The 72,089-nt window shown below is 41.6% G+C and overlaps 1 protein-coding gene across 2 annotated transcripts; it reads left to right on the plus strand.

The window, feature by feature from the left end:
• The first annotated feature begins 13,788 nt into the window (after positions 1 to 13,788).
• On the plus strand, positions 13,789 to 48,933 carry TSBTYPE2 (tryptophan synthase beta type 2). Of its 2 annotated transcripts, none has more exons than XM_087692397.1 (6): positions 13,789 to 14,094; positions 26,929 to 27,259; positions 27,391 to 27,607; positions 27,787 to 28,324; positions 48,000 to 48,098; positions 48,220 to 48,933. In XM_087692397.1, the coding sequence occupies exons 1-6, from the start codon at positions 14,019 to 14,021 to the stop codon at positions 48,471 to 48,473; spliced, it is 1,515 nt and encodes a 504-aa protein (XP_087548523.1). In that variant the 5' UTR covers positions 13,789 to 14,018; the 3' UTR covers positions 48,474 to 48,933. The 2 variants fall into 2 exon arrangements, with proteins under 2 accessions (XP_087548523.1, XP_087548524.1); XM_087692398.1 differs by lacking the exon at positions 13,789 to 14,094 and adding an exon at positions 14,101 to 14,376 and having other exon boundaries at positions 48,220 to 48,929.
• The last annotated feature ends 23,156 nt before the right edge of the window (positions 48,934 to 72,089 follow it).

The following is a 72,089-nucleotide window of genomic DNA, read 5'->3' on the forward strand; positions in this document are numbered from 1 at the left end:
AAGAGCGGTTAGAGAAAAAGTGGTATGCACTTGAGCAACGTGGTCTCTCGGTTAGAGAGTACTCAAATCAGTTTTTGAACCTCTCGATGTATGTTCATGGGGTTTCCGATAGTGCCAAGTTGAATAAATACATATTTGGTTTGGAACCTATTATTTCTTCTGAAGTTGGAGCCATGAATCATACATCCCTACAAGCTGCCATTCAATTGGCTGAACGTTATGGGCAGAAATACAAGGGTTTTCTGCCAAAAACAGGGCATTCTTTTCAGCCTACACAGTTCCCAAGGACATTAGGCCATTATGGGCATGCTAAAACTGATTTTCAGCATATTGGGAAGACATCAAATACTTTCAGCAATACCTACAGCAAGATACCCACTTTTCCTACTGTGTTTGGGTCAAAACAAAGCAATAATTTCAGACCTAATGCTGAAAATAGATTTGATGGAAAGAGGACTGATATAAATGCCAAAACTTCAGCCCCTACTCAAGGCAAACATGTATCGAATGACAAGCTCAAAGATATGTATGCTAAAGGTCTATGCTACAAATGTGGAGAGAAATGGTCACCCGATCATAAGTCCAAATGCAAGGCCAAAAATATGAAGATTAGCATGATTATCGAGGATGATTCCGATGTTGAATCTATTGAAGGAAGCTTGGCTCAGCTTGATGTCACAACAACTCAAGAAGAGGCGCATGAAAATGAAGAGAATGGCCATGATGAGTTCTATGATCTGATGGATGGGTTTCCTTTTGACCTGGGTGGTCATTATTTGGATGATTCATGGACTGATTTACATCCATCGCTATGTGCCATATCAAGTGATGCATGGAGTGGTTCAAGAGGGGATACTACCCTACTCCTTAAAGGTCAAATCAAGGGAAGGACCGCTCATATACTTATAGATACGGGAAGTACACATAGCTTCATTAATGCTAAGTCACTCAATGGGCTAAAATTGAATACGCATGAAATGCCTACATCACTCAAAATCCAAGTGGCAAATGGAAATTTTGAGATGAGCAATCAATGCTGTCCAAATGTAACTATCACCCTTTCCCCATTGTGCACTACATCAGTGAGCCTAATTGCATTAGAAATGGGTCCCATTGATATAATACTTGGCTGCAACTGGCTGAAATCTTTGGGCAGATTTACCATGGATCTCAACAACATGGAAATGGAGTTTAAATGGTGTGGACAACAAGTAACACTACATGGAGCTGAAAAGAAAAGAATGGAGATGATTAGCCCCAAGAAAGTTAAGAAAGAGATAAATGCAAAGGCATGTATGTTCACCATTCTTCTTTCCAAGATTGAAGAGCATCAGCCCTCTTCTCCTACCAACAATATGGACCCATGTCTTTGTAATTTGTTGAAAGAATATGATGATATTTTTCAGCCACCTACCTCTCTTCCTCCCAAAAGAGAAGTAGATCATCCCATTGACTTGCTGCCCAATACAAAGCCCATCAACAAACCACCATATCGCCTCTCCAAAGTGGAAAGAGAAGAGGTAGAACGCCAAGTCAAAGAGCTTTTGGAAATGAGTCTCATTAAGGCAAGCCAATCACCTTTTGCTTCTCCAGTCCTTCTTGTGAAGAAGAAAGATGGCTCCTTTCGAATGTGCATTGATTACCGCGATCTCAACAAGGTCACTATCAAGAATAGGTATCCAATACCTAGAATAGATGATCTCTTAGATGAATTGAAGGATGCCAAGGTGTTCTCCAAAATTGACTTGAGATCGGGATATCATCAAATACGCATGAAGGAAGGGGATGAATTCAAAACAGCCTTCAGGATGGAGAGGGGTCTTTATCAGTTTATGGTTATGCCTTTTGGGTTATCAAATGCTCCAGCCACATTCCAGTCTCTCATGAATAAGATACTTCAACCATTGATCTTTAAAACAGTTTTGGTATTCTTTGATGACATTTTGATCTATAGCAAGAATAAAGAAGTCCATTTGCAGCATGTAAAAGAGGTCTTTGACATATTGAGGATACACAAACTGTTCGCCAAGGCCACTAAATGCTCTTTGATGATAAATGAAGCGGAGTACTTGGGTCATATAGTGGGAGAAGATGGAATCAAAGTGGATCCTAAGAAGGTTCAGTGCGTCAAAGAATGGCCTACACCAACCAATGCCACTTCATTAAGAGGTTTCCTTGGTTTGTCATCCTTTTACCGACGGTTTATGAAGAACTATGCTCATGTTGCAGCTCCTCTTACCGATCGACTGAAAAAGGAGGCCTTCTTTTGGGATGAGATCGCTGACAAGAGCTTTAATGAGCTGAAAGAATTGCTTGTTTCAGCACCCATACTAGTTTGCCCTGACTTCTCCAAGACTTTTACCATTTATGCAGATGCTAGTGGTAGAGGTTTGGGAGCAGTTTTGGTACAGGAGCATGGTGTCATTGCATTTGAGAGCAGAAAATTTGATGACAAAGAGAGAGAGATGCATGTTTATGAGCAGGAGATGCTTGCTATCTTACATGCAATCAAGAAATGGCACCACTACCTCTATGGGACACACTTCAAAGTCAAAAGCGATCATAGGGTCTTGAGATATTTTCTCTCGTAGCCCAATCTTTCTCCCAAGCAAAAGAGATTGTTGGCCACTTTGCAATCATATGATTTTGAAATATCATACATGGCTGGCAAGGATAATGTGGTGGCTGATGCGTTATCAAGAATGTGGGCATGCAGTCTATCTACTGTGTCTACCATCTATAAGGATTGGATTGAAGACATTCAAGAGGAATATGTGCTTGATGAGCATGCTGCCCATATTTTACAGAAATTACAGCAAGGGTGTGATGCTGAATTTCCTAATTTTAAAGTGCATAATGGCCTCTTATGGTTTAAGGGTAAAGTGTACTTGATTCTCAGCAGTAAATTCAAGCTGAAAGTGCTTCAAGAGATGCATTCATCGCCAATTGGCTGGTCACTTGGGCCTTTTCAAGACGTTTGATAGAGTTCATCAAAGCTTCTATTGGAAAGGTCTATGGAAAGATGTTAAAGAGTATGTATCTCAGTGCTTGGAGTGTCAGCAAAATAAGGATTCCACTCTATTACCAGTTGGCTTACTTCAGCCTTTACCCATACCTACGGGCAAATGGACAGATATTTCCATGGATTTCATAACGGGATTGCCTACTACCAGTCATGGATGGAACAGTATCTATGTGGTAGTTGATAGATTGACCAAATCAGCCCACTTTATCCCAACTAAAGTCCAATATTCAGCAAGGCAAGTCGCCGAGCAATTTATGGAAGGTGTGTTCAAACTACATGGTATGCCTATGAGAATAGTATCAGACCATGATTCGAAGTTTATGGGCAACTTCTGGAAAAGTCTATTCTCCTCTATGGGTACTTTCCTCACTCCTAGCACGGCCTATCACCCTCAGACTGATGGGCAAACGGAGAGAGTTAATCATTGGGTGGAAGTGTACCTTAGGCATTATTGTCATGTCACACAAACTTCATGGGATCGTTGGATCCACCTTGCTGAATTTTGCTATAATAACACGCATCCATGAGCATTGGGATGTCTCCGTTTGAAGCTCTTTATGGGTATAAAGTCCAACTTCCATCAGTTTTATTCCATGAAGACATCAACCCACAAGCAAAGGAAGAGTTGGAAAGAATGGAGTTGCTCATGAGGCAATGCAAGGACAGCATAAGGAAAGCACAAGACATAATGAAGGTCTATGCTGATGAGAAAAGAAGACATTTAGACTTCAAGGTTGGAGATTGGGTATTTCTCAAAGTGCCCAAGACGCATTATGCTTCATTAAAGGGTGGGAACAACAAGCTTGCTCATAGGTTTTATGGGCCATACTTGATTTTGGACAAAATTGGAGAGCTTGCTTATAAACTTCAGCTACCATCTTCCACTAGAATACATGATGTATTCCATATTTCACAGCTGAAGAAGTATGTTGGGCCTGATGTACAAGTATTGGAAGAGTTACCACCATTGGATGAGGCAGGACTGATCATATATGAACCTGAAAGCATTATTGGAAAGAGAGAGAAAGTTCTCAGAAATCGTACTCTCATTGAGTATCTCGTTAAGTGGAAGAATTTGCCCATTGAAGAGTCTTCTTGGCAACCATCCACTTATGTCAGTAACTTTCCTTGGTTATTACAGGATGACATATGATGCAGTATGCAGTGACTGTGCAGAGACAACTTGCTGTATGAAATTTCTGCAGATAATAAAACTGTCCTAACTTCATCAAAATTTGATTCTGATGTTATGGGGTGATACTTAGGAGTGTATACTTCGTTTCTACACCTCATACGCCTTATTTGGACCAATATATCAAAAGTTATGGCAGTTTTAGTGAATCAACCCTGTTTGGACAGCAGCCAGTTTTCTCACAGTTTGGCATGCAAAAGGTCTTCTTTTCATGGACAGTGCTTTCTTATCATTGGGAAGATGAATGGGCATGATTACTATCATCCTTGACTAGGATTTAGTCCATTACTTCTTGGTTTTGAGGACAAAACCATCTTCAGGACGGGATGGTTTGTCATGAAGGAAAATACAACATTAATATTTGCACCTTGGATTAATTCCAGCCTTTGTAAATTTAGCCCTAGCCTATGTGTACATGTGTGAATAGCCCTTAAGTTTGGAAGAGGGTTAGAATAAAAGGGACTAGAGGCCAAAGGCAAGACATCTTTTGATCATTCAATAATCTTGGCTTTACCATTTTCTTGGAGTTAGCTTCTTCTTAGCCTATGAAGCACTCAGCCATGGCCGTCATGTATTCTTGATTCCCCAACCATTAATACATGATGAGGATGTCTTGGTGCAATAGATTTGTTAATTCTTTGTTGTAGCTTAGTTAATTTTCAATTTCAGTTAGATTTCATTTCATGGTTGATTGCTTTCATTACATTGATTGCTCATCTCAAAATTTCCATTTGCCACTTGGATTTTGAGTGATGTAGGCATTTCATGCGTATTCAATTTCAGCCCATTGAGTGACTTAGCATTAATGAAGCTATGTGTACTTCCCGTATCTATGAGTATATGAGCGGTCCTTCCCTTGATTTGACCTTTAAGGCGTAGGGTAGTATCCCCTCTTGAACCACTCCATGCATCACTTGATATGGCACATAGCGATGGATGTAAATCAGTCCATGAATCATCCAAATAATGACCACCCGGGTCGAAAGGAAACCCATCCATCGGATCATAGAACTCATCATGGCCATTCTCTTCATTTTCATGCGCCTCTTCTTGAGTTGTTGTGACATCAAGCTGAGCCAAGCTTCCTTCAATAGATTCAACATCGGAATCATCCTCGATGATCATGCTAATCTTCCTATTTTTGGCCTTGCATTTGGACTTATGATCGGGTGACCATTTCTCTCCACATTTGTAGCATAGACCTTTAGCATACATATCTTTGAGCTTGTCATTCGATACATGTTTGCCTTGAGTAGGGGCTGAAGTTTTGGCATTTATATCAGTCCTCTTTCCATCAAATCTATTTTCAGCATTAGGTCTGAAATTACTGCTTTGTTTTGACCCAAACACAGTAGGAAAAGTGGGTATCTTGCTGTAGGTATTGCTGAAAGTATTTGATGGCTTCCCAATATGCTGAAAATCAGTTTTAGCATGCCCATAATGGCCTGATGTCCTTGGGAACTGCGTAGGCTGAAAAGAATGCCCTGTTTTTGGATGAAAACCCTTGTATTTCTGCCCATAACGTTCAGCCAATTGAATGGCAGCTTGTAGGGATGTAGGATTCATGGCTCCAACTTCAGAAGAAATAATAGATTCCAAACCAAATATGTATTTATTCAACTTGGCACTATCGAAAACCCCATGAACATACATCGAGAGGTTCAAAAACTGATTTGAGTACTCTCTAACCGAGAGACCATGTTGCTCAAGTGCATACCACTTTTTCTCTAACCGCTCTTTTTCAATAGGAGAAACAAAGACTTCAATCATAGCATTTTTCAATGCATCCCAAGACAAGAAGTCATGTCCCATCCTCGCCATATATCTCCACCAAGTGTGAGCGTAGCCTTCTAGATGAAGGGCTGCAAATTTTACTTTGGCATTCTCGGGCCTTGGGTAAAGGGAAAAATACATCTCTAACTTGTCAAACCACTCCTCCAACTCCGTGGGTGAAGGGTTCTCTCCCTTAAAGTTTGAGATAATTATTTTCTCCTTGTACTCTCTCTCGTATTGAGGAGGTTGTCCATTAGGGTGCTGCTGCCCACTATGGTGTTGTGGCCCAAAAGAATTACCAAAAGGTCCTTGCCTAGGATATTCATTATTTCCATGCCCTTGCGCATAAGGAGTTTGCTATCCATAATGCATACCATGACTTTGTGGCTGGAAACAATGTCCTTGAGGCTGAAAGTATGTGTTGCTCACATTGGGAGGTTGTCCATGCATAGGTGAGTTGAAAGGTGGTTGTTGCCCATTATTTTGCTGATTCCAACCATGATTTAACATGGGACTTGGCCTATTGGGCTGCACTTGAGTAGAGAAATTATGTTGTGGCTGTCCAAAAGCATTTGGGGCTGAATTCACATGTCCATGTGGCTGCCCATACGAGTTTGGGGCTGAATTAACATGCCCTTGCTCATAGCCACCAACATTTTCTTGAGGGTAAATTTGCTTGTAGAAAGAGTTGCACCCATGGATGTCTTCATCATGCTTTGAGTTTGTTTGCACTCTTTCTTGAAGATCTTGCCCATGTGGCCGAAAGTGACCCTTTTGTTGATGGAATTGTGGCTGAAGTGAAGTGGGATGAACAAAATCCTTAGCTTTAGATGATTCTCCAACTTCAAATTGACCTACCACCTTAGGAGTAGGTGGTTTAGGTGGTTCTTCAGCCCTATGAGGATGTGGGATATTAAGACCAGCTGTAGGCAACATTTTCTCACCAAGAAGTGCTACAAGCTTGTCAATACCCAACCTCATACCCTCGAAACCTGATTTCATATCCTTTATGTCATTTGACAATTGTTGAAAACTGTTTGAATTCATTGAGATATGAGACGTCTCTATGGGTTGATTGGTAGGGGAGTGGGTGGAATTTGCATCAACCTCATCGTTCTCATAATGCATTCGGTAAATGGCATCTTGAGAAGTGTCACGTTCACCCCTTTCCTGTTGATGTTCATCCCTTTCCTGTTGATATTCCTTCAATTCTTCATTGATAGTATCCAAAACAGGGTCTCTCTTCTTATTCCTAGCCATGGGTTGATTTCTGTCCTGAATTTCCTGCAGTAGAAAAACTTGATTATCTTCACTTCTAGAGCTCCAAATTACGAGGTCTTTGGCTCTGTTCAAAGCTTGAAGAGCCCTCTATCCAACGATCTATCAAGTGCAGAAAATGGATGAGTACTGAAATTTCTGTAAGGGATTTTCTGTTGCTATCTGAAAATTCCTGCAGGCAGTGAATACCCTGTTGTAGTCAATTAATGGCTTGTACCATCAATACCAAGCATGTACCAACTTCATAACCCTGTAGGAGAGTCTCATACGTCTGCCCATACTGAAAATGACCTCTGTAACCAGTAAAATGGCTGTCTAACTCAATGTAGACTGCAATCTTTAATGAGGATATGTATACATACTCTGTTCCAAACTTTAATGCTGAACCATAGTGTCTTTACCTTAGGATGCATACATTTTACTGTAGCCATATGTCTTCATACATTTGCCATACATTCATGAGTACCATACATTTGCCAATATCTCAAGAACTCACTGCCCATAACTCATGTTGTAGGCTGATTTCAAGTGCCTTTGAGATTTGTACCTACACCTAAACTTGAAAATACGTGGGATCCGAGACCCGAGGGGTTTGCAAAGTTCCCTCTCGGGCCGGGTTGCGCTCCCCTTCAAGGTCCTCGTCGGTAGGGGAGGGTCACCTCTCTTTTGTCCTACGACTCGCCTGGCATCCACTTTTCCTCGTGGGCAAGTACATGGCAAGTGAATTCTAGCTCTAAAAATCAGTATGATATGCATGGAATAGGAATGAAATACAATTGCCTTTCATTTGCCCTTTTCATGATATGCAAGATTGGAATTGAAAAGGTTGAAATGTAAATGAGAAATGGAGAGGTATTTACCTCAGCAGTGACTCACTGCTTATAAAGCTTTTCTCACTTACCAATTGGGTAATGATTTTCTTATGATCAAGAGGCAAAATAGGCAATCAATTTCATGTCAGGGTTAGGCAATAAAGATTGAGTAATGAAGCTCAAGAAATTACTGGTTTCAGTGAATGAAAGTAGATGGGTAATGCTCATTCTTTAAGGAAAAGTTTGAGACATTTAGAGATGGCCATTTCAGTAAATTGAAGAGGTTTAGTAAAGACAATGACTGACATAACCTATAGGCTTCATGTAATGCATTAGGCTATGAATGAAAGCTTCATTAATCCTCTTATTTCTCTTCAACAATTGGAAATGAGATCAGCAATTGGATGTAAAGAGAAATTAAGAGTGATTAGAGTACCTCATTTGATTGATTGGAGAAGAGTATTGTTGATGGAATGACCTTCAATCCATAATGCTTGACACAGGTGAGTTGAGCTTGATAATCCTTCTAAAATCAGTCCAAGAGATCTTCAATTTTCAAGAATAATCCCTTCCTTGATAAGCTTCAGCTTCATTAATCCCATGAAAGCTCCATGACTCCATGAATGCTCCAAATGAGGGTTGATGAAGACCAATTACCTTCTCTACTTGAAGTAGGTTGCAATAGGTAATAGAGAGGCCTTCAATGTGTCCAAGAGATCCCGAAATTTGAGAGGGAATGCCAAAATTTAATGCCATGAAAGCTTCATGCTGTCCATTGAACACCTAGACCTCCATTGGCTTCAATCTCCTTCAATGTCAGTCAATGTTGATGGATTCTTGAGGGAAAATGGTTGAGGAAGCTTCAGAGGTGCTTTGCCCACAAAAGCCCCATGAATTGCTTTAAAAATTTCAGGAATCTTTAATGCTGTCCCTAACTGTTATACATAGAGTTTGCAATCTCCATATCCAAGCTCCATCAAAGCTTCAAGCTTCAAGATCAATCAACGTTGGTACTAGGATATATGTAGAAGCCTCAGGGAGTATAATAGAGCAAAAACCCTTTGATCTTGATGAAGAAATTTGAGAAATTTGAGTGCTGTCCAAAACTGTCATAAAACTCCATACCTAGGGTTTGAGAAAGCTCCCATCTTCCAAAAGGAGTGAAGGATCAAGTAGAAGATGATGTATACTCATAGTTGCACTCCATTTGATCATCCCATGAAGAGTACAAGCTCTGATTGCCTCACGTTTGCTGATCAAGAAGGGGGGGGGGGGGGGGGCTGTAAAAACAGCGCAAACTGCTACTGTACATCCTCTTACATCACGTGATGAAAACGTGGTGGATATGAAGCATGTAGGTACTCAATAGGTAGCTTAAGACCCATACTACACTCTTACATAAGCCATTTGAGCATTAGAGGTCGTGGGAAGAAGATTTGAGAAGAAATGTCCATGGCAGTTTGTATGGCAGCTTGAAGGAATGAGGAAAGAGAAGAAGAAACCCTTCCTTCTCAAAAGTAACCACAGTCAAAGTGTCCTGTAACCATTAGTTTGTCCACTTACCCCAATTTTTGGCTCAGATCTTGATCACCTCCTGCTATTTTGGCTGGAGCCCTCCATTTCTTCCATTATTAATGCCAAGAATCACCATCTTCATCCCTGTTTGTAGTAGACTTTCACATGTAACTCCGGTTTGAAGCCTTCATGTCCTGTCAAGTCCTGTCACTCAAATTCCTAACTATGGTTTGCTCTCTCTAGCCTAGGAAACTGAATCTAGTACTTGAAAATGACTTCTGCAAGGATCTAAGCTATGGCTCTGATACCAATGTAATGAAAGCAATCAACCATGGAATGAAATCTAACTGAAATTGAAAATTAACTAAGATACAACAAAGAATTAACAAATCTATTGCACCAAGACACCCTCATCATGTATTAATGGTTGCGGATTCAAGAATACATGACGGCCATGGCTGAGTGCTTCATAGGCTAAGAAGAAGCTAACTCCAAGAAAATGGTAAAGCCAAGATTATTGAATGATCAAAAGATGTCTTGCCTTTGGCCTCTAGTCCCTTTTATTCTAACCCTCTTCCAAACTTAAGGGTTGTTCACACATGTACACATAGGCTAGAGCTAAATTTACAAAGGCTGGAATTAATCCAAGGTGCAAATATTAATGTTGTATTTTCCTTCATGACAATGTGGTCCCATGCCCTATCAATCATTAGGCAATTCTAATGATTTTGTCACATTTATTGATTATTATTCACATAAAGTTTGGACCTATTCTATTAAGCACAAGTCAAAGGTGTTTTCTTGCTACGGTTGCAAACTAATTTGGGTATAATAGGCTAAACAGCCTAAGGTCTAACAGTGGGGGTGAATATGTCTCTAAGGATTTTTAGTAGTTTTGTGTGATGAGAGGAGTATTAAGTGTCAATTGATTGTCCCCTACACCCCACCCTAGAATGGTATTGCATAGTATATGAATATGACTATTTAGAAAAGAGTTTGTAGTAAGTTTGTTAGGTAGGCTTACCACAGTACTTTTATACTGAGGTAGTTACTATTGCAATTGCTAGTGTATTTCCTTTGATTAAGAGATCCCTATGTACTACTCTTGGCAGTAGAGTTATGAAAGAGATATGATCTGGTAAACCTCCTTCATATGTGCACTTATGTGTCTTTGGATACGAGGCTTTCTGCCATATTCTCAAAGACAAATGCACTAAGCTTGATCCGAAGTCTATCAAATGCATCTCTCTTAGATACTTCACTTGAGCAGGTCATTTGGACCTTCAAGGATACCTATGATCCGCCATATAGGCCCATTCAAGAGAAATGACAAGTTGCTAGAAGATTGGCTCTCATGGAGGTATGTTGAGGTGGATGGACCTGTGGGACCTTGTCTCTCAATGAGCATTATTCATCTGGATGAGATGGGTGTTAAATTTGAGTTGTCTGCAAATTGAGAAGAGATTCCCATATGAAGTGATGGGAAGGATTAAGGATTCGTGGCCTACTCAAAGAAAGCTGGTAGTGGAAATATCACCAAGTACATGGTATCCCAAAAAGATAAACTATTGGCCAAATGTAGGGGGTAGTAGGGACATAGTCAAGAAGGATTATGGGCATATCATATGAGTTGCTGAAAGCTGGAGGAGGTGGTACTCGTGCACAAGAAGGAGGACTTAGATTAAATGAGCGCAAAGAACCTAGAGGGCCATGCCTTCCAAAAAGGTGATTTTCTTTCTATGGAAGGTTGTTATGAATAAGGTCCCTACGAAGAAGAAACTCAACAGATTGATGAATGTTTTGCCACTTTGTTTTCTCTACAAAAGAGCTAATGATTCCACTAAGCATCTCTTATAGGATTGTAGGGAAGTGAGAGGTATCTAGAGTAAGGTTAAGAGGTGGATCAAGAAGGTAGGTTTTTATGAACATCATGACACCAAGCTTGTCCTTTTTGGCGATGGAGGAAAAAAGGATGAGCAGACATTAAAACTTTGGAATGTGGTTAGGGCTGTAACCCTACAACAAATATGGATGATAGGAATGAGGTCATTTTTGGTAGAAGAAAGGGAACTAGTGAGTTAGGTCAGTTGTGGGCTAGAATTAGAAAGGACATTTTGTTAGCCCTTTGTGGCTGCTTTGTATTTGATAAGGCCTTTAAGGTCTTTTATAGACTTTTGTCTAAGACTTAAGGCTCTCCCCCCTTGGAAATTGCCCTATTAGAGGCATTATAAATATTCCATTCTTTTTTGTTAATACAATCTTAAACCGCATTATTAAAAAACATTTAGATGAAGGGAGAAAATTTGTCGTACACATAATATCAATATTTGCAATAACATACATAAGAATATATGTGTTACAAACAAATGTGATCTCTAGTAGAAAAAATACGGATCCAAGAGGTCGATCTTTAATGATAGTCCCATTAGCCTAGGTGGATCCAAAAGTCTCATTTTGATGGTAACCTTATTAGCCTAAATAGATCCTCAAAAGGTCTATCCCATTATAGGCATCCTAAATGCATCCTTCAATGTCTCACACCCCTTGCAATAATAGAAAGACATTGCCAATGTTAATTGTGCTAACAAGACGCAACGGGTTATTTTTGAATGTTTTAAGGCTAGCCTTGATTCTAGGTGGCATATGTAGTGATTCCAAACCCTCTCTAAATTTTGTTCTCTACAAAGTTGAGAAGGGGCTTTGTGGAGCTAAACTTTGCTAGCAACTAGTGTGAGGCTACATGATCCAAATTTCACCTTTAATGTCTCATGCTTGACAAAGGAGGATGGCCTTATGAGAGAGTCCAGCTTTGTAATGGGCAAGGCTTTCCTTTGGAAGCTGGATTTCAAGGCCATCACATGATCCCAAAGCTATAGTGATCTTCATCGATGATAGCGGTACACCTTTAGGAAAGCTTTTGTATGAAGAAAGCCCATCTCCCTGAGAGAGAGAGAGAGAGAGAGAGAGAGAGAGAGAGAGAGAGAGAGAGAGAGAGAGAGAGAGAGAGAGAGAGAGAGAGAGAGAGAGAGAGAGAGAGAGAGAGAGAGAGAGAGAGAGAGAGAGAGAGAGAGAGAGATGAAGAAAGCCCATCTCCCTGAGAGAGAGAGAGAGAGAGAGAGAGAGAGAGAGAGAGAGAGAGAGAGAGAGAGAGAGAGAGAGAGATGAAGAAAGCCCATCTCCCTGAGAGAGAGAGAGAGAGAGAGAGAGAGAGAGAGAGAGAGAGAGAGAGAGAGAGAATAAAATGTAGAGAAGGCTTGGAATCACTCTACATATGCCGCCTAGGATCTACACTAGCCTTGGAACATTCCAAAATACAAGATAGTATAAACATAAATATATAAAATAGATAGATATAGATAAATATACATATCAATATTGATAGATATAAGTATAGATGGGCGAATGTAAGAGCCTTGCCATGTGCACGTCAATTAACCTATACATGAGCAACAAGGAGGTTGACAAAGAAATGAGGTGATGCACAAGTCTTTAGCATTGAGTAGGATCCACTACTAGCGAGCAAAACAACATTTGGGAGGTGACAGAAACACATTTAGAGGAGAGAGAAAGCATGACTATATTGGGGGAGGTGAGAGAAATGTCAAACTTGAGATGAGAGAAACGAGGAGCACACCAATAATAAAAAAACACCTAGATTTACTATGATCAATGGATCCCTCATTTTTTGAGGGATCCATGCACTTTGCAAAGTCCCCCTTTTTTCGATATAGACAGTGATAGGTTTGAAAGATTTCAATACAAGACCTTTTCACTAGATCCCTCCAAAAGCGAGGATAAGTTTTGAAACACACGAATTGAACCGTGAATGACGAAACTCATCATGCAAGCAAAGACAATAGATATGGAAACTAAGGGATCTATCGAGATTTTTCCTTGTGTACTTTTTTTTCCCCCGCTCTACCTACAACTTACTGTTGCTCTAGCCAGTTTCTAAGCTTATGGGAAGGTGAAGGAATGCACAACAGTTTTGTTCCTTTTCAGCGATGTTGCAAGGAGCTGCATGAGAAGCTGCTGTAAGAGGTATCTTAGAGTTGGGACACATGCAAGTCAATTGACCAGCACAAGTCCATATAGTGAGTGACAAAAGATCACGGTTTCAAAAACGGTCCGTGGGGAAACCTCTTTTACTACGTAGCGCGGACTCCCGAGCGGGTTCACTTAAGTGAGGGGTTTAGGTTTAGTGAGATGCGCACGGGTAAATCGTTATGGAAGGACGGTGCAGTGTGCACAGGGTACGCCACCTTCGCTGATGGAAATCGTGTTTTGCCATCTGGAGGCCAACACGTACAAAGAATAAAGAGATGAGAGTGAGAGAAGGTACCAACGTTTTACGAAAAAAAGAAAAAAGGAGAAAGTACCAACGTGCAAGGAGGAGGAGGAGGAGGAGGAGGAGGAGGTATCCATGGCCATTGGTGTTGCTGTCCCGTTCTCCTTTCAACATAGAACAACAGATGGAATACCTCTTATGTTACGGAGAGGTGAGGTCTGCCTTTCCTATCCTGCTGTCTTTCTCTAGATATGCGGCTTAGGAAGCACGGTGACCAATCTTATCTCCATTGGCAAGGGCAGTGTGCTTTAGTTCATTCCTGGAACCATTCATTCCGCCTGTTGTCTGGGAATCAGATCATGCTAATAAAACCCTGGACGCCCCAGAGCTTTGAGATCCTCCAAATCCCCTGGGTATAAGCGATAAGAGGCCGTGATTGCATGTCCAACAACCTTCGGCATGTGATTCTAGAACGCACAAACCGAACGACCATGTATGTTGATGTTCGGCTTTTGTATTTTGCTTTGTGTATAGACGTGGTCTAACATAGGAACCAGAGTTTCAATATTGTGAGATTTTTCACTCGTGATAAAGTGGCAGTGGTTTTGGATTTTGCACATGCTGCTGAGTTTGTGAACATTATGTCCAAGTTATCAGCTCTTACTTCTAGACGTATAGGTCCTGGAGTGGATGAAGGGTATCATTATTGGACCAGAAATACCCAAGAACGAGCGACCTAGTTTTATTCATTGTTGAGCGGACTAGGACCTAAGCGATGGCCAGCCAACCCTTCTATTATGAACAAACGTTGACTTTTATTGCTGCTGTACGCCTGGAAATTCTGGACTCTGGTAACGTGCATTTTGCCAGCTTGTACAAGCGATAAGCATTATCTAAGAGAGATTGAGGCTTGGCATGTAGGATTAATTACTATAAGTTCTCAACACGTGTAGACATAAAACACTAGGGATGCCGCTAGAGATGCTTCTATTGACATGATTCGACCCCTTGTTCAAAAGATTTTTCCGGAAACAGTAGGAAACTATCATTTGATGTATCGGGCTTGCAAGCGTATTTATCAAACCAAAAAACAAACAAACAATCGACAATATTCTTGTGTTGAAGTTTCTAATCTTGTTTTTACCGGCCCAAAAAAAATTTGGCTTTACCTTTTCTTATAAATAATGATATTTTGAGCAATTTTGAGCTGAAGTGATGTGTCTTGGGCCATTCTAGCAGGAACCAGAACATTTTGCATTTGTAGATATTAAATGCAATATATTTTGGAGGTGTTGGGGATGGATAGAAAAGGGGATTATTTGCGATAGCTATTGGAAAGGCATGCAACAGTTCCAAATTGTGGAACATTTTGAGCATTGTGATTTTGCCTTCTAGTCTTGCTCCAACCATCTTATGCTAGAAATTGATGGGTGCAGTTAGACTATTGTAGTACTAAGAGATTGCATGTATGGTCTTATTGCTACCTTCTAAAAGTTTTTCCCATTTTTTTGTTTGACTGTCATAGCTTTAGTGCCAACGAGCTGAATCTTAGCTTTAAGCTAAATATTTACTTTTGTTAAAGGGAAGGCCCATTAGAAGCTGGAATCTAAAATTGATGAAACTTTTTACATCCTAGAATTGAGATGTTTCTATCTCTGCCTTCTAGTCTTGCACATGCCATGTATGTTAGAAAATGATGGGTTGTCACAACTCTATAGAAACAGAATTTGTATCCTTTTTCATTAATTTGTATATATAATGATTTATTAAATTTGTTTCCTTTGCACTAATTAGATATAAAGAAAAGTGCATTGGAGCTAGCCACTGATGAGTGGTCACAGGTTATGGTGGACCCACGCGGTGGGTTAGAGAAAAGATAGTTCACACTTCCACCTATATGGCCGATTGGGCGCCGACCAGAACTCACGCATATCAGGGTTAGACTCGCACGCAGAAAGGATTGATGCCTTGAAGTGTGGGCTAGATCTGCCAGAACAGACAGTTACAATCAACAAGATACCATGATTATGAAATGCTTGTACAATGTGCATGTATGGGCTGAAAGCTTGAAATGCACATTTCTTTGCATAGGAAAGTCATCTGAAGATTCTGATACCGTTTTTGCAATGTACATGGACAAAGCTTTCATATGACACCCATATTGGGGGGGTCCCTAAATTTTAGGAGCCTCAAATTAGCCTAAAAATGCTAGTCCTAAAAAATAGGGATGTCATTCTAAAAATAGTAAATTCTGTACTCTGACTGTGCTTACTAAATTTGGTTGTTTCTATTCTTGACAATATTCAGCCCAAAAAGAAAGACCATAGAGAAGAGACAAGTATCGAGACAAGTGTCAAGACACTTATCACACAAGTTTTCAAGTGTGCCACCACTTGTCACATCTCATGACATGTGGCTGGACACTTGTCTTGTGCTACTCCACTTTCCCCTTTTGTACTAGCTCTTCTCTCTCCTATAAATAAGAGCTCGTTTTTCTTCATTCAGCATCATTTTTCTTTGCTGTGAACTCATGTATAGCACCCACCACAGATAGCCAGAAACTGGTCCCATCCATCCCCATCATCATCCCCCACTTCTCCATTATCAAATTCCTCCATATTCCCTCTTCTATCACTGCTGTTTTACAGGACAGCAAGCCTGTAAATTCATTACAGCACCTCCTTCTCGAGCTCTTTCTTCCATTTTAGCAACAAGAAGCAAGCCCTATCCATGTACTACTGATCAATGATGGAGAAAGGCTGATTTTTCCTCTTTCTTTTCTCATACTGGAAAGAAATCAGTTCTTATCATTGCATAATAGATAATGCATGTGTGTTTGTACATCTTTGCATGATCTTGTGAGAGTGAGAATTACTTCTCCTCACTCTCAGGTTGATTGTAACTGAGCTCTTCCCTAAGGGACTTGGGTTGAGCAAAAATACATTCCTTCGGGGGGGGGGGGGGAGGGGGGTTTGCCCATCTTCAACCCTCAATCTTGTCTCCATGACTTTTACATTTTCATGGCTGTAATTTTGTGAGTAATTTTCATTTTCAGCTTTAAGTGTTCGTTCTCTTTTATATTAAATCTCGAAAACAAGCGAATTTCATAATTGTTAAGCATATTACATTGTTCGGGGCGTTTACATGGGTATCAAAGCTTTGGCTCGGTCCTCACCCCAACACTGGTAGTGCTTACAATTATAAGTTTGTTTGTTTTCAGCCCTTGCATTGAGTGCTTGAGCATATTTTTCTTAGAATCTCAATGGATCAGTCGAGTGCTATCCTTCAAGCCATTCAAAGTCTTAGAGAGGAGAATCAACAAATTTCAGGGAGTGTAAAGTCCAGATCAGCCTAAGTACATTTGTGAGGACTACCATATATCAACCATGCAACATCCAAGTGAAGATCCCAGTCTCAAGGATCCGAATGCTCAAGTAGCATAAACCGCCTGTTAAGCATATCAAGACGCTTCCACTGGCACAAAAGGCGTAAATATCAAGCAAAGAAGGTCAACAAGGGCATATGATAGTACCAATTGCAGAAGATCCAAGATCAAGCATTAATAAGACCTCATGAGCATATAGGCCGTGTAGCATCCGTCCATAGCATCCATAGACATCCAAGTACATCCAAACTGTAACTCTGGCAAGCCGAGAAATAGCGAAAGTAAGCTCCGAGCAATCAAATGTCAAGCCAAAGCAAGGCTTAGTAGCATCCAACTCCAAATAATGTAATGGGCATGTAGTAGTTGTCAGAGTGCAGCGGTGCGGAAGCGTAGGACTGAGAGAGAGAGAACGCAGAGAGAGAAGGGAGAGAAAGAGACAGTGTACACTGAAGATCTGCTGTATAAAGAATGCTGAATACAAAGATATACACGGGCGCAGTGCGCTGGACTGCGTGTCTCCACCTCGACGATGCGACCTGCTGTCCACCTCGAAGTCTGCTGCAGTCTGCACTGTCTGCTGTCTGAAATCTGCGAACAGAGACAGAGATCTGCACGGCACCGGTCTGTAATCTGCGACAGAGAATGATCGCCAGACTGCTGAAAACGTCAGCAATAAATAGGCGAAAAACTGCCTGGAATGGGGCGCCAAAATAGGGCGCAGCCTGATAAAAATCGGTTGCAGGCAGTCGGACTGCCACGTGGCAGTCCGACTGCACAGTCCGACTGTGCAGTTGGACTGTGCAGCTGCTGCCTGAAAACAGGCTATGATCTCTGACACCCCCTCTCAGAGCCTGGACAGGGCAGAAGCCTGAGGGATCTGGAATGTTGCCGAAGTAGAGCCTGAGGAAGCGCCTTCGTAAACAAATCCGCAAGATTATCCTCCGTCTTGCAATACTCCACAGTGATGGTCTCATCCAGAAGCTTTTCTCGGATGAAGTGGTACTGGATCTCAATGTGCTTCGTCCGGGCATGAAAAACAGGGTTCCTTGCCAAGGCAATGCAACTCTCATTGTCACATCGCAGCAATGTAGGACGAGTCTGGGGGCACCCAAGCTCCTCCAACAATCTCCGAAGCCACACAACCTCGCATGTGGTGGAAGACGCGGCCCGATACTCCGCCTCAGTAGACGAAAGGGCTACCGTGGGCTGCTTCTTGCTACTCCAAGAAATAACACCTGCACCCAAAGTAAAACAGTAACCTGTTGTAGACCGCCTGTGGTCCACGTCACCGGCCCAATCTGAGTCGCTCCAACCTGCAAGTACAAGATCTGACCCATCTGTCCCTGCGGGGTAATGAATCCCCAAATCAGACGTCCCCCTTAGATACCGAAGTATCCTCTGAGCAGCCTGCCAATGCACCGTCTTAGGTTCACTCATGAACCCTGCCAAGAGCCCAACAGCAAAACATAGATCAACCCTGGTGTTGAGAAGCCAAATCAAAGACCCTATCAACTGTCGATAGCGGGAAGCATCCGCCAAAGGAGAAGCTGAGTGGGAAGTGGCCTTCCAGTTCGGATCCATAGGAGTAGAGAGGGCCCGACAATCTTCCATCTCAAAAGACACCAAGAGCTCCTGTACATATCTCTGTTGGGAGAGAAAGATCCCCCTCTGAGACTGAAAAATCTCATGTCCTAAAAAGAAATGGAGTAGCTCCAAATCCGTCATCTCGAACGTCCGATGTAAAGCTGACTTTGTCTCCTGGACCTGCTGTGCATCATCACCTGTGACAATCAAATCATCAACATATAATACAAACAGCACACAACCATCCTCGGAAGTGTGAACATACAGCTGCGGATCGGCCTTGGACCGCCGATATCCCAACTGAGATTGGAGGAACGAATCAATCTTCTCGTTCCAAGCTTGCGGGGCCTGCTTGAGACCATACAGGGCCTTCTTCAACCTGTAGACTTTCCCATCTGAAGAACCAAAGCCAGGAGGCTGCTCAACGTAGATCTCCTCCTTCAAATCACCATTCAGGAAGGCCGACTTCACATCCAGCTGATAAACAGGCCATCTCCTATGGCCAGCCAAAGCAAGAAGAGCTCTAATGGTTGCCATATGAGCTGTAGGGGCAAAGGTGTCATGACAGTCAATCCCTGGGCGCTGGGCAAAACCCTTAGCAACAAGGCGAGCCTTGTGCTTATCCAAAGTACCATCACTGAGATATTTGGTCTTGAAGACCCACTTGACTCCAATCACCTTCTTCTTCGGGGGGCGTGGCACAAGTGACCAAGTGCCATTCCTCTCAATAGCCTCCAACTCAGCTTCCATAGCTTTCTTCCATGGGGCGGACTGTAAAGCCTCCTTCACGGAGGTGGGCTCTCGATCCTGCATAACTCGGGACATCAAACAATAATTGGAGCACACAAGCTCCGAAGAATGCGCCTGGTGCCTCCGTGACCGCCGCGGACCATCCTGCGGTCCCCACTCCTCAGGAACCCCCTCGATCCCTGAATCACGGAGTGTGTCACGGGCCCAGCGAGGAGGAGGGCGAACCTCCCCTCGTCGTTCTCCATCAGTAGAAGACTCTGGAATGTCCACCAGTGGTAACTCCTCAGAAGGACCCGGTGGAACAGTAGACTCTGTGTCAGAAACAGAATCATAATCAAACGGCACAGGCTCCAGTGGAACTGTAGAAGGAGCCAAACTCTCCCCTGGATCTCCAAGAACGGGATGCTCCTCACCCGTTGAAGAAGCCGGAACCTCCACAAACCGCACATCACGGCTAGTATATACATCCTGCTTGACGGGATCATACAGTCGGTAGCCTTGGGACTGGGAGCTGTAGCCAACAAATACCTGTTTGCGGGAAGCCGCTTCGAATTTGTCACGGTGAGCTTTGGGAATGTGAACATAGGCATCACACCCAAAGACCCGAAAGTAAGAGACATCTGGCTTCGACCCAAAATACGCCTCAAATGGAGTCATCCCTTCCACGGCCGAAGTAGGAGATCGGTTAAGAATGTGGACTGTAGTAGCCACAGCCTCGGCCCACAGAACCTGGGGGGTCTGTCGGTGCTCCATCATGGTGCGCGCCATCTCGATCACACTGCGGTTCTTCCGTTCGAGAATACCATTTTCTTGTGGAGTATTCGTATTGGCAAACTCCTGGTGAATTCCTCTATCTGCACAAAACCGAGCAAATTCATTAGAGACAAATTCACCTCCCTTGTCGGATCGCAAGGTCTTCAACTTCCGGCCTGATTGGTTCTCCTCAAAGAGAAGCCAATCCTTAAAGTGCGAGAAAGCTTCTGATTTTAGTGCCAAAAAGTAGGCCCATGTCATCCTGCTATAGTCATCCACGATCAGCATGAAGTACGAGCTCCCACGCAGGGACTCATTCCTCATAGGGCCACATAGATCCGTAGATACTAACTCCATCGGTGAAGTAGACCGCCGCGAAGCGGTGTGGGGAATGGCATCCCTATGCTGCTTCCCCCTTATGCAGGAGACACATGGCTGCTGGCTCACCACTATATTTGGCAACCCTCGAACAAGCTGTCCCCGAGACGCCTTTCGAAGATAGTCATAGTTCAGGTGACCAAACCTAGCATGCCATAATTCAGACTGTGACTGTGAGGTAAGAAGAAGAGTAGAGAGGGCAGTGGAAGACTTCAGTTTGTAAATGCCGTTCTCCTCATATCCAGATGATAGAACCTTCTTCGATTCAGGATCAAGGACTCGCACTGTAGAACTGTCAAACTCCACCAGAAGACCAAGGGAACAAATCTTATGGACTGAAAGGAGATGGTACCCCAAGCCTGGTACATGCAAAACCTCTGAAGTATGGGTGCCACCTCGTCCATCCGGAATAAGCTGCATCTTACCCCGACCTGCAATAGAAACTGAAGAGCTGTCTCCAATGAGAACCTGCCCACGCGAAGGTTGCAGCTGGGCAACACCATCTGATGAAGGAGTCATGTGCCGTGAGGCACCACTATCAATAATCCACTCTCGAGATTGGGAAGCCGCCATCGCAGCATCAGAAGCATTCGGTGAAGCATCCTCAATGACAACTAGATGTAGAAATGCAGCTGATGAGGGTGTAGCCACCGCTCCAGAATCCTTGGTTTCCTTCTTCTTGGTGTCCTTCGAGTCTTTGTCAGGGCAATCCTTCTTCCAATGGCCAGTCTTTCCACAAATATGGCATGTGGAGTCTTTGTCCTTGTCCTTCTCCTTGTTCTTCTTGGACTTGTTATCCCCCTTCTTCTTCTTTTGGTCCTTCCCCTTCTTCTGAGAGGCTTGACCTGTCAACGCCTCCGTCTTGGAAGCATTCTGTCCCTTTAACTGTTCCTCTTGGTCCAAGACCATAGGAACCAACTCCTCCCACCGAAGAGTAGACTCTCGCCCCGAAGTAATAAGGGCAGAGTAAAATGTACCGAATCGTGGCGGCAATTGGGACAAGAGTGTAATCGCCATGTCTTCGGAGGAGATCGGCTTCCCCGCATTCTGAACCTGCATCTGTAGCTGCCTTAGCTTGTTAATGTGTTCCCTTAGCGAAGAAGACTTATTGACGGACAAGGTCCGCATCTGAACCTCCAAAGAAACCCTCTTCATCAGGGTCATCCGATTGTACATTTGATCAAGCTCCAGCCATATCTCACGAGCCACCGTCAAGTGCTCGATGTGAGCGATCACGGCTGTAGTGCATGATAGAAAGAGAAAGGATCGAATCCTGGCATTCAGTTTGTCCCAATGAGACTGGGCCCTGGCCATCTCCGCACGAGCATCGGAAGAGAGTTTGGACTCATCTCTTACCGAAGGCCGGTCAATATCTTCCTGTACCAACTCCGCCAAATCATAGGACTCCAGTATGGCCAACATCATAACGCGCCAAATGTGGTAGTTGTCGCCATCGAGCTTCTGATCTGTAGGAAGAGCCGGTAGGACAGGCACCTTCCGGTCCATAATCGCCTGGAACTCCAAGTCCATCTCTGTAGACATCTTCACCTGCAATGCCTTCTCAAACGCAAAAGCAGTCCCCTCTGACTGAGTAGACTCAGCCTGCTAAGGCTCTTCAGCGTCCCGAAGCTCCTTCACCCGCCTGAGGCGATGAAAAAGCAAAACCTGCACTTTTAGGTTGAAAACTCAAACTTTCTCCGCGTCAAACAGCAGTAAACAGCAGCAAATCCACCACCTGTACTCCTTTCCTGTGCGCCCACACTCGTTTCAGCCTTGTTCCAAGGCGCAGCCCTCCTGTCTGCCCTTAAACGCAAAAAACGCAAATTTGTGTCGCGATGGAAACTCCACTTCAGGTTGATTCTGCGCTCAGTCAGCCCTCAAACACTGCTCTGATACCATGTCAGAGTGCAGCGGTGCGGAAGCGTAGGACTGAGAGAGAGAGAACGCAGAGAGAGAAGGGAGAGAAAGAGACAGTGTACACTGAAGATCTGTTGTATAAAGAATGCTGAATACAAAGATATACACGGGTGCAGTGCGCTGGACTGCGTGTCTCCACCTCGACGATGCGACCTGCTGTCCACCTCGAAGTCTGTTGCAGTCTGCACTGTCTGCTGTTTGAAATCTGCGAACAGAGACAGAGATCTGCACGGCACCGGTCTGTAATCTGCGACAGAGAATGATCGCCAGACTGCTGAAAACGTCAGCAATAAATATGCGAAAAACTGCCTGGAATGGGGCGCCAAAATAGGGCGCAGCCTGATAAAAATCGGCTGCAGGCAGTCGGACTGCCACGTGGCAGTCCGACTGCACAGTCCGACTGTGCAGCTAGACTGTGCAGCTGTTGCCTGAAAACAGGCTATGATCTCTGACAGTAGTGGCATAGGTTGAGCATGCCAAGATCGGTCAGACATAAGCAAAGTACATGCCATAAGTACATCAGAGATGAAGATCCAAATGCTATGCGAAGCGAGTTCAAGCTTAACCAATGATTCGAGAGAAAATCCAAGCTCTATGTTGATTCCCAAGAGTCACTACATCAATGTATACATCCAAGATATAGCTCGAATCCAATAGGCATATCCAAACATAAGCAAATAAGATTCAGCCCTGAATATTCCAGCAGCAAATAAACGTCCAAGCTGAGCAAACAGCGGCGCAATCCAAGCTCAAAACCATAGACAAACCATAGGCATACTTTCCCATATGTATAGGCACCAACCGGGCATAATCAGGCATCAAATGACTATGTAGCATGAGCATAAAGTGTAATGACAGAGGACTGCCTTGTTTTGGGCTGTCTGTGGATTGTGTAAAATAGTCACTGATTGAGTAAATTCAGCTCCAAAAGCATCTCACATCATAGGTATACATTCCCCTAGCATTCGGGGTGCATTCGGGACCGAGCAACCAATGTCAATGCCAACCAAGCATAAACATAAAGTGCTGATGTAACACTATTTGTGGCTGCCTATGGACTATGGAAAATAGTTCTGGACTAAGGTAAATCAGTCCACAAATCAATGCCAATGATAATGTCACGAGGACATGAAAATTTGATGCTTTGCTTATGTTTAATTGACATTTGATTAAAGGATTAATCAAATGTGCAATTAAAAGATGCATGTGTTGCACATGTGAGGTGCAAGCTACTTTTTCACAGTTGAAGACCGAAGGACCTTGTAAAAAAGATGGGTGTCAAAGGCAAAAGTTGTAACAAGTTACACTTGTTAGATTCTAGGTGAATTTTGGTGTCAGTTTGCCCCTAGGATCATTAATTGGCCATTAAGTGTTAGTGGTGATACTAGGGACTAGGCATTACTTAATGGATTAATGCTTGTCCAAGGGTCAATTAATGCATGGGACCACTTTGGGTTGCAAATGGCTTAGCCAATTAATTTTTGGATGGGTAAGGCCAATTTTTTGGGTATGGATTAAGGGCTGAATTAATTCTCAGAATTAATTAATTCTAAAAATTAATTAAATGACTGAAAATTGCTGAAAATGGATTAAGAAAGCTGCCACTTGGCAAAACTTTCCCATGCAAGTGGGGGAAAGGTTAAATAGGGCTGAAGGGAGAGGGAAATCTTGTATTTTCGTTTTGGAGTTGTTGGAAAGAGGTGTTGGATTGTTGCTGCCAGCTTTTGGGGCCATTTCCTAGTCATTGGAGACCATTTTGTGATGGAGATTGCATATTCTTGACCTTGGGAAGCTGGCAATTGCTGCTGATGCACTTTCTCCTGAAGATCACAGTCTCTGATGCTCCTATTGTTGTTGGTGCATCTGTTTGGGGCTGGTACAGCAGGGCAGCAGCTGATTTTGATCAGTTCTTTGCGACAAATCTCAGAATTTTCTCTCTCTCTACAGCATTCTCTCATCTCCTTCAGCCTATGCTCAGCCATTCTCAACAATTCTTAGCCATTTGGAGGAGATCTCAGCCATTTTTGGTGGGCTGATCTGTAATTTCTGTAGTAAACCCTAATTTACAGCAGAAATTAGGGTTTAGCAGCCACCTTGGGATCCGTGCTAGAGATTGAAGGCTCAAGGGACTGAAATCAGCAGCTGGTAATTGAAGATTATCAAGGGATTTCAGGAGCCAGCCCATCCTAAACTGATTTGGGACAGCATTTGGCCAGCCAAGGGTCAAATTGGAGAAGAAGTCCTGGGTGAATCAAGGGGCAAATGACCCAAAAGGCTTGCTGGTCATTTATGACAGCAAGAGCAATTGGTTAGCAGGAGGAGATTGAAGAATCTCAAGTTGTACTCCTTCCAATTGAATGAAAGCTAAAGAAATACCGCAAGGGGCGCTAGTTTTGGGGCCAACAGGGTGTCTACTATCCAAGAATGTTATATGCTAAAGTGTATATTTCATTTTATGTGCATTTATTTATTGCTGTAATTAACTCTTAAATTAGGTTATCACCACCCGTTCCAAGAAGGAAGGATGGTTTCAGATAACCACCAATGTCAAGCATCAAGGGGTGGTTCCTAAAGTGCCAAATGAAATGTTTTCAAGCTGCCAATGAGTGCCAAGGGAGGGCTGAAGTAAAAAAAGAATTTTTTCCAAGTCTTCAAGTTGGCCCAAACTGATCTAGGCCTGTGGAAGGGATGGGCAAGGTCAAGGTAAGGTTGAGGGAGTAGTCGAGGACCCCCAGGAGCTCCCTCTTGAAGGGCAAAGCCACCAGTAGAGAGTAGGCATCACAAGAAGCAAGAGGACATGGCTGCCCTGCTTTACAAAACCTGTGGACTGAAGTAAAATAACAAAAGAGAGCTCCAATACCTTTGAAGGAATGCCCTGAGGGTGCTCAAATGGGCCGGGTAGGTGCTCGGGAAGCCGAGGAGTGATGGGAGCTCGGGAGATTCGGCTATGGCTAACGGGAAGAAGACCCAATGAGTGTAGGTAATCAACAGAAAGCTGAAGGAGTCACAAACCAAGTCGGAATGCTCGAGCAACCATGCTCTGATACCAGTTGAAAGGTAAGAAGAATCGAAGCTTGCTTGGAAGAGCTATGGCGGGGGAGCAAGAACAAGAAAGAGAGAGAGATCAAATGGGAACTCCAACAGTCACAATGTGTGACCGGGCCTTCTTTTATTCAAACTGTCACTAAAAGAATAAAGAATAAAGTGATGGTGATGGGTGCCCGCCACCTGCAGTGTGTAGTGGTGGGTACTGTCAGTGTAGTAATACACGGGCGTCTAGGGAGAGGCGCCTTTACCCCCAACAATGTGAAGATCCATTGAGAGGGTAGGAGGCATTGAAGAAAGATTCAAGGTAGCTGAAACATAACTGCACTCCTACTCAACTTATTCCAATCCTCCATGAAAACTTTGTAGTGGGGACAATTGAACTCCTCCCGTTGTCGGATGGCTGGAGTTATGATGAGTGCTTGTGGCCTTGAACTCCTCATCCATTGAATGTAGGACCACCAACCACTTCAGCTGCTCCAATCTTTGCTCTTGCCCTATTTCAGCGACCTCTCCTCCAAGCCGGAGACTGTAAAATGGGAAGAAGTCATCTAGCTTTCAAGAACATTGAGCTCTAGACAAAACTTGTCACCTCCATCATTGCATGTAATGCCTTCACTAGTATCACAAGGTCTTTGTACAAAGCCTGCATTGTCAGGGGGAAAAAAGGAAAATTCCTATAACTTGCTAGAAAGAAGCATTGAGTTTCTTTTTGAATCTTCTGATCCAATTGTTACTCACTTTTCGTTAGAGAGTTGAATTTGAGAGTGAACCGAGGGGCATTGCATAGATGGGAGCTAATTTCTAGCATGCATAGTGGCTTGGTTTATTTGGACTGCAAAGTGCAGTCACGCCATTGATGCACAGGACATCATCTTGACTGCAGAGACTCTTTGTATTTTGGATAGAGATTATCCACTCTCCATGTGAGATGGTGGACTGCAGAGTTGACCTTGAGTATATGAGGAGAGAGATGCTTTTATTCACACATGGGACTCGGGCACCTTCCACTTTGAGTTACATTGGATTTGGCATTAGTGAATCCACCTGACTGGTTATTTACCCAGCCATTGCATTGCTTAATAGTCATTCACAGGGATTATTTTGTACTTTGTTTTAACTTTGGGAGAAGTTATTAAATTTTTTTATTTTCTTTGAAGAAAGAAAGTGTCACATTATGCCTCTCTATCTGTGTTTCTATTGTTTTGACTATCATTTTACATGCATCCACAGATCCATACAGAAGTCCTGAATCAAATAAGAACACACTCTCTGTGAGAGCTGACAAAGCCTTCAGCTCACGAGGTCTTAAAGATGGTGTCAGAAAAATCACGTTGGATGACAAGGATATGCCTCGACAGTGGTATAACTTAATGGCAGACCTTTCAAAACCACCGCCTCCACCGTTGCACCCACAAACTCGAGAACCACTGAAACCTGAGGATTTGCTACCACTTTTTCCTTGGTCACTCATTGAGCAGGAGGTTGGGACCCAAAAGTTTACTGACATTCCAGAGGAAGTTCTTGATGTTTATTCCCTTTGGCGACCTACACCATTATTCAGGCATAGACTCCAACCTTGAATTATGGGCTTTATGCATTAAAACATCAACTGCATGGAACACACCTACAGTTTTCAGTGTTCTTCATGATTTTTCGATGATCAGAAAATAACCAGCTTGAGTTGATCTGCAGAGCAAGGAGGTTAGAAAAACTGCTTGACACACCTGCTAGGATTTACTACAAGTATGAAGGTGTCAGTCCTGCTGGTTCTCACAAACCTAACACAGCTGTACCACAGGCTTGGTATAATGCTCAGGAAGGTGTAAAAAAGCTGGTTACAGAAACAGGTGCTGGTCAATGGGGAAGTGCTCTTGCATTTGCATGCAAGCATTTTGCTATTGGATGTGAGGTGAGGTCACTTCTGGACTTCTTTCCTTAACCCTACACCTTTTTAATTTGTGTAAATGTTCATCATAGGCTTTCCTAGAAAGAAGGTGGATACAACTTCAAATAAAAGTGCTCATTGTGAGGGCATCTTGAAAATGCTGAACCTATCACTCAATTGAAGCTGCTCTTTTACATATGCAGGTGTGGCAAGTGCGTGCATCATATGATCAAAAGCCATATCGGAAGCTTATGATGGAAATATGGGGCGCAAAAGTCCATCCGTCACCCTCAGATATAACATTTGCAGGGCGATCTATCCTTGAGAAGGACCCTCTTAGTCCTGGCAGCCTTGGGATTGCAGTTTCAGAAGCAGTCGAGGCAGCATTGGTAGAGGAGGGCACTAAGTATAGTCTTGGTAGTCTGCTAAATCATGTTCTTCTGCATCAGACTATTATTGGGGAAGAGTGCTTGAAGCAGATGGCTTTAGTGAATGAGACACCTGACATTATTATTGGGTGCACTGGAGGAGGATCTAATTTTTCTGGGCTTTCATTTCCTTTCATTCGTGAAAAGATGAAAGGCAAAATAAACCCTGTTATACGGGCAGTTGAACCTGCAGCATGTCCCTCATTGACCAAGGGTGTGTATGCCTATGACTTCGGAGATACAGCTGGGATAACACCACTTATGAAGATGCACACTCTTGGACATGATTTCATCCCAGATCCGATTCATGCAGGCTTGTTTCAGAAATCATTTTAACCAGATTTCAGTTTTTCTTTTTGGCATATAAGCTAACTTGTTTTTCTGTATGGGCCTGTTATCTTAGTGCTATGTGCTTCCTTTACCTGTTGCTTGCTGGTCATGCATGGAACCATTTAGTGATAGCTCTTGCTAGGATCGAGACAGAGTACTATGCAGATTAATTGCAGAAAGAAGAGCGAGTTGAAGGAGTGAGTGCATGACACAATCAATATTTGGTACAATGACTGGTGTACCACTTTAGGTTTAAATAATATATAAAGTACTAGAGTGTAAGGGTGCATTCACACCCCAACACCGTAAAAGACACGGTGAGCCTTTATTCCCAACAACCTCCCACCTAAAGGCAACGTGCCTGAAGGTAGAGAAAAGAATTAGCTAAGTTTGTGTATGTACAAAGCTAAAATACACATATACTATCTAACCCCCATCATCTAGCGGCAATGAGCAAACCGCTCTGTTGGAAGGTCTGCAGAGTTATCATTTGTATGTACCTTGACAAGCTCAATGCTCTTGTTGTCAAGTACATTCCTAATAAAATGATGCTAAACCTGTATGTGCTTTGTCTTTGTGTGAAAGACAGGATTCTGTGCTAGCGTGATAGTACTCTAACTGTCACAATGGAGGATAGGAACCTCTGTAATACCAAGCTCTCTCACTAGATGTGAAAGCCATAATGCCTCTTTGCATGCCTTAGTGGCAGTCACATACTCTGCCTTTGTAGTAGACAATGCAACACACTTTTGCAGCCGGGATATCCAAGAGACTGCTCCACCTGTGAACGTGAACATATATCCCGAAGTAGACTTCTTACAGCCAGGATGGCCAGCAGAGTTTGCATTCGTGTACCCAACAACATATGTCTTCTGCTTACCAAAGCAGAGATACAAATCCTTTGTGCCCTTAAGGGATCTCATGATACCCTTCACTGCTTCCCAATGCTTTTTGCTAGGATATGCCATGTACGTGCCAACTACTACCACAGCAATGTCAGGACGTGTAGCAACGATAGCGTATATCAAGCTACCAACAGCTGAAGTATAAGGTATCTTGGCCATTTTAGCCTTTCCATCATTAGATGTAGGGCTGTCATCTGTACTAAGTTTCACATATGGAGGCAATGGTACACCAATGGCTTCCCTCCGCCTTCTATATTGAATTCAACATTGCAAAACCTTAGTGATATACTTCTGCTGTGACAGATAAAGAAGACCCTTCGATCTATCTTTGAGTATACGCCTACTAAGAATGTGATTGGCCTCACCAAGATCCTTCATATCAAAGCTATTGTGTAAACTCTGCTTCAAGGAGTTCAAGGCATGAGCATCCCTATCTGCAATTAGCATGTCATCCATATACAAAACCAAGAGAATAAGGTTGCCATCTGTTGCCTTCTTGGTGTATGAGCAATGATCAACTTGAGAGCAATGAAATCCCTGAGATTGCATAAATGTATCAAATTTATGATACCATTCTCGTGGTGCTTGTTTCAGCCTATACAAACTCTTGTTGAGTTTACATACCACGTGCTCTTTCCCGCGTGCAGTAAAACCCTCAGGCTACTGCATATATATCTCCTCATGTAGGTCACCATGTAAGAAAGTGGTTTTCACATATATCTATATGAGCTCCATATCTTCAAATGCAACTTGGCCCAAGATGGTTGGTAACGTAGTCATTTTGACTATAGGAGAAAAGATTTCATCAAAATCAATTCCATGTTTTTGCTTGTACCCTTTAGTAACTAGGCATGTCTTGTACTTTGGCAAAGAACCAAAAGTGACTTTCATTTTGTAAATATTTACATGGTAGCACTTTTTGTCCTTTAGGCAAATGCATCAAATCGCAAGTGCCATTTTTCATGAGAGATTCCATCTCTAATAACATTGCCTTATGGCATTTCTTGCTGTCTTTTCTGTCTATTTGTTATATTACGTGAAATGTAATTTATGGGAAACACTCGAGGGATGACCGTCCGGGGTCCTTGGGCGTCCGAACGGGGTCAAGGGGAGCCTAGAAAGTAAGTGAGTTCGAAAAATAGAATAGCTTACCTCAAGTTGGCAGCTGGCAATTGAGTCACGATAGAGTTGGGGCCAACAACTTTCTAGGCGTGGCTGGGTGGTGAGATAGAAGTATCTTACATATTGTTTATGAGAGGATGACGCACAGTTTGAGGGACGTAAAACTGGTATCAGAGCTATGTTTTGCTCGGCTCGACTCTAAACGACCCGCAATTCGTCTAGGTCCTCGCTCGACTTCAGGCGACCATATAATACATTTGGACAGTCGTCCGTCTTCAGACGACCCGTGACATGTGGCCAGCAACGTTTTAGTTTTCGCCCGTCTCCTCTTCTGGCGATCTTTAAAAAACATAGGGGCCACGTTAATCGTCTCTCTGAATATGGCCCACGCTAATCACCATGCTGGCTACGTCCCATTTTAAGACCGGTTACACTAGCAACTACTCCAGCCACGATCTAGTGATCTATTGGACTGCAGCAGATTGCTCTACCGCTGAGCTATACACAGGAAAAACACGACCTGTTTTGTCATTGCCTGACAGGCCTTGTTTTGTGCCATGCAACCTGTACATAACCAATGCAAATTTGAGGAAAACTGCATCGATCTTTGCGCTGTCTCTACCATTGAGATATAAAGGCCATCGACATCTGTCCTATCTTTGTAATCAAGGAAGTACCTCATCTTTGTCTGCAAATTTCTTATATTTGCTTTCCAATTCCAGTGTATAGATGAAGGGGAAAGAGAGAGAGGGGGTAACCAAAGGCTCTAGTTCCGGGGACCACCCTATGGTGGATCCCCATGAAACGAAAATAGAAAAAGAACAATGGGAAGAATTTTTTGCTACACGAGAACAATTTGATGATTTAACTGCTCGTATGCAAGCACAGGGGGTTCAAATGGAGTTGCTAACTCAAGTACTCACAGAAATAAAATCTCAATTAGCCTTATTACTAGAAAGGGATAAAGGTAAGGTAGAGACCTCAAATATTCCATCTTCATCGAAAGATCTAGATGTGACTATGCAAGACCCTAGGAAACCCCACCAAAAGTTGAGGAATAACCCAATGTTAAAAGATATGAAACCCCCTCAGTTTCATGGGGAGGAAAAAGATAGAAATAAAGATACTATCTTTAACTTCCTCAAAAAATGGGAGGATTTGCATAAACTTAAGAATACTCCACCATATCTCCAAGCGCTGGAGGCCAATCTAACATTGGGACCAAAGGCATATAAATGGCGGAGAACTTTAAAGGAGAAAAATAAAATACCTGAAACTTGGGCTCAAATTGAATTAGTCTTTTTGAAAGAATTCCTTTTTGAAAATGAAATGGAAAGAAATTGGGAAGATTGGGATTTTGTTAGACAAAAGGGAAGACCTTTGCTGACATATCTCAAGGAGTATCGTGAGATAATCCTCAAATTGGAAGGAATAGATGAATTTCAAAAGACAAGAGGATTCATAAGGGGACTAGATAAGGCCTGTAAAAAGGAAGTGAAAAGGAGTTCACCTAAGATGCTTGAAGAGGCAATTAAATTTGCATTAATCAATGAAGATAATACGTGTCCAAGTGCACTCACTAGTCTTACTGATACGGAGCCCAAGACTAGGGAATTTGAAGCCTCAAAATTTATAGGCAAATCTAAAAGGAAAATGCCATTCCTTAAGGGTAAGAAACAACCCTTTGAAAAGAAATAATATGTAAGGCCGAAGTTAAGTCAAGATGACTTTGATAAGGCCAAAAAAGAAAGGCTGTGTTTCAATTGCCTATTTCCTAACCATGCTGCTTGGAATTGCCCTCAAAGGAAAAAGGGGGAAGATAAAGGAAAGGATAAGGACAAGGGCAAGGAAAAAGAGAAACAAATCCATGTAGTGCAGACCTTGGAATTAAAGGGACATGAAAAGTATAAATCTTTAGAGGTCTTGCACAAGGATGTACAACACAAGTGTTGTATATCAACTTCTATGTAGCAGTCTATCTCTGGGCCACATGATTTAGTTAGAGTGCATGGATTGATAGCGGGAAAGAGGGTTAAAGTCATGATTGATGACTATGCCACCCACAATTTCATAAATTATGCACTTGTCAAAAAGTTGAAACTTCCCCAACAAAAGAGTGAGCATCAATATGTTGTTCGTATGATGCAAGGTCAGGATAATAAAATATGGGATACAATGGTATCCAATTTGGAAATCGAGATCCAAGGATATAAAAATAAGCTTGATTTCCAAATTATGAATATGGAAAGAGCCGATATTGCTTTAGGGAGGGAGTGGCTATGGGGATTGGAACCATCCTTAAAGCGTAGTTATCATCATAATACACTGGAATTTGAAAGGGATGGTAAGACTTTTGTGATTCAAAGTGAACATGAAGTATCTGATAACCCTTTGATGTGTTCCCTTGAAGTTTAGAAGCTGATAAAGAAGGAAGCTTGTGAGGTATATATGTTATGGTCCCTCCCTATATAAGACACTTTTACTTTTTGTAATATAAAGCAATAATTTTCTTATGTTTGTGAGTTGAATATAAATAATGAATTAAGTGGTTTGTTAGATGAATTTAAAGATGTGTTTTCTTCTGATTTACCAAGTGGCCTTCCACCAGATAGGGGTGATGTAAATCACCCAATTGACATAGATAGGGATACACACCTTGTTTCTAAGCCATCTTATAAGCTAAGTGAAACACAGCATCAAGAAGTCAAAAGACAAATTAAGGATTACCTTAATAAAGGGTTTATACAACCCAGCAATTCACCTTGGGCTTCGCCAATTTTATTGGTGAAGAAAAAAGATGGTTCTATGCGACTTTGTGATGATTATAGAGCACTTAATAAGATAAGGGTGAAGAATAAATTTCCTATGCTTAGAATGGAAGATCTTTTTGATCAATTATAAGGGGCAAAATTCTTCACAAAGATTGACTTAAGATTAGGCTATCACCAAGTAAGAATTAAGGCCCAGGATGTTCCTAAGACGGCATTTTGTACTAGATATGGGCATTATGATTTTTTGGTGATGCCTTTTAGTCTCACTAATGCACCATCTACTTTTATGAAGCTGATGAATAGTGTGTTATGGCCCTATCTAGGACACTTTGTAGTAGTCTTCTTGGATGATATCTTGATCTTTAGTAAATCAAGAGAAGAACATTTGGAACATTTACGGTTAGTATTCCAATTGTTAAGAACCCATTCTCTTTATGCGAAGAAAACTAAATGTGAATTTTTCGCACAAGAGGTTAAATATTTGGGGCATATTATCTTGAAAGAGGGAATCAAGATGGATCCAGAAAAAGTAAGGGCAATTATTGAATGGCCATCTCCAAGGAACCTGGAAGAGTTGCAGATCTTCCTAGGTTTATCTGGATTTTATTGTAGATTTATTCGAGATTATGCCAAGATAGCTGTTCCAATGACGGACCAACTTAAAGGAAAAGGGAAGAGTTTTAATTGGGGAACAGACCAAAATGAAAGTTTTCAAAAACTTAAGGTAGCTATTGCTACAGCTCCAGTACTATTAATTGTGGATCCCAATAAACCATTTGTGGTTGAAGCTGATGCCAGTGATAGGGCAGTAGGCGCAGTCTTATTACAAGAAGGTCGACCAGTTGCTTTCGAAAGCAAGAAATTAGACCATGCAAAACGGAATTATTCTGTTTATGAGAGGGAGTTGTATGCAATAGTACATGCAATGAAGAAATGGAGGCACTATTTGTACGGTGCCAAACTTTTGATCTTGTCGGATCACGAAAGCATTAAGTGGCTTAATGACCAATCGGATCTACAAGGGCATAAAGCCAGATGGACCGAACTCCTCCAAGAGTTCGACTATGAGATAAGGTATAGAAAAGGAAAGTATAATATAGTGGCTGATGCACTTAGCAAAATGCCCATCATAAATGAATTGAGTTTTACTCAGTTCACTTCCGATTTGCTTGAATCCTTAAAAGGGAAATGCCAGGTTGATTCGGCATATTCCTACATATGGGAAGCAATAGAAAATGGGGATCCAAACGGAAGAGCCTCCACTGAGAAAGGAACATCTCAAGATGTTCAACAAGGAAATGGAGCATCAAGGGTTGCGCAAATGGGTTTCAAATGGAAGAATTTTACCATTGATAATGGTTATTTACTCTACAAGGGTAGGATATGTGTCCCGAAAGATGAAGAAATAAGGTGCCAGATACTCTTTGAGTGTCATGATACCCCTAGTGCCGGACATTTAGGAGTTAATAAGACTTATAGTCTTATTAAAAGGCAATTCTATTGGCCTGGAATGAATAAGGACGTCCTTGACCATGTGGTCAAATGTAATAAATGCCAGGTTAATAAAGCTGAAATATTGAAAATGGGAGGACTTCTCTATCCATTAGAGATTCCTTCGAGAAAATGGGAGAGTATCTCCATGGACTTTATTGTCGCATTACCCAGGACACAAAGGGGGCATGACTGTGTGGGTGATTGTGGATAGGTTAATCAAAATGGCTAGGTTTATTCTAACTTCAACTGATGTTAAAACACCAGAATTGGCTAGATTGTTAATAGAGAACATATAGTGATTATATGGCCTTCCGGCAAATATAGTTTCTGATCGGGATAGAAAATTTAATAGTCAATTTTGGCGTGCTGTATTTAGGAAATTGGATACTAAACTTAGCATGAGCACGGCGGAGTACCCGCAAACTGATGGGCAAACTGAAAGGGTTAACCAAATCCTTGAAGATATGTTGAGAGTATATGTAAGTAAAAGGCAAACTAATTGGGAAGAGTATTTACCGATAGCAGAGTTTGCATATAATAGTGCCAAGCACTCTTCCACTGGATATAGTCCATTTATGCTAATATATGGGTTTCAGCCCAGAGCTCCTTATGCAGTAGGACTGCACAAGGAAGGAAAAGGTTCAGGCAACAAATGAGTTTTTGGAGGATATGAATAGTATGTTAAAATTTGCTCAAGAAAATATTAAGAAAGCTCAAAATCGAGCTAGAGCTTATGCAGATCCTCATCGAAGAGACATCTTCTTTGAAGAAGGGGAATTGGTCTATCTTAAGGTGCCTGAACAAACTAAAACCATGAAAACGGGACAATGTCCAAAGCTGTCACCCAGGTATTGTGGTCCTTTCACAATACTTAAAAGGGTGGGAGAACATACTTACAAGCTCCAACTATCTGTTGGTAGTAAAATACATCCAGTTTTCCATGTAAGCAAGCTAAGAAAGAAGTTGGGTGATATGGATAATCTAATCTTAAATGATAACATCGAGGAGCTAATAGGTGACCAATCTATTCCATATAAACTAGAAAGAATTTTAAGTGTTCGTAACAGACGAACAAGGAATACTATTTATCAAGAATATCTGGTGAAATGGAAAGATTGTTCAGAAGAAAGCTCAACATGGGAGTGTGTAAGTATCTGAGGGAAAAGGTTTCCCAATTTACAGTTGGACTTTTTAAGTATCGTTTTCGAGGACGAAGCCGATTTTTAAGGGGTAGGAAATGTTATATTACGTGGAATGTAATTTATGGGAAACACTCCAAGGATGACCGTTCGAGATCCTTGGGCGCCCGAACGGGGTCAAGGGGAGTCTAGAAAGTAAGTGAGTTCGAAAAATAGAATAGCTCACCTCAAGTTGACGGCTAGCAGTCGAGTCACGATAGAGTTGGGGCCAGCAACTTTCTAGGCGTGGCTGGGTGGTGAGACAAAAGTATCTCTCGTGTTGTTTATGAGAGGACGACGCACAGTCTGAGGGACATAAAACCATTGCTTCTTGGAAGCATGACGGCTCACCACAATCTGTCAACATGACATAATCAGCCACATAGTTAACGCCTGGAACGAACCTATCTGGCTGTCTTTGCACTTTGGTTGACCTACGGATCCAATGGTCAAGATTTACTGGCTGTTCAGCTTGCAAATCTGCATTAAGAGCTTGCTGTTCTTCAGGTTCAGCATGTTGTACAGCTGGTTCTGGTTGTTTCAAAGGCAACTGTTCTTGCTGAAATTGTGGTACATTATGGGCAAGATCTTGTTGATTGTTTTCAGCATTATTCCTTGCATTTTCAGGAACATTTACAGCAGGTATTTGTTGCTATCTAACGGGCATTCTTTGCTGTCCAATCAGTACATCCTCCCGGAATACAACCCTTTTGACCTCCTTTGTCTTTTTGGGTTGTTTGCGCATGCGACGTAGTATCATTGCTGCGTACTATTTTTCTTTTCTCGAGATTCCACAATCGATTCCCCATCTCACCTTTATCATTGTATCCTAGGAAAATATATTTACAGGACTTTGGCTCAAGTTTGATGTGTTCTTTCTTGCAAATGTGCACAAAAGCCTCATAGCCAAACACTTTGAAGTGAGCATATGAAGGTTGCTTGCCCAACCACGTTTCTTGAGGGACTCATCCTCTCTCCCCTCTCAAGACCTTTTTGGTGATCGATTAATCAAATATACGGTTGTCATAAGAGCCTTTGTCCAAAATCCATGAAGTAAAGCAATATGTGACCACATTGTACGGACCTTGTCTTGAATGGTCCTGTTCATACGCTCTGCAACACCATTTTGGGGTGAATTATGAGGAGTGGTGAGTTTCCTTTTAATCCCTTTGTTGTCACAAAAGTCCTGAAAGGATTTGGACACATATTCCCTACCATTGTCAGAGTGAAAACACTTTAATGTCTTGTTGGCCTGATTTTCAGTTAAGTGTTAGGAATCTTTCGAATTTATCCAAGGCCTTGTCTTTGCGACGAATTGAATAAACCCATACTTTGCGTGTGGCATCATCAACAAAGGTAATGAAATGCTTATTTCCCCTAGAGATAATCCTGGCATTTGACATACATCTGAATGTACCAACTCTAAGGTTGAAGACTTTAGAGAGAGATTTCTTATGTGACATTTGAGCATGTCTACCATAAATACAATGATCATACCGTTCAAAATTAGCATACCTTAAAGATGACAAATAACCCAAGCGAGAAAGCACTTTCATTCTAGTTTGACTCATGTGTCCCAATCGGCTATGCCACAAAGAAACACTTGGTTGCTCGGTTATGGCTATTACATGGTCACGCACACTAGATACATGCAAAGGATACAAAGTATCACTTTTGGAGCCCTTGGTAACAATGCGAGAGCCCTTACAAATTTTCCATTTGCTATCCCCAAAGGCGGTGTGATAGCCTTCATCATCTAGCTGCCTTGTGCTTATCAAGCTCTTCTTGAGCTGAGGTACATGTCTCACATCATGCAAAACAAACATGGAGCCATGCTGAAATTTCAGTTTCACACTGCCAATGGCTGCCATTTTACATGGATAGTTACCTCCTAAGTCGACAACACCACGTGCACCACTATTATAGTCAGAAAACCACTCATGATGTGGTGTGACATGAAAGGATGCACGTGAATCAAGTATCCAAGTGTGCATGTCATCCTCAAAATCTGCAATCAATGCATGTGCACTTGAAGAAGAAGTAAGAAGTACATCACTATCGCTATCATTCTCATGAGTGACTACATTGACCTTTTCTATTTTCACATTGCTTTTCTTTGCAAGTTGGTTGTCCTTTTTCTCAACCTCGTTATCTTCAATATTTTTGTTTTTGCCTTTCTCTTTTTTCAATTGAAAACAGTCCCGTTTGTAGTGCTCCTTTTTTGCCACAATGATGGCACTCCACATTTTTGCCATGAGACTTATTGCGTGCTCTATTTTCAGAACTACCCTTATGCTGAAATTTGTCTCTAGTGTGCAATGGATTAGAAGACTTTGCTGCTGAATTATTTTACCAGTTGAGTTCTTCCATCAGCAAAGAACTCTCCACATCAGAATTTAATAGCTGAGCATTCGAGTTACTCAAAGCTGTCCTGAAAGTATCCCAACTTTCAGGCAAAGCACATAGAAAGAAAGTAGCTTTGAACTCATCATCAATATGGAAATCCAAAGTAATGAGCTGATTGAAAATTGAGTTGAACTCGTTCAAATGTGCACAAACGGTTGTACCTTCTTTCATCAAAAGTCCATTAAAATTTTCAGCCAACAAACCTTGTTGGCTGCACTTTTTTGAGCATACAATTCTTCAAGCCTTTGCCACATTGCATATGCTGAATTCAACTTGTCAATGTTAAAGAGCAAGTTGTTTGACATTGAGAGCTCAATGGTAGAGCGTGCAAGCTCATCCAAGTCATCCCACTTGTCTTGTTCCATGTTTGTTGGTTTTATTTTATTCCCTTTGTTTTGATGGGCTTCACCTGTTTCTTCTGCGTCAAGACATTGTAGTACTGTTTTTGCCATATTGCAAAATTATATGCACCCTCAAGCTTCTTAATGTGTAAAAGATTACTGCTGTCACTATTCCCAGCCATAATTTTCAGCACTAAAGTGACCCAAAAGTCACCAAATGGAAGACCAAATGTCACATAAGTGACCATGGTACACTGGAAGTACCAGTCTAGCAGTGAAAATAAAAAAATTGCAGAAATTTCAGATTTGCAAATTGATTTTCAGAATTAGAGAGTGTGTGCTATTGCGCTCCACAAGCAATTACAGCCACATTTAGAGGCCAAGGCACTAGTTACATTTAAAATCCCCAAAATTTGACTGCAATTTCTATTCCAAAAGCATTCATAGGCACAAATTTGACAATTTTTGTCAAAACTCCCAAATTTTCAAAAGGAAATCCATCCAGATTGCATCAATACATGTACGCAATTGCATATATCAGGCAATATTTGCACAAATTGATGAAATTTTACAAAAGCACCAATTTTCTCGGGTTTGGTATGCACAAATTTCAGTGCAATTGAGGAAATTTTACTAAAATATAAAAGACCCCAAAATTTCCTGGGCAAATGTGCACTGATTTTGTAAATTTTGAGTCAAATTTTCCTATTTTGCATCATAGTCCCCAAATCTGGGAAAAGCCCCAAATTTTCGGGCCAGAATTGCACACTATGCTTGTGCATGTGAACACTCGGTAGTGGGAGATGAAAAATTGTGGGAAATTATATAAAAAAAAGACGACAAATTTGCCGACTCGTGGCTCAGCTTTGACCTGCAGCGTGCCACCTTGTCAGCTAGTCACAGCTTGTCTTCGTGCAGTCCTATCGCACTAGACTGCGCCACCTTCCTGTCACCTACCTCATCATGTGCTGCTTGGCCCCTGCTCGTTGCGCTTGTTGACTGCAAAATTTATGACTGTTGGCCCGACTCACTGCCCTCGTCAGGCAGTTGATTGTTGACTCTAACTTGCACCTGCTGAGCCTGTGCTCGCCTATTGCCTGTCTTGAGACGTGTGCACACCTGAGCTGTCTCTTGCCCACTCTGATACCAATTTGATACCGGTTTGATAGCACTTGCTAGGATTGAGACAGAGGACTATGCAGACTGAGTGCAGAAAGAAGAGTGAGTTCAGGAGTGAGTGCGCGACACAATCAGTATTTGGTACAATGACGGGTGTACCACTTCAGGTTTAGATAATATATAAAGTATAAGAGTGTAAGGATGCATTCACACCCAAACACCGTAAAAGGCACGGTGAGCCTTTATTCCCAACATTCAGATGGCAGGTCATACATGCATGCCACATGCCAAAGCATGTGTATTTGCAGTGTGCAATGGCTCTATGCTATTTGGTGGATTTTTAGCTGCAGTTACAATGACCAAACACGACAGCAGGCTGGCATGTCTTTAAGAAAGAAACAATATTGGACCTTGGTAAAGTTTTTAGATGTACAACACCTGAAAAAGGCATTTTCACTTTTTTGTACTACACTGTAAACATTTTTTACGACACACTACACTTTTTCTGGCTCCAGCATGTTCTACAAAAGGGAGTCAATGTCCACATTACTCTCAATCCCTTCTGCCCCAGTCATTCCACCTCTCCATCATCATCATTATCATTAGATTAACCCTCCCTTTGCTGCCAGTTAGTGCTGCCCTACTGCAGCAACTTGTCACCGTCATCAAGTTGTGGTCACTAGTTACTATAGGTGGCACCCTACTGTCAGAGGATCTTTAGGAGCTGCCTCTGCTGCCAGCCAACCACTTCTGCTGCCTGGGTTGCTACCAGCTTGCTCGGTGGTTTCTCCGTGCTTCCCCCAGCCTCCATGGTTCTCCAGCCATTTATGTTTTGGATGCCAGCATCTTTTTCTTCATCTGTTGCTGCTGTCTACCTCTCCAGCATCATAGACAGCTGCGTTTTCCTTTTCAATCTGCTGGTACCTTCTTGTGTTTTCAGCATTCTGCTGCTCTAGACAGCAGTTATCGACACATCATCGGAGATTGTCACTAGGCTTTACACTCCTGTGTTTAGTCATTCCAGCCCCAGAGATTGCTGCATTTGATGAAATCATGTGCTATAGTACTCATAAAGTGTCACAACTCTATAGAAATAGAATTCGTATCCTTTTTCATTAATTTGTCTCTGTACTTTGACTGTGCTTACAAAATTTGGTTGTTTCTATTCTTGACAGTATTCAACCCAAAAAGGAAGGCCATAGAGAAGAGACAAGTGTCAAGACACTTGTCACACGAGTTTCCCAGTGTTCCACCACTTGTCACATCTCATGACATGTGGTTGGACACTTGTCTTGTGCTACTCCACTTTCCCCTTTTATACTAGCTCTTCCCTCTCCTATAAATCAAAGCTCGTTTTTCTTCATTCAGCATCATTTTTCTTTGTTGTAAACTCATGTACAGCATCCACAGATAGCTAGAAACTGGCCCCATCCATCCCCATCATCATCCCCCACTTCTCCATTATCAAAATCCTCCATATTCCCTCTTTTATCACTGCTGTTTTACAGGACAGCAAGCTTGTAAATTCATTACAGCATCTCCTTTTCAAGCTCTTTCTTCCATTTTAGCAACAAGAAGCAAGCCCTATCCATGTACTACTGTTCAATGATGGAGAAGGTTGATGTAGATGCAAAGAACTGAAGAAAATCAGTCATTTACCATGGCTGCCCTGCCTCAACAGCCTATACTCAGAAGGTCCTCCAATGGCTACAAATCAGACCAACAACCTCTCCTTCCTCTCTCTTGCAAGCTGAATTTATAGAAATGCCTCTCTCCATCCTCTAAAGACGTTTTTCTGTCTTGCATAGCTCTTCCCTCTCCTATAAATAAGAGCTCGTTTTTCTTCATTCAGCATCATTTTTCTTTGCTGTAAACTCATGTACAGCACCCACAGATAGCCAGAAACTGGCCCCATCTATCCCCATCATCATCCCCCACTTCTCCATTATCAAAATCCTCCATATTCCCTCTTCTATCACTGCTGTTTTACAGAACAGCAAGCCTGTAAATTCATTACAGCATCTCCTTTTCAAGCTCTTTCTTCCATTTTAGCAACAAGAAGCAAGCCCTATCCATGTACTACTGTTCAACGATGGAGAAGGCTGATGTAGATGCAAAGAACTGAAGAAAATTGGTCATTTACCATGGCTGCCCTGTCTCAACAGCCTATACTCAGAAGGTCCTCCAATGGCTACAAATCAGACCAACAGCCTCTCCTCCCTCTCTCTTGCAAGCTGAATTTATAGAAATGTCTCTCTCAATCCTCTAAAGACGTTTTTCTGTCTTGCATGGGCATTTTTTACAAGTGACACCCTTCCCAAATGGTTTTTCCAACATTTTTCATAATTAAATATTAATTTTCAGTATTAAAATACTGAAAATTAATCTAATAATTATTTCGGTATCCTAAAAAATAATCTGATTGGCCAATAATTAAATTGGCTAGGCAACTTTCATTCCTGAGTGTCTCTGCGTCATCTTTGACCATTAAATAGGTGTTAGGTACCATTAAACGCCACTTCTCTAGTATCACCAACTGACACTTATGACCAAATAGATGACCTAGGCCAACAACTAGCACCAAGTATCTGTGCGGCATAACTTATAGCAACTTTTGCCTTTGACATCCTGTGATTTCTTCGTGTCCCGGGCTCGTAAATTTACTTTAACCCCAATTGCACCTCACATGTGCATCATTTACTTAATCATGTGATTAAAATTAATCCACATGCTAAGGCTTCAAAAATACATGTCCTTATAACATCCCTCCCCCTTGGAATCCTTGCAATTGTCCTCGATTGCACTGCCAAATGCATCAAAAGCAAAGTACTACATTGGAATTTCCATAGGGCATCATAGTCAACACAACATTGCGCACTGCTGTTCAACCATTCCATATGCCCAACATATGCTGAAAATTACCAGCCAACATAACATAAGACTCACAAAGAATCTCAAAAATATTGCCAGATTATCGTGTGATATGTCTATTTCTCATGAGCTCAACTCATCTAGCAAAACCAAAGCATAGCATAGCATAACTAAGCATAAACCATGGCTAAAACATAAATGGTATCACAACATATGCTGTTGTCCATGGAACTAGATGTAAACCATTGAAACCTGAGCATAATCTAATCATAAACTAATCACTTGCTAATCTGAGAACTGAAAACTTACCGACAATCCCCCTTTTTCTTCTCTCATACTGTAAAGAAACCAGTTCTTATCATTGCATAATAGATAATGCATGTGTGTTTGTACATCTTTGCATAATCTTGTGAGAGTGAGAATTACTTCTTCTCACTCTCAAGTTGATTGTAACTGAGCTCTTCCCTAAGGGACTTGGGTTGAGCAGAAATACATTTCTTCGGGGGGGGGGGGGGGGGGTTTGCTCATCTTCAACCCTCAATCTTGTCTCCATTACTTGTACATTTTCATGGCTGTAATTTTGTGAGTAATTTTCATTTTCAGCTTTAAGTGTTCATTCTCTTTTATATTAAAATCTCGAAAACAAGCGAATATCATAATTGTTAAGCATACTACGTTGTTCGGGGCGTTTACATAAAGTGATCCATGTAGTATGGCATCTTCAAGGGACGAGGTTCCCAGTGTGAAGTCCATGTATGCTATATGTGCAGTTGGTAAAGGTCCTGTCACATGATCAAGTTCCTCTATGTGGGAGAGGTGTATAAAGGGGGAGCTTGGGTCATACTGAAAGGTGGGGAGGTGCTCTAGGTCAATCATGTATCTTGTGAGCCATTGTGGACCTGTGCATACCATGAAGTCTCATGTCTTGCTTGAGCTAGATACTTAGAGGCCTTGAAGGCTCTCCTAGGTACTCTATCCAGGTGCATGTTATGTACTCTGTGTATGAAGCTGATGATCTGAAAAAGGTCCTCCATCATCATGGGGGTTGCGATAAACTTAGTTCTAATGATCTCATGTGGTACTAATGGTTTGCTGCAGAGAGCATGATGATTTGTGGTCTCTCAATTTGTGTCCATAGGTACGAAGTCAAGCAAGGGGTCCAAATAGGTATGCCATACATCATGGCTAGTGTGACCAATGTGTCAAATAGCCACCTCCGTATGTGAGGCTCCTTGAAATGTGCTTGGTGGTACTATCTCTCCATCATTGCCAATACTGTGTATCCTTTTATGAGGCTGTTGAAGTGTGCCTAGTGACACCATCTCTCCATCATGACTAATGTTGCGTATCCTTGTGTGAGTTGATCTCCTCTGCCTGCTCAGAGAGAGAGAGAGAGAGAGAGAGAGAGAGAGAGAGAGAGAGAGAGAGATCATAGATCATTGGTTTCACAAGAAACTGGTTCTCGCAAATGTTTTAGAGAATGCATCAATACAAGATAAATTTTACTAGAAATTGTTTCTAAAAAATGTTTTAGAGAATGCATCAATGTAAGATGAAATATTTATAAAATTAATTTATTTAAGAATAAGAGAACCATTTTAAATTTAGTTGTCGTTTGTTAATGAAACATTTTGAATGTCTACTTTGAAATATTTTGAGCTTGGCATAACACATCATGGTAGCCATTGGGGAGAGCCTAAATATTTGGGGTTTTGAAACGTATTTTGGCTTGGGAGAAATAGCATTGTTGTTTTGGGTCCTTTCAAGAGGGTTTTTTTCCATAATGAGTAATTATATTAATCACAAGAGAAATACAATAGTCAAAGCAAATTAGTAGAAGAAATTGCCATATGCCAAGAAACTTCAAAGGGGCGTTTTCTAGCTACTCAAGGGATTGTCTATCCATATAGACTCATCAATCCACTTTAGGTACATCTTTTTCGAACTTTTAGTGCCATTTAAAGTGTTGAGAGTTAGTCTAGCTCCATTTAGGTACACCCATTTTTTGGATCGAGCACCTTTTAGGGTTGAATCATTTATGTCCACCCCATTATCTCTATGGATAGTGTTCCACTCTTGTTTCATTTATAAATTATAGGATACCCATCTCTCTCTTTTTTTTGTGAAGAAGCTTAAATTAAATGAAAGTATTTACATCAAGCCATAAATTCCGAGCAATTACAAGTCAAGTCCAAAGGCTATCAAAACCTTGTAGACAAATATCACATAGGTAGCACAATAGAAGTAAAGCAAACAATATCTAGCCAAGGAGCAACCACGATACGGAGCACCACATCCACTAAAACCATGAAAGAGATATGCCATAACAATAATCCTTGAATAGGGGCCACATGGCCATGGATACCTAAGCTGAATAAAAAATGAAGACATTGTAGTTGTGACAGATGTGCCAGATAGGCATCCATATGAGAAAATGAAAGAGGCAAGGATAATCTAATTGTAGAGAGGACAAAGAAGGCATCTTGCCCAAGACCCAAGATTCAAGAACAAACAGGTGTCCGCTAGCAAGAGATAAAGGTCCACACACAAGAAACAAAGCTCTAAATTTGTCTCACTATAAGGTAGGAGATGAAGAGATGAATCGGTGTCTCATAACATGCAGTGTAAAAGATACATTAATCCCATGAGATCTTGCGAGCATGTAGCACATCCCTAGTGGGGAGACCCCCAATAAGCAGCCTCCATATAAAAGCTTTCCCCTCATAAAGAATCTTGGACTTCCACAATTGGATAAATCTATCTTGCCATTTCCCTTTGGAATGATGGACATGCCATATTTTATTGGCTTTCTCAATGATCCATCTCGAGTCTTCTATCGTCTTATGGTAAGATCTAATTAGCTTATCTTTTTTGGAAATCATCATGTTTCACAAACATCCAATCTTGCCAATGTAAAGGAGGCTAAAAAGCAAGCAATGGAGTGTACTATTGAAACTCCTCCTGTAGCCACGCGTGTCACATTGGCAAGTTGTTAAGCGTGTCTTTCGTTACTTGCAAGGTACTAGATCTCTTGGATTGCTTTATGCCAAGGGGAGACCAATACACTTACATGCTTACAGTGATTTTGATTGGGTTGGTGATTATGATTCACGTTACTCCACTAGTGGCAATTGTTTCTTTCTTGGCTCATCTTGCATATCTTGGTTTAGCAAGAAACAATCCACTGTTGCTACATCGTCATGTGAAGCTGAATACAAGGCAGCTTTCACTACCACAGTTGAATGTGTATATATTAGACGCTTGCTAGCTGATCTGGATGTATCTGTTACGAAGCCTACTCCTTTCTTCACTAACAGTCAGAGTGCCATTGTAGTGGCTTGGAACTTAGTGTTTCATGCACACATGAAACACATTGAGATACATTATCACTTTGTCAAAGAGAGGCTACATGCAGGTGATATCAGCCTTGTCTATTATCCTACCACCAATAATGTGTTATACATCTTCACCAAAGCTCTTCCTTGTGACAAATTTGAAGCATTTCGCAATGCTTTAAATTTGATCTCCTTTGGTGGCGGATGATCCTTGTATTTTTTATCACTCTTCACTCCAGGGGGGTTTGTTGGGTTTCACTCACGCCTACGCTCACAAAGGAGTATTGGTGATCAGTAGGACACTGAGGCACTTTTCACTCTCGGTACGAGAGGTTTTTTCCCCCAAACTTTCTCTTTTTTCGTATGTGCCTATGTTACACATTTACGGGCACTTATCATGTTCGGGTGTGAACACCCCTTACAACCCTAAGGTTTAAACTTTGTACTTTCAGATTACACTCTTTCAATCTATTGCATTAGGTGTCATGCTTCACTCTCCACACTGTCTACTGCACTCTCAGCTGAGCTTTGATCCTCTCAGCCTCTCACAATTTCATTCTTTGATGTTGCATTCTGCCTCTGACTTAATGGTGTTTGTATCTTTTACCTTGTATTTGAGCTCCAACTTTTGCATTGAGCTTTGCCTCTTCAAATTTTAACTATAATGCATACGTTAGAATTTCAGATTGAAAAAGCAGTCACGTATTTGTGATCTTGGGAGTGAGGCACTTTTGTTTTCACATAGAATTCATAGACTTTAATGTTTGAAAAACCTTCCCACTCTCAAACTTTTTGGGCCAAAAATTGCAGAGTCGTGGGGCGTTGTCTGTCGCTGAACTAATCTTCTTAGTCATGATCAGGGTTTATCCATCAGTCCTGTTTAGGATTGTAAGCTTGAAACCTTAGTCTATCATAGGTAGAAAGTTTTTATCATTAGTCCTTTCACTTCAACTTATATATCCATATGTAGAATCATGCCTCACAATTAAGAGTACCATAGGATACCTTCAATGCTGACAATTAGAAGTACCATGGATATATCCAATGTCAATATTACCGACTTCAAAATCCAGGTTTACACATCATCTATGATCAGGGTTTTTGTCTACTTGTCAATAGAAACCCTCATCTGGTATTGTTAACAAATGTTCAAGCAGTACTTATCTTAAATAAGGTTATATATGAAAGCCACAAATCATTTAGGATCTTCCATCAGTACTTTGTATTGCTCATTCAAGTCCTAGTCTCATAATTCATATATCACAGGATCATGCCTGACAATCAGTATTGTGTCCAATAGTGCATATTACATATGCGTTTTGCAATCCATACTACACAGGTTTACTAGTCCCATTTGACCCACGCTACATATGTGCATCCACAACCTTCTTGTTATGCAAATTCTCATAATCCACATACATGGCCATGCTGTCATCAACTTTCTTCATACACTTATACACAGGGTTGTGCCATCTTGATTTTGTGCTCTGTAAGACTCAAGTTTCTTTGAGATCTCTATATTGTTATGGTATATGATTCTTTTTTAGGATCCTAATTCTTAGGAAATCACTTGGTAAGATTTGTTATTGCCAGAATTACTTTTGTACTCCATGATTCAATCTTAATAATTTGAACCAATAATTCTATGTTAAAATCATGGCTGGAAATGTGCTTGTGGCCTAATTTTCATTGATGCCTGCTTATGGGAGGTTTTTCATACATTAAGCATTTCTTTTTGGTCTATCTTCTACTCAGAAAGCCCACTTCCATAAAGTTACTTACCAGATACTTGACTCTCACAAGTCGCACATCAGGCATTTTTTTATACCATACTTTCTACCCAGAATTGCCACTTCCATGAAGTTGCTTACTAGATACTTTTTATACTCATGAGTACATCGTGTGTCCTCTATTGGCTTTAGCTTTTGAGCATATAAGGGTATTCTCACATTGATAGCAGTTGTGTGATAGCTTTGATGAATTAATAAGCAAAAAAGGAAATATAATGTGTGCATGCATTCGTTGCATGCCTGCACGCATGCGTATGTGGAATAAAACACTATAAAAGATGTGTATGATTTCTTATCAGGATGTTGGCTAAATTTGAAGTATGCAGGTGGACTGCGCTATCACGGCATGGCACCATTAGTATCTCATTTGTACAATCTTGGATTCATGGAAGCCATTGCAATCCCACAAATCGAATGCTTTGAAGGTGATGACAATTACTCTCTCTCTCTCTCTCTCTCTCTCTCTCTCTCTCTCTCTCTCTCTCTCACGCACACGTGCGCACACAGTTTGTCTTAAGATTTTTGACACGGCTCAACCTTTCTCAGGGGCAATGAAGTTCGCTTGCACTGAAGGTATTATACCAGCTCCAGAACCTACACATGCCATTGCTGCAGCCATAAGAGAAGCTCTGTATTGTCGGGAAATGGGTGTTCAAAAAGTTATTCTGATAGCTGTTTGTGGCCATGGGCATTTCGACCTTGCTGCTTATGAAAAGTATATGATGGGCAAGATGGTTGATCTTGCATATCCACAAGACAAAGTATTGGAAGCTATGTCCAGAATACCACCTGTGAAGTGATTAATGCTGCAGAACTAACTGGCCAGCAATTCCGAGGATAGATTTGTCATGTAGATGACAGAAGTGCTAGATATAGGTGTTAACATGACCATAGTCATGCTTGTAGGAGATTGGCTTGTTGAAAAAGATCAGCTGAGAGGTCCACATTACTCTTTACCGTTTCACAATGCAAGCGTGATCAGAATGGCATGAAAGAGGTATTCAAATGAAGTCACCGCATTAACATTTGAATGAAGAACCCTGTTGCAAGAGTCTTAATGACACATATGCATGCATGCACATGAGTGCTCGCGCACACAATCTCTATATGTATGTATGTATGTATGTATGTATGTATGTATGTGTGTGTGTAACGGTAATTTTGTAATCATTTGTGTTGAGTCGTGACTTCAGTACTGATGCTAGAAAATATCTCAACAATAGGGATGCATGGTGATGCATGCTTAGCATTGCCCTTTCTCATCGATGAAGGGAGTACTGCGTTGTCCTAGGTACCATTCCAAACATAGTTATTCTATATAATCATACATACCACTCACAAAGAAATAAACCATTGACATAAGTTTAGATGAATATCATGCAACATGCAGATCTCAAACTCTGGTGTGTTCTGTTGTGCGTTGGCAATGCATCAAGTAGAACTAAATGTGAAAGAAATTGTCCCCTATCTTGGGTGCAGAATACTAATACTTGTGATGCTAAACTGTGCATTGAGCCCTATTGCAATCATTATACAAAAGCGTAACTTGATCCATCATACTTGAAGACTTCAACTTGTCTAAGAGCTTCAAATCTTGTCAGAAAGGAAAGCTAGGATTGCGTGTCTCTGTTAAGCAAGTACAATGTAAACTTTTCCATACAACCAATAATCATGCAAAAACAAGTGTCCACATCCTTTCCGAATACTACGAATATGAAATTTCTGCAATGTATCAACCCTGAGGTTCAAGAAAAGCGCTATACATAAGATTGGTGGTTAACCTACTACAAAAAACTCGTAATTTTTGAGTCCGGGGATCAAAGGGTGCTCTCGGACTTTACCTCAACAAAGCTTTAGAGGGTTTTGCAGGCTGCGAATGAAGCATTCAGTTGCACCAGAGACGTGAAGAAGAAACAAATGCTCAGTAGTTCAACTGGGCGGCTGCTTGCTTCGAAGAAACGAAGGCCTGATCTGGGTTGCCAATTGGGTTTTACGTAAATGAAGTACAAACGTGACGCAAATCCTGCCTTCTTACTGGTTATCAGTCCTCCACTCGTGTAATTTGGATTCCCGGCAGCTGACGGTGCAAAACAGCGACTATCAATTACGCTTCTCTGTGTGATTTCGCACCGGACCCGCGTGTTAACGGTCGTGAGATGGTGAGGTCACGAGTGGCGCTGGGCAAATCTGGATTCTGATGTCGGAACTCAAGAAGCCGCTTAGGGGCCCCACTAATCACGTGGCCGCGCCTTACCCTTCCCCTCCTAGCACTCTCTCAAAATGAGGTGCGAGCTCAAGGGTAGCGACCAATCAGATTTCCTCTTCCTTTTAATTCATCACAAATATGACGATCTAACTCCACTGGCACTGGCGTGACGTATCACTATTGGTAAACTAACACCTTTGAGACAAGTCAAGATGACGTTTAGGAGGAAAGTGACGATGGTCATTGGCCATATCGAGTTAAGCGCCAAAGGGTTTTACTCACGGTACAAGCCACAACCTTCTAATTGGCATAAGGTTGATGTTGGAGAAGGAAAAAATCAATCCATTAAGGGCAAGGACGTGCAAAAAGGTGCACTATAATGATAAGGAGAATGTTTGAATTAGCAAGACTTCTTGAAAAAAAAAATCGTCGAATAAGCTTGAAAGGCTTCACTAAGATTCTCTGGGGAGATTAGAGAGTGTTTAGTGGGAATTGAGAAGAATAGGTTGACATGTCGGTTTGTTAAAGCTAGAAGGAATGGAATCTATTTCAACATGTCCTCCTTGCATGCAAGGCAAGAGACAAGTCGGTTCCTAGGGCTCAAATGAGGCACTAGTTCTAAAGTTCAAAGGTCTTAAAATGGTAAGATCAATCTAGATACTTATACTAACCATGCAAAGGGAGGCAAGTTTGAGAAAAGGAATCACTTTGATAAGTAGGATCACATGTGGATTCTATAGGTCAAAGAGAGATGGCAAAGGTAGAACCTAGTGAATTATTTTGTACATGGAAGTAGTGCTTAGAGCAAGCTTGCAATAATGCTCTATCATTCAAACTTAATACTTTAATGGAGAGTTGTCAGTAAGAACTAAAGATCTACTGAGAAAATTCATAAATGTTTCGCATTTACGTGTCTTGTGTGGAAGGAAAGTTAACGATCTTATGTTTTTTGGGGTTGTAGAAAAGCTCTCGTCTTTTGGTACAAGATCATGAAGATTATCTAAGATGTGAGTCTTCATGATGTGGTTAGCTAGAAATGATTGTTGCTTGGTGGTAAGGGGACTCTCAAAAATAATGAGACAAGGAATATATAAACATTTTGAGGGATGTAGGAATCAAAATATATGGCTTTTGATAAATGATTTACTTTTTGATGGGAGGAAGAGATCTCTAGTTGTGCTAGCAAATTTTACTTTAACAGTTGTATAGGAGGGTGTTGCAATCATGGATAAGCTAGTCAAGAAGATGTTATCTTTAAGCTAAGGTCCAAACTTCTAAAGGAGTTGATATAAACCCTCAAGAGAGCAATGTAAATTCTCACTATTTTTCAATAATACAATATCTACCCATGATTTTGATAATACATGTTTTGCCTGCATTTTTGACGATATAAGATCTCTCAAAAGCCACCCAAATTTTTTTGTTGGAGATTAGCTTTGGATTCTTTGATTAAAAAGATGATTTCATCCATAAGAAGTAATATTATGGCTAAGGTCACTAGGAACATAAAATAAAAGTTGTTGGTTGTGCTGTAGGAAAATAAAAGTAAGCTCAAGAATTATAGCCCTAATGTGGTAGCCCTTCAAGGAACCGAGGTGAGAAGGAAGTGGGATCTTTGGATTACTCAAGTTATTATTAGTGGATATTGTCAGTTCATGTGTGAATCTATGCATGTATCAATGGGCTAGGCATTATATTTTCAAGTGACGTGATCGCTAAATTATTTGTACATGTTTTATTGCTATTTGGCATATTTTATGTTGGCCAACTTTGGTGATGCTAGATTGTTAGCTGACTTTTTTACACTGATTGCCATTTATAGGTTGGTCACTCTCTCCTCTAGTCATTTATTCAATATTCAACATAAATAGGTCTTGTTGAAGAGGGAGTCAATGCCAGTGCCCACATCAACTCATGACTCATCATTGAGTTTGTACTATTCCTTAACTTAATACATAGATTCTATTTCATAAGCATCTAGCTTTCGAGTTATTTTGTAGTGTTCTTTTTTCTTTGTAGTGTTTCTTTTCTCTCATGTTTGTGCAGTCTATTATGATAGATTCTCACACTTCCATTAATCCACCTATTTCTAGCATGGTATCAAATGTCTATGTTAGGCCATGTGGTGTTATTTTCTATTGTTCTAAGTCTACCCTTTGCTTTCCCAACTAGTCCTAATCTATAATCATCTATTGCTTGTGACTAGTTCTAGAATATTTTTTATTATCTGTTGTTTCAAGTTTGCCCTCTTCTTTCCCTCCTATTATTGATCTATAACTCTATGTTGCTTGCAACTAGTTTGAATATTTTTTATTTTCTAGCCCTTACTATATGTATTTTTGCTTAGCAATCTGCATTTTACTAATCAACATTTGCGTTTATAGGTGTTACACCTTGTACTGGTAGAATGATAGTACTTTCAAAGGATGGCTTCTATCTCTAGTGGCCGTAATCTTAGTGATTGATCATTTTCCGAGCTACGTTTGGTCTCTGTTCACTTGTTTGATCTATTTTTAGTAGTTATTTTGTGATCAACTCTCTTCTTCATTGTATGTGAATTCTTGACAAGTACAATTTGTGTGGTGTATTGGTTGAACTCTCTCTCTCTCTCTCTCTCTCTCTCTCTCTCTCTCTCTCTCTCTCTCTCTCTCTCTCTCTCTCATATTCCGACTTTATTTTCAATCTTCCCAACTTCTCACAAATTAGATTAAAAGAATTCTAGACTATTAAATAGAGGAAGTCTCGAGCAAAATAGTACGAGGTTCTCAACTCGACACTTTCTCAGGTTGATAGCGACTATAGCCATCCTTCACGGAAGTTACCATGCGAACATGAGTCATGGCCCATAAGTCAAAATTGACCAAACCCATTTAAAACTTAGCAAAGCAAGATAAGTCTCAAAGCTTTAAGCATTAAAGCTTAAAAAGCTTATGAAGAAAAAAAAGAAGAAGAGGAAAATGATGACGACAGGCCCCCCCCCTTTTTTTTAATGTAAAAAAAAGACGCCTCATGCTCCCAAATTTGGAGTCCATGATTGATGAGGGAAAAGCCTAAATTCTCCTTCTGTATCACAACAGATAACTCTACCAATCTCCCCCCTCTTTTCAATTCGTCGAGCGGCTTAGATTGAATCAAGATTATCCAAGAACTAGGCGAATTAGTCATGGCATTTCAGACAGCCTCTTTGGACCTCAAAGCTCAAATCACCAACATCAGATTGAATTTTGAAAGCTTCTAGATTGTTGATTTGCCCTCCATAAAGAGCTTTTCTTCTTGGCCACAACCCTTCTTCTTCAATTTAGCTATAAATACAAGGCATGAGGAGTTGTTGGAGGGTAGCCTGAGCAAGAGAGGATAGTCTCTTCTTAGGAGTATAAAGCAAGAGGAAGTGGGGCAAGAGAAGCACAAGGATGGGAATTCTCGTCATGAAGAAAAGAAGGATACTCCAAGATCCCTTTAAATTGAATCCTCCATCCTTTCTGCCCTACTTCCCTGTGGAATCAAGACTCTTATCAAATTTCCTAAACTCCTAGTGATCGTTGACCTCCCCATCAATCAAATTCCCATCAATCCAATTACGACGACCCAAGCTCTCTTGTAAAAAATCCCCTCTACGATCTCACAATTAAAGACCATGGCCCCGAAGAAGAAAGTTATGAAGGTTACGGAGGTAGGAGTTGCTAATAACGTTGCAGATACAATCACTACAAATGGAATGACGAGTTCTGGGATTACAAACGAAGTTGCGAATACCATCAACCAAGCACTCATCATGGATTCCCATGTACTATATTTTTATAATAAAGGCAACTAGCAGGCCATCATTCCATGAATTGGCAACAAAATCTGCATTCATAAAATATGCTTTTTTCATTTCCTGCATATAAAGGAATTCTTAACTGCAAATTCCAAGGGGTAACTTGGGTCTTTACAAGATGAACCTAAGCAAGTACAAGGAAGGTATTGTGTCCCTAAAAGTCTTAATGTTTTTGATTTGTATTGATCTAATGAAACCTCTGATGGATAATCACAGAGGTTAATTCTCGGTATATAAAAGACCTTGAGATGGAATTGCCGAAGAATACTTGTTGTAATTAAACTAATCGAGATTTTTTAAATTGTGGGCAAGGACCCATAAAACTCGAAGGGAGTTATTCTCAAGAATAGAATTGTTGTTTAGTCCACTAGATGTTGAGGAAGGGGAAATCCGAGAAGACTATTGGAAGGTATTGCCACTTACGCTAACTTTTGCCTTGATCTTATTATTATTGGAAAGAATGGAGTTGTCTTGGAAATAAATTTATTAAAAGTTTATGTTTAATGCATTTGGATTAAGATGCTCATGATTGCAAGTTAGGTACTAATGTTTCCTAAAATCATCAGGCTATGAGATGGATGACCGAGTACAGATCGCCAACTGAGGCAGTATTCTGGTGAGCACAGAACGCTGAGACCGAGACAGTGTTCTTGATGGTGCTAGACCTCCCCAAGTTTAGTGTGAATAAAACCTACTCCAAGGGGTTTTTTATCTTTTTGTTTCACGTAAGTAAGTATAGACTAATCATGATGTGGAATGGTCTTGTCTTAGGGAACTCTAGTTTGGAGGAGGAGGTGAGGATACTAGGGGGCTCTAGTCATAAACTCCTTAGACTCTTACGGACTGCCTACCCTTCGATTTCTAGACAATATCCTAGAAGTTCCAATACTAGTTGAGGAACTAAACTTGGAAATAATAATATCTTCGAGTTGAAACCATTCTAGTTAGAATAGAAAACATTGTAAAAAGTTATTTTTCTTAAAGGAACCTATTGAGAAGAAAATTTTTTACTTTGTTTTTGTGTTGTGAATTAAATGCGTGTAACGAATTTCTATCATGACATAATTCAAAGAAGCTGTTTTTATATGTTGAACCTAAAGTGGTAGGTAATTAGGTAATTAAAAATACTCTCTCAAGGGAAGTGAGAGGATGGACCCGTGATGGATTCAGACCTATGGTTGGGTGGTCTCAGTAAGCCGAGAACTTTTCTAAGTAAAAATCACATTTTTTATAAGATCAAAAAGCCCGACTCACATCACTTTAGAACCATGGGCAGAAGGGATCAAAAAGCCATACTTCCCTTCGTTTCCCATTCTCTTTAAACCTAGCGCAATGTAAACCCATTTCAGTAAACAATTTCTATGAGGATGGAATCTCAAACCACTAACACTAGTCAACCATTGGTAATTGATTTGACAAAAAAGACTCAAGTTGATCCTTGTGGGAACGGCCGAAACTTTCACTCTACGGGGTAGACTCAAGCGAGCCTAATTAACAAACTCTGAGGGTTTTCATCAAAATCAGGGACACCGCTTTCTAGGACATCTCTTGATGGGCTACTAAGAACGTATCTCCAAGGAAAGCTCAAGCGGGCACATCACAGTTGGTATCAGAGTGCACATTGATATAGGACACAATGCAAGTAAATAAAACTAGTTATAAATTACATCATAAAATATCTTTCCCTTAAGTAGTGAAAATCTTCTCTTGTTAATATATGTTCTTGATTTCTGGAAGAAAGATGAACCTTGGGAACAATTCTTGATTTTCCAAGTTATGTTTATGTCAGCAATGCACTCCCCTAGTTTCAGCTGGAGAAACTAGATGGTGCGAATATTAGATCAGATATACAATCCTTCACCCTTGTATTGCGAAAGACGATGGATGTTAAGCAAAGGGTATTGTTACATTGACGCAAACCATCTTGCTTACCTCCAGAATAATTTAAAGAGGCTAAGGTGGATGGAAACCCTTGAGGTTGCCAAGATTTATCTCTTCTATGAGTCCAGAGTAAACTCAAACATATTCACTAGAGGGTGACATGTTAAATTAAACCGGTACATCTATGAGAGGAGGTTACAAAGGTTATACTGGTTGATCGAGTCATGGCTCCAATTGCCGCAATTACAAGCTATCACTTGGAACAAGATTAAGGACATTGTGCATGAGAGATATCTTCCGTCCACATATCAAGCCTAGAAGATGAACGAGTTCTTCAACCTAAAGTAGTTAAGACTAAGCCTAGAAGCTTACTACAAATTCATAACACTTTTAAAAAATGCTCCTACGATGGATGTTTCACAGCAAGTATGCAGATTTTGCAATTGTCTAAATCTGCTCCTGAATACACGTCTTGAATCAATGAGATCATTGGATTTGCAGGTTGCATTGATTTAAGTAGCTCCAATAGTTCAGGAGATCGAAAAAAGGCCAACAAATGTAAAATTTTAGAACAGAAACAGTCAGAGTAAGGGAAACTTCCAAGGTTATGCAAAAAGAGCCCAAGGGCAGTACCAACCAAATAGGATGAAGAAAGCCAAATCAAATGCAATGGGAAGCTTTATACCCATAGGAAAGAGCAATGAGGCTCCAAGGTACTTCTACTGCAAGGAACCATAACATTTCAAGAGATAGTGCTGGCCAAAGCTTAGTTAAGGCCAGTTTCGCGAGCAAAACCAAGATGCCAGGGAAAGGTTGTTGGAATAAACCTAAAGGAGGTCAGTAATGATAAAGATCCCACAATGAAATCCGATATGGAAAGAGCCACAGAACACGCCACTCTCAATAAGAAGGGTCCAAATCACCAATTCTCAATAATTCAAACATCAACAAATTATCAAGATAAATCCTTTCGAATTTTGATCGATTGTGGAAGTACCCACTCTTTCGTATCACCAAAATGTGTGAAAAGGCTAGGCATAAATATTGTTGGGGGTAAAGGCACCTCCACCTAGCCACCCATATATTACTACACTGACAGTAGCTGCCAATGCACGCTACAAGTGGCGGATGCCTGTCAGCATCACTTTATTCTTTATTCTTTTAGTGACAGTTTGAATAAAGGAAGGCCCGGTCACACATTGTGACTGTTAGAGTTCCCATTTTGTGTCTCTCTCTTTCTTACCCTTGCTCTCCCGCCATAGCTATTCCAAGCAAGCTTCGATCCTTCTCACCTTTCAACTAGTATCAAAGCATGGATTTATGACTACTCGAGCTTGATTTTGTGACTCCTTTAGCTTCCTATTGATTACCTACACTCATTGGGTCTCCTTCCCGGCAGCCATACCCGACTCTCTCGAGCTCCCATCGATTGCCGGCTTCTCGAGTACCTACCTAACCGCTTTGGGCACCCTCAGGGCATTCCAACAAAGGTATTCATTCATCTTCTTCAGGGTTTCATGCTGTTTAGAGGTCTACAGGTCTGGGAAGAAGAAGGGGGCTAGCTCCATATCTTGACATAGGCCTTTGTGGGGCACCTTAGGCTTGTTGTCTACCTTCTTTGGGCCCCCCTTGAGCTTCCTAATCTCCTGACCAACAAAAAAATGTGAATAGTAACCCCATACAGTCAATGTAAATCTGTGCTAGTTTATGACAGCCCTTGGATAACTCATCCCAATCATTGGCAGCCTCATTTGGGCACTATACACTTGGTTTATACTTGGCATTTGATCCTAAGCCTTGGCATTGAGCATTGTTGTGATTTAGTTCAGGTTTGGGACTTTTATACATAGTTTATAGGCAGCCCATAGCATTGCTACATTAGCATTTTATGTCTGGACCACTTTGGCATTGACATTGGTTGCCCGGTTGTGGTCCCGAATGCTCCCCGAATGTTAGGGGAATGTATGCCTATGATGTGAGATGATTTTGGGGCTGAATTTTCTTAGCCATTGACTATTTTACATAGTCCAAAAGTAGGCCAAAACAGAGAATCCCCTTGTCATTACATTTTATGCTTATGCTACATGGTCATTTGATGCTTGATTATGCCCGGTTGGTGCCTATATATATGGGAAAGTATGCCTATGGTTTGCCTATGGTTTTGAGCTTGGATTGAGCTACTATTTGTTTGGTTTTGGACATTTATTTGTTGCTGGAATATTCAAGACTGAAGCTCATTTGCTTATGTTTGGATATGCCTATTGGATTTGGGCTATGTCTTGGATGTATACATTGATGTAGTGACTCTCGGGGATCGACATAGAGCTTGGATTTGCTCTCAGATAATTGGTTGAGCTTGAGCTCGCTTTGCATAGCATTTGGATTTCCATCTTTGATGTACTTATGGCATGTACTTTGTTTATGTTTGACCGGTCTTGACATGCTTGGCTTATGCCATCTCTATACATGCTAATTACATTGTCTTAGAGTTGATTGCTACTGTGGCTTACTTGGGCTTGACATTTGATTTCCCAAAGCTTACTTTGGCTATTTCTTGGATTGCCAGAGTTATAGTTTGGATGTACTTGATGTCTATGGATGCTACGGTGCCTACATGCTTGGGATGTCTCATTGATGCTTGATCTTGGACACTTGTCACTAGTGCATTCTTACATGATTTGTTCGAGCTTTCTTGCTTGACATTTACAACTTTTGTGCCAGTGGGAGTGTCTTGATACACTTGATAGACATAGAGCAGGTGGGTTTGTGCTTCTTGAGCATTCAGATACTTGAGAACGGGATCTTCACTTGGATGTTGCATGGTTGATATGTCGTGGTCCTCACGGATGTACTTGGGCTGATTTGTGCTTTGCACTCCTTGAGCAGCATACACCTATTTGTATCATGTCTTGCCAGTGTTATGATGGGACCTAGAACAGGCCGGCACTGGCTCGTACACTAGTCGGCGGACCTCTATCTCACGCGCTCAACAACCCCACGGCCTCGCGGCTAGGAGCGTTGATGACACATACATTGCCTTCCTAGACATCTTTGCGTTTGTATTACGTCGTTTGTAGTCCACTCTTCTCTCACCCACTACTCCTCAGAGGGAGTCCCTTACACATTGCCTAATGGCACGAAGCACAGATATAGGGGGTCCTCCAACGGCGGTTGAATGCCGCCACCCCTCTGCGACTCTCCTACACCTTGGGGATTGGCCCCTCGATGCGTCGCTCAACATATAAACATTTCGCACAAAATCCACTCAAGGTACCATTTAATCATATACAGGAATGTACCATTGTCCTTACTTCTCTTTCCCTTAGACCCCACGACTAGCCTATGGCTTAGGGTGTCCTATCTCTCACTCAACGTGGGTCAAGGTCCTAATGAAAGCAATTACTGTGCATCCAGGATTTCTGATACCTTCAAATATTTCCATGATTTATGCATATTGTGGATGCCAAGTGCTCAAACAATTATGAAATCAATATGGTGCATATGTGGAAAACATCCTTTCAGTGATTTTCAACTACCGTTCTTATACGGCGTTGCACGAACCTAGCACCGAGGAAACCCTCGTGCTACTAGGCTCTCATTCTATAATTATTCACCGACTTATATGGTATGCAAACAAAAGCCAGCAATCTTTTCATCACTTTACTCCGCATTTAGACACATTTTAATCACTCTACCCTCCCATCGATCAAATGTTGCATTGTTGTATAGATTTATGAGGCATTTTGTCATCATTTTATGTGTAAAAAACGTAAAAAGATACACTAGAATAAGAAGGTGGGCTGAACTGAGGCAAATCCTCATGCTTCAATCCCCACAAACATTCACAAACATTTTTCTTAATTTTCATTAATTTTCCGCACCCAAAATGCATTTTTTCCCTATTTTTTGTGGTTTTTTCTCTATTTTCCTTGTATTTTTCCTTATTTTCTACATTATTTTATTACTAAAAATTTCAAATAGGTTATGGGCTGTGGCCCTTAGTTCCTTCTTGCAACAAAAATGAAAATTTAGTTGGTGTTCCTATTCATTTTTCCAGTTTTATGCCCAAAAATATCATTTTTCCTTGATTTTCCATATTTTACGTGTTTTAGTGTATTATTTTGAGTCACAAGATGCATGTTTTTCTGATTTTCTGATTATGATCAACAAGTACTCATGGAATACATCAACATAAACAATTTTTAGCTCACATGAACAACATTTTATCAATCAAAAGCCATGAAATCTCAAATTTCCTTTGAAAAAATTGAATTACCGCTTATTTGCGTATTTCGGGTTTCATGTCCATGGCTGCAAATCTGAAAATCAGTAGCACTTCATGCTCATGACGATCAAAAGTCACAATTTCTAGCCTGTGGAGCAATCCGATCCATGCCAGACAAGCCTTCACTATTCTTTCTTCTTCCTTTCTCTTCCCACATGAACTCCCTCTTAGAGGAGAGAGAGGGAGGAGAGAGAAAGACTGATTTTCTCTCTCCCTCTATAGGCTGTCATTCCTCTCACGGAGCGGAGCGGAGACTGAGTGTGGTTGCCTTCTGTGATTGGTTTAATGGCTTACTTTGCAGGCCTCCATCTTGATTTGGGGGGGGGGGGGGGGGGGGGGGGTGGGGGGTTTTCGGCGGCGCTGATCAGCCACCGCCCCCCTCAATCACGATTTTTTTAAGGGGGGGTGCCCCTTCACAAAGGCACCCCTTCACTTCTCAATTTTTTGGGCACCTCCCAGTTTTTGACTCGGCCTTTTGGCCTTCTCCTCGTCTCTCGCGCATACAGTGTCCAAATCGCAGTCTGAAAATTTTTGTGAGCTCGTCTCGGCATCCCACACTGACTGATAGCTCCACTGACCGCCACAGGCGCATGGAAAAATTACTAAAAATCCGCAAGTGTTGCCTGGGCGTCCTTAGAGCACTTTGACGCTTAAAATCGTCCTAGGTCGAGCCGCCGCCTTTGACATTGGATATTTTTCCCTGGATATTCATATTTTAAAGCTATTTTTAAGCACTTCCCGGCACCAAAATTCTGCTCTCATTGGCGACCACGAGATAGGGCGACTCAGCCCGTCGAATCCACGAACATATCTGCACACAAACAACGAAAGAAGCATCAAGCTGATACAAAATAAATATATAATAAAACTCAACACAATGCTCCCCCCGACCCCTGGATAGAACCAAGGCATGACATCCACAAGGAGTAGGCCTAGCATCATCTAATAGAAAATCCGAAGCGAGTCACTAACCAACTGCTCCAACACAGCCAAACTAAAAAATCTATCAAAGAGGTTGCCCTAAGTGGTAGTCTGAACTACTTACCAACTAAAGACAACACAACTAGAAGCTCTTCCAAGGCGAGGACTCCTATAGCCTGATCAAGGAGTATTTTCTTTCAGTACATTTCTTCTTTTAGGGTTTTTATTTTATCCACATACTTGGGCATGTAAAAAGGAGGGAGCTAAGCGTAGTGACCCAAGGAGAACAGGGCATCGGCCTTAGGACCTGTCTCGACACCCAAGAACCTACCAAGCCCTCGCAAGGCGACACTTAATCCTTTTCTAACGCTCACTTTTATTTTCGCTCCAACCTTGTTTTGTCATTCATTTCATTGTTTTTTTTTGTTTTTTTTTTTCCAGCAAGAAGCCACCCCTAGGAAGACAAGGTATCGGCCCCGGGTCTGATTCGTCCCCAGGAACCTACCAGGCCTTCGCAAGGTAATGATCAACTGTCTATACATTTTCATTCCTTTTCTTTTCTTTGATAGGGGTTAGAACCCCTTTTTACACACCTTCGTATTTATATTCATCTTGTAGGATGTTCAGGGTTTCTTGGTATCATTATTATTATCTTCTGGCAGGCTTCTCTAGCTGCCTCACTACTAACAAGAACTCCTAGAACGGTTGCCTAGCATGCTAGCAGAACAGGGCCACTAGGACTTCCTTCTAAAACAGGTCTTTCGATGCTTGACAATGTCTTTACAGGAGGCAATGACTACTCCGACCTCCCTCAAACATACTTAGCCTAAACTTGGGACTTCATGCCTTGGTTGCCGGTCCCCAACAAAAATATATCCCCTTGACAAGTACAAATACACATAACAGGAATGAAAGGTACTCGTAAAGGAGAGGTATCACCTGGATTGGCCACAAGAAGAGTCCATCGCAGCAAAGGCTCCTCCAGGCTCCACCAAATTCCACGAACCACGAAGCTTGTCCAGCACAACACTTAAAACAAAAACCCAATTAAACGCACCCGCACTAGACAGGGAAATGGCCCTCTTGGCCTAATGAAATAAAACATGACTTCGCATAACATCCTCCTGGAAACAACTATGATAGACATCAAAGCATGCCATTCCCAGGGGAACAGAGGCTCGTAGCCCTAAACTAGGTGCATTAAATTATGACCCATCCCTCCTGCGTATATCGCAAGAGGTGTTCGCATCACATGCCGTCTAATCCGTCTATGGGTCCAAGATAATAAATGCAGATGAGTCGCGCTTACCCTCTGCATCACCCAGATCAACCATCGTCTGCCAAAGAGGGCATGTTCAGAAAGCATACCCCACAAACGACCAGGTCTTGTCTCACCATCAATAGATATATCGGGACAAGGGCCACAATTAAAGAAGAGGTCTTCTTCATACACAAGATTAGCCAATGAATCAGCAAACTGATTCCAGTTTCGTGGAATCAGCTGAAAAGACACTCTATCAAATTCGTCTAGCAGGGCTATGGCAGTATAATAGTACATGCAAAGGATGGGGTTTCGTACCATGTACGTCCCATTGAGTTGATTTAAAACCAACTGAGAGTCCCCTTTCACCAATAACTGGCGGATACCACCCTTCTTTGCAATATTCAAACCCATAATCAGGGCTTTGTATTCTGCCATATTATTGGTAAAATTCACCCCGAGATAAGCAGCTAACTTCATGACAATGCGTCGTCGGGGGTCTCGGATGACAACTCCTACACTTCCTTTTTTGCATGCACCCCTGGACGCCCCATCAAAGTACAAGGTGTACGTCCATAAAGGGTTTACATATCCCGCCATCCGGAATTCTACTCGTAATTATGATAATCGAAATTCAGCATATTCAACGGGTGGACTGTAGGCTCCATCCCTCCATCATCATTGAATTCAATAGGGATGCTCGTCAAAATTTGTAGGCAGTGATGGTAGAAGACCTTGATCTCCCAAATAAATGTCCCGCCTTCTTGCTCAATCACCGTATAGCCTTTGCTCCACCAAATGAGCTTTCCCTGATGATACCTCTGTTCTAAATATGGGTGTTCTAAATAAGGGATCAGACAACCCATCAACCTCTATCACGATTTCCTTGCAGATATTTAATCGATCTCGCCTAGACCTGCAAGGTAGTCATAGTATTAGTGCAATCAGAAATAATAAGGTTTAATCTTCTTAAGATTAACCTTATTTTTAAATTCTATCCCCTCAAGGTCAGCTAACAAGACTGTGGATTTATTATTTCATATTCTAAGGATCCTATAGGGCCCATCCCATTTGGGCTCTAGCTTGCCTGGAAATAATTCACGTCGTGCGTCATAATACAGAACAAGCTGTCCTTTCTTGAAGGTGTATTTCTTGGCTTTGAGGTCGTGTAGGTGCTTCATTCGGTGCTTCGCCACTTCTTGGTGCAATAAGCTCTGCAGCTTAAGCTCATCTATATGTGCCAGTGTTGTCAAGCGCTCAAAAAGTGCGTCTTCATCACTCAAAGAATGATTGATGGCAAACCGAATAGTCGGCAGCTCAATCTCTAAAGGCAAGACACACTCCTCCCCATATACTAACTTGAACGGGGTATGGCTAGTGGCTCGTTTGAAAGTCGCATTATAGGCCCACACTACTATATATAACTTTTTATTCCAATCCCGTTTCTTTTCCGGCACAATTTTGGACAGGATGCCCACAAGCTGCTTGTTGGTGCTCTCAACTTGTCCATTGACTTGCGGGTTATATGGGGTTGTCTTGTTATGCTTGATTTGCCAAGTCTCTGTCAAGCTTTTGATTACCTTATTCAGGAAATGGGTTCCGTGGTCCGACACTAATTCTTTCGGCGGACCAAAACCACATATTATCTGCTCTAAAAGGAAACTAGCAGTTTCTTTAGTATCATCTTTCCTTGTTGCACGTGCTTCTGACCACTTTGTGAAGTAGTCAGTTGCTACAATGATGTACCTCTTTTGCGTAGTCAACGACGGAGTAATAGGACCCACAAAGTCTATTCCCCACTTCTCGAATGGAAGTATTGCCATAATAGGGGTGAGTGGTCGTTTCCTATTCTCTCGACTATCATGTCGTTGACAAATATCGCATCTCTTAACATACGCAAATGCATCCTAGAAGATGGCAGGCCACCAATAACCTGCTCTTAAAGCCTTTTATGCTGTAAGCCGTCCAGCAAAATGGCCGCCGCAAGCAGAATCATGGCACTCTTCCAAAATGAATGGCACCTCGTCAAGCATCACACATCGGCGATAGATGTCATCAACCCCTTGCCGATATAATGTGCCTGCGATCAAAGCAAACTTTAACGCTTGCTGCTTAATTTTCCTTCTCTCAGCTTTAGATAATTCGGATCCCGCCTCTCCCGTTGATAAATAATGCGTTATTGCAGCATACCAGGAGGGAATAGATGCCGTATCTATTTTGAATAACAACTCCATGTCACTACTTTCAGCCACAGATTCTTTCGGCTCCCCAAAGTCCACAAGACATTCCACGATGCCTTGCAACCTTTGTGGCTTACTCCTGATTTCATAATCAAGTTCCTGCAAAGTGATCAACCACTTCGCTAGACGATCAGGCGGCTACTATAGCTTATTCATCAATAATCGAAGTCCCTCCGCTTTTGTATAAAGCACGACTTTCTCATAGAGAATATAATGCCTGAATTTCTTGGTCCCAAAGACCATCGCTAGACAACTTCTCCATGTAGGTATAATTGATCTCGGATACCCCCAGCTTCCGGCTAGCAAAAGCAATCAGGTGGTACCACTTTTCTTCCCAAATTTGGGCTAAACAGCAGCTGATACTATACATGGTGGCTGTTGAGAATATATAGAACACCGCACTTTTGCTAGCTCTTGTTTCACATCCTCGAATGCTACCTTACAAGGGTCACCCCATACAAACGAACAGCTAAAGGACAATAAATTTGTAAGCGGCAACGTTCTTTCTGCCAAGGCGTTTATGAATCTACGGTAATAACCAACCGAAGACAGAAAGCTATGAACTTCTTTCGGAGTGCGGGGTGGACCCATGGCAACTATAACTTTGACCTTCTCGGGGTCTATCGCAATTCCTACCGAACTGACCACATGACCCAACAATAGCCCATAAGGTACTCCAAAAACACACTTCCGTGGGTTTAAGGCGATGCAAAATTGTCTACAGCGCTCAAAACATTTTCTTAAAATGCTCAACTGCCTTTCTCTCACGGTGGCGGCTCTTAAGTCATCAATAAACACCTTCAACTCTTCAGGGGATATGTCACCGAATGTCTTATTTGCTGTTCGTTGCCACGAACCAGGCGAATTGCATAAACCAAAGGCCATCACATGGTACGCAAAAGTACCAAATACAATAATAAAAGTTGTTTTCAACTTGTCCTCTTCTGCAATTGCCATCTGGTTGTATCCTGCAAAGCAATCCATAAACTAATATATTTTCCTACCTGCTAATTGATCCAAAATCTGGTCAATAAATGGCAACGGGTAGTAGTCCTTGACTGTCTGCTTATTCAGCTCCCTAAAGTCTACACATAATCGAATTTGATTATTCTTATTCTTTTTTATCACAATTGGCGAACACCATTCCGTGTGTTGCACAGGAAAAATCAAACCCACTTTTCGAAGCTTCTGTAACTCTTCAAACAGCCTGTCCCTCAGTTCGAAAGGCATACGCCTTACTTTCTATCGTATCGGACGACTGCCCTCTTTCAACGGAATTGTATGCACAGCAAGACTAGGAGGAATGCCTCTCAACTCATCATAACTCCAGGCAAGGATATCACGGAATTCCTGAATCAAGGCCACATAATCCTCCCTTTCTGCTGTGCTGAGCATAGAACCTAATTTGATTGGCCGTGAATCATCAAGCGTACCAAGGTCTAGCTCGATAACATCTGCATCTCTTATACGATCTTGGCCCTCTATTGGCTCGTTCAAAGTGATCTGATAGATATCTTCCGTGGTGGATCCCTCTTTGGACTCATCACTCGATGATGTCTCACTGGCAGATAAATCTTCTAATGCCTCTAATTCTGTAGAAGATAGAGGAGCTCTCTCACTCTACGGGGACTCGGGATAAGCATCAACTACCACACGCTGGGCACCTCTGCCAAATATTAGTCGACCGATGGGTATATCTACCTGGCAGTCCGCTTGCAAGATCCAAGGTCGTCCGAGTAATACTTGGTAACTTGGACGGCTTGCAAAACGAATCATCCTAAAGTCCAACATGCATTCTACATTTGCAACAGTAACATGGACCTTAGTAATGCAACCTTCCGGTTGTCTCAAACTATCATCTGCCATTCTAAGAATTGTGAAGGTATCTTTCTGGATCGCAAGACCCAACCTTTCCATTAGTTCAAAACTCATAATGTTAACAGATGATCCTGTGTCGACAATGGCATAATCTACTAATATCCCATTGACATAGGCTGCAACCCTTGGGCAATGCTTCTCAGCATGCTCAAACCAGTCATCACCAACTCGCGCAATACCCAAAGGTTCTATGATATACCCGGTACGTAGGATCTTTCTAAATTCCTTGCGTACTCCTGGGGAAAGCTTAATAAGCTGCAGAAGATTCACATCCGGCTTGACTTCACAAAGAGAGCTCACCAAATCGAATTCATGATATTTGATAGAGCTCGCTTTTCACGCCAAACCATCTGCTCTTTAGGTTGCTGAACCGGCTTTATTGCCTCTTTCTTAACTTTCACCTTCTTCTTTGGTGGTTCCTTATCGGCTTTACTCTCCACATGCTTCAAAGGTCCCCCTTCCATGGCAGGATCCAAAACTTGTGTTCCTTTGTCGCCTTGTTTAGGGTTTCCGTTGACAGGCTTATCCTTGTTGGCCTCTCTACCCTTTTGACCTCTTGTAAGGACAGCTCGCAGATTAGAGGTTTCAGCATCATTAACGCGTACAGCCTCAATCAAACTAACCCCACTCCCACTGGGTAGCTCTTCCACTATAGTCTTTGGTCGTTGAAGTATTTGTTTAGGCCCATCTTCTCGCTGGGAATCATTTCCTTGCGCACGATGATTAACAGGCCCTGGTTGCTGACTACCTCGCTGGAGGGAACTGATCTTACTCCACCAAGTAGCTGCTAAATGGCCGGATTTTCCACAGATGTCGCACTTAACATTTGGGCAATTTCTTGGATAGTGTTGCCCACCACACAATTTGCAACTAAACCTCGAAAGTGCACCCTCATCTGGGTATCTACTTCCTATCAAATTTTATTGTTTTTTAAGGAAGTTGACATCAACGGCTATTTGCCGATACTGCTCTGTAATCATGTCGGTATAATGCTTCATCATGTCCTTAATCTCGCCAAGAACATTGGAAGCGCTCGACTCATAGCCTTGGTCATTACCATGTCGTTCCATCGGCCTAACAATTCGATTAGGCACTGGTTGTTGAACCACATGCATGGTATTAGAATTGACCGCCTGGCCTCCACCATTTGGAGCCATTTGACTGCCCGTAGGCATCGACATGCTAGGGGGAGCCGGTAATAAAGGCAGATTCTGCATCATGTTCCCTCTCCCATTAGGGTTAGCCATCGCTATCCCTTGGCCACTACTACCATTGGCCATCGCCACATTGTTTCCCAATACTAAACCCATATTCGAATTGCCTCGAGAAGCATAGGCTACTTGTAGTCGGGATTCCACCTCTTGTGCTCGTATAATGGCAGTATCTATATCCCCCAAGGGGACACTACTCAACTGCAATTGGATATTAAAGTCCAAACCATGTAGGAAATATTGCAATTGGGCAGCTGCGGGGATAGGAATAGAGGTGTCCAACTTACGGAAAACCTCTTTTATCTTCTTCGCATAAGCATGAATATCCTCGTGTGGTTCTTGGCAGGTCACGTTGAGTACACGCAACCAATATTGCCCACCCCTTTCAGGGGCAAACTCCCTTCGAAAAGCTCCATAAAATGCATCAATATTCAATATGGTTCCGGCTTCTAAACCATGATACCATATGGCAGCTCTTCCTTTGAGAGTCATGTTGAAGAACATCATTAAATGTCCTTCTTCTTGGATGCGACAGTTAAACATCAGCTTTTGAAACTCCCTGATGTGGAGTTCCGCATCTTCCTCAACTAGCCCATTAAAAATGGGTAGTGGGTAACCTAGAGCCGGCAAATCCATCGTTCCTGCTGGAATTGCAATAGGCTGCGCCATGACGAGGATTGGATTTGCACTAGGAATAAGGGACGGTGGGGTTACACCTCCCGCACTTGATGTAGACTGGCTTATGGAAGAAAGGGAAGCACTAGAGATTCCACCTTCTCCTAACTTACTGCTTGTGGCCCCAAGACCACTAGATCCACTCCCTCGTAAAGGTTTAGCATCACTACGCTTAGGGGAGTATCTCCTAAAAATTTCAGCATGTCGCCTAGCTCTTTCGTCTCTTTCTTGCTTTTGGATTTCTGCTAGACGATGCTTATCAATAAATAACGGATCGATTACAGTATCATTTGGCATAAACTGCTAGTTGGTCCCTAGACAACCAAGATTCGAGGACCGCCACTTTTAAGCGGCTCCCGGCAGACGCACCACTGATGGGACCTAGAACGGGCCGGCACTAGCTCGTGCACTAGCCGGACCTCTATCTCACGCGCTCAACAACCCCACGACCTTGCGGCCAGGAGTGTTGATGACACATACATTGCCTTCCTAGACATCTTGCGTTTGTATTACGTCGTTTGTAGTCCACTCTTCTCTCACCCACTACTCCTCAGAGGGAGTCCCTTACACATTGCCTAATGGCACGAAGCACAGACATAGGGGGTCCTCCAACGGCTGAATGCCGCCATCCCTCTGCGACTCTCCTACACCTTGGGGATTGGCCCCTCGATGCGTCGCTCAACATATAAACATTTCGCACAAAATCCACTCAAGGTACCATTTAATCATATACAGGAATGTACCATTGTCCTTACTTCTCTTTCCCTTAGACCCCACGACTAGCCTATGGCTTAGGGTGTCCTATCTCTCACTCAACGTGGGTCAAGGTCCTAATGAAAGCAATTGCTGTGCATCCAGGATTTCTGATACCTTCAAATATTTCCATGATTTATGCATATTGTGGATGCCAAGTGCTCAAACAATTATGAAATCAATATGGTGCACATGTGAAAAATATCATTTCAGTGATTTTCAACTACCGTTCTTATGCGGCGTTGCACGAACCTAGCACCAAGGAAACCCTCGTGCTACTAGGCTCTCATTCTATAATTATTCACCGACTTATATGGCATGCAAACAAAAGCCAGCAATATTTTCATCACTTTACTCCGCATTTAGACACATTTTAATCACTCTACCCTCCCATCGATCAAATGTTGCATTGTTGTATAGATTTATGAGGCATTTTGTCATCATTTTATGTGTAAAAAACGTAAAAAGATACACTAGAACAAGAAGGTGGACTGAACTGAGGCAAATCCTCATGCTTCAGTCCCCACAAACATTCACAAACATTGTTCTTAATTTTCATTAATTTTCCGCACCCAAAATGCATTTTTTTCCTATTTTTTGTGGTTTTTTCTCTATTTTCCTTGTATTTTTCCTTATTTTTTGCATTATTTTATTACTGAAAATTTCAAATAGGTTATGGGCTATGGCCCTTAGTTCATTCTTGCAACAAAAATGAAAATTTAGTTGGTGTTCCTATTCATTTTTCCATTTTTATGCCCAAAAATATCATTTTTCCTTGATTTTTCATATTTTACGTGTTTTAGTGTATTATTTTGAGTCACAAGATGCATGTTTTTCTGATTTTCTGATTATGATCAACAAGTACTCATGGAATACAGCAACATAAACAATTTTTAGCCCACATGAACAACATTTTATTAATCAAAAGCCATGAAATCTCAAATTTCCTTTGAAAAAATTGAATTACCGCTTATTTGCGTGTTTCGAGTTTCATGTCCATGGCTGCAAATCTGAAAATCAGCAGCACTTCATGCTCATGACGATCAAAAGTCACCATTTCCAGCCCGTGGAGCAATTCGATCCATGCCGGACAAGCCTTCACCATTCTTTCTTCTTTCTTTCTCTTCCCACATGAACTCCCTCTTAGAGGAGAGAGAGGGAGGAGAGAGAAAGACTGATTTTCTCTCTCCCTCTACAGGCTGTCATTCCTCTCACGGAGCAGAGCGATACGGAGCGGAGACCGAGTGTGGTTGCCTTCTGTGATTGGTTTAATGGGTTACTTGCAGGCCTCCATCTCGATTTGGGAGGGGGGGGGGGGGGGGGCGTTTTTTTCGGCGGCACTGATCAGCTGCCGCCCCCCCTCAATCACGATTTTTTTAAGGGGGGGGGTGCCCCTTCACAAAGGCACCCCTTCACTTCTCAATTTTTTGGGCACCTCCTAGTTTTTGACCGGCCTTTTGGCCTTCTCCCCGCCTCTCGTGCATACGGTGTCCAAATCGCAGTCTAAAAATTTTTGTGAGCTCGTCTCGACATCCCGCACTGACTGATAGCTCCATTGACCATCACAGGCGCATGGAAAAATTACTAAAAATCTGCAAGTGTTGCCCGGGAGTCCTTAGAGCACTTTGACGCTTAAAATCGTCCTAGGTCGAGCCGCCGCCTTTGACATTGGATATTTTTCCCTGGATATTCATATTTTTTAGCTATTTTTAAGCACTTCCCGGCACCAAAATTTCGCTTTAATGTTATGTACACTTTTTCCTATTATATAGGGGGTGTGTTGGCTTACTGACGGATTCATGTGACATGCTTGGGTGTTTGCTCGATGTTCGTATGACTATCGCATGTTGATTTATGCCCGCTTGATGCTGGTTATGCTTTGATAGTCAGTGGTTGACTTGGTGCATTCATTTTGCCTAGAGTTTGCTCTCATTTTACATGGCTATAATTTATTACTGCAAGCATTTATGCATGGAATGTGATGTATTTTTCATGCTGAATCATTTTAATTTTATGTACTTTTGATGGTACTTGGTGGGCAACATCATTAGCTATTAATTTGTGGTCATTTTGCCTTGGTTTTGGTGGTATTTTGGATGTGTACAACAAAAAGAAACAAGCAATTTTGAACTATCTGCACTGTTTTGGACTGCAGTATGGCATCTTCTTCCAATGGCAGTGCTATATTCAACATTACTAAGCTTGATGGCATGAATTATGCCTATTAGAAGAGCCAAATTTGTTAGGTATTGGTGTAGAAATCACAGATAAAATCACTAAGGTTGCATAGAGAGCAACCTGAAACTATGATTGATGACAAAGGGATGGAGCTTGATGAGTTATACAAGTCTACCCTCATCTTGTCTCTCATTGAACATGTGAATTACAATGTGGTTGAGGAAGCACAGAGTACTTGGCAGCTTTGGGATAAGATCAAGAACCTCTATGATAAGAAAAGTCCAACAAGTCAAATGTATTGGCTGAAGCAACTTATGGACCTACTCATGAAGGAGAATATGACGATGTCTACTCATTTGAGCCAGTTCCATGCTATTCTCAAGAATTTGACTTCGCAGGGCATTACCTTTAATGATGAGGTTACTCCATTGTTTTTGCTTGGGACTCTGAGTGAGTCATGGGATGTATTTCACAGTGCCTTATGTGCTCCTGCTACTTTTTTGAACTTACCTGATGTAGAGAGTGCTATTCTGCAGGAAGAGATCAACTGTAAGAACTTGGATGTCTCTCGTGTGTTGCAATGCTTTGGCTGTTAGAGGCAGAGATGGTAATGACAAGAATGACTGTGGAAATGGCCGTGGCAGAGACTCGCACAAGTCTAGGTCTAAGTCACGTGGTAAGTGTGAAAAGCACGGATCTAGAGCATGGCAGATGCAGAAGCTATGGAGGTTGAAAGAGGAAAAAGGAACTCATGAAGACATTGACCCTGACTAGGACAAATTATTACACAAGTGAATTAGGTTCCAAGATTGAGACTTGGACTCATAAACACAATCTTGTGTATTGGTAGTGACATGGCACTTTATTGGAAAGAAAAGAGTACTATCATTGCATTAGAAAAAGAGTGCAAGTACAATGCGTTATAGGAATTGAGTGGTGGTACTTTCTCTTAATGTGCATATGGGATTCTGGTCCTGAGCCCTTACTGCTTCTCACAAAGGGACCGAAGTAGGTGTGATTGCAAATAGCTCAATACCCCTCCTCAATCACAACCAGAAGTACAAATCGTATAGAGGCTTTAGTGAAAGCAACACCTGCAAAGTGTGGGCA

This window comes from Lygodium microphyllum, chromosome 14 (assembly GCF_053477565.2).
Source record: "Lygodium microphyllum isolate KBCC chromosome 14, Lygodium_microphyllum_v1.1.10, whole genome shotgun sequence".
NCBI lineage: Eukaryota > Viridiplantae > Streptophyta > Polypodiopsida > Schizaeales > Lygodiaceae > Lygodium > Lygodium microphyllum.

Bases quoted from the DNA above. Each gene is read 5' to 3' on its own strand.
- TSBTYPE2 (XM_087692397.1), top strand. From the start codon at position 14,019: ATGGCCATTGGTGTTGCTGTCCCGTTCTCCTTTCAACATAGAACAACA. The intron at 27,260-27,390 runs GCATAGACTCCA...GTTGATCTGCAG, and splicing joins CGACCTACACCATTATTCAG to AGCAAGGAGGTTAGAAAAAC. The intron at 28,325-47,999 runs GCTTGTTTCAGA...TGAAGTATGCAG, and splicing joins CCCAGATCCGATTCATGCAG to GTGGACTGCGCTATCACGGC.